Source organism: Vigna unguiculata, chromosome 11 (assembly GCF_037176805.1).
Source record: "Vigna unguiculata cultivar grain cowpea cultivar isolate G323 ecotype 2 chromosome 11, ASM3717680v1, whole genome shotgun sequence".
NCBI classification, from domain to species: domain Eukaryota; kingdom Viridiplantae; phylum Streptophyta; class Magnoliopsida; order Fabales; family Fabaceae; genus Vigna; species Vigna unguiculata.
This window is the reverse complement of record NC_140802.1, coordinates 5,377,658-5,449,746: the sequence shown is the minus strand read 5'-3', so window position 1 is coordinate 5,449,746 and position 72,089 is coordinate 5,377,658. Positions and strand designations below refer to the sequence as shown.

Genomic DNA, 72,089 nt, shown 5'->3' with positions numbered 1-72,089 from the left:
CATTAGATTTGACAAAATAATTGACATACATTTTACTAATATATTTACTGATGAATTTAAAAAAATCAATTCCCAATGGATTTTAAAACAAAAATCCATTATCAACGAATTTACTAATGGGTTTGAAAAAAATCATTACGAACAAATTTATGTACAATGAACATTTCCGCGTAAAAGATACAAAATCTGTATTGGACAATTTAAAAATATAAAAGTCTTTTGCATAAAATTGAAATTTATTAAGGTGGGATGTTTTTTCAAAATTGATTTTTTTTCTAAAGTCAAAATGAAAGGTCAAAATATGTAATTTTGATAATTTAGCACATTCTTATAGTAAATAATTTATTAAAAATAATAAAAGGTGTACAAAAATTATAAATTACATTGTTTCCTTCTATCTTAACATTAAAAAAAATTATTTGAAGGTGTGTATTACAATGTTGCCTAGGGAAAAGTGTGGTGTATTTGGAATGCTATGGAATGTTAAGGTAATTCTGAAGGCACATTGTCTAAGTTGGAGGGTTATGCTAGATAAGCTACCAAGAAAGGATAAGTTACTTGTAAAAGGGGTGCAACTACAAAATAATTTGTGCAACCTATGCTTAGCTCGTGAGAAGAGCGTGACACACCTTTTCTTTACATGTAGGATTGCACAAAGTGTATGTAACATGTGTGATAGATGGATGGGAGTGACCTCGGTTCACCACAGCCAACCTACGACTAATTTTTAGCATTTCCAAAACCTTAATCTGATTAATAAGCAAAATGTCATATGGAAAGGAATGAGGTTAGCAATCATCGAGGAAGTCTAGAAACAAAGGAATGAGGTTAGCAATCATCGAGGAAGTCTAGAAACAAAGGAATGAGGTAATCTTTAACAATAGGAAGCTAGACTCCAAAGAAATTGTTGGTTTAAGCTAAGTGAATGCATGGACTTGGATGAAACGCAAAATCCTTAATGGTAATTTTTCTTATAGTGATTGGTATACTTGCCTTTATGTGTGCTTAAATTCTTTATGAACTACTAACTTCTATGTGCGTTAAGTGTTTATGATGGACAAACTTCAATCTGACTAAGCGAAGGATGGAAGTACCATTACAGGGGCACTAAGAATACCATTTAATGTAGCTTTTAATTAATGCATGAAAAAAATATATGCAAGTATTGAAAAACCTAAGATTCTTCATCCAAAGACAAAGTATATATCAAGAATTTGAGATTTAGATTGAGGCTATGATTATCCTCTTTGTGCTAGAAGTATTGAAAGGAAACTCTGGTTTGAATAAATCTCATTTATAAGAATACTCATATAATTAAGGTTCCTATTTGCTTACACCTATGTATCAAAGGTGAGTAATACTCATGCGTAGATTTATACGTATTGTTTGTCCATGCCAAAAGTTATTATTTTGATATGGTTCTTGTTTTGAGTCATTAGCATCTCTTATAAAAAGAGTCATCATGTATATATATTTTGTAAAATGATTAGAATAGTCCATAAATACTTTAATACTGATTAAATAAAATAATGTTGTCTTACCTGTTAACAACATAAAAATGTAAACTTGACTAGACATGTGATTGTGTTACTATTTTTAATTAAATTTGTTATCCATAATGCCCTATTTTGAACCTTAAAATCTAGAAGCCAAAAAAGTTGTTGATGTTGCTCTTCCATAAACTAGAAAATGTGACTATTTTTTCCCTCTTTTGTTTCATTGATTTATTTTCCTTCTTACTTTACCATAGGTTTTGGTGGAATGTTTTTTTTTGGGGTGTTTGGATTTTTTTCAAACTTGTCTCCTTTCCTTGTTTCCCTCTTTTATTTTCTGTGATTGTCCTTTTGGTATTGGTCAAAGCCATTTTTTATGACTATCCCTTCATTTTTCTTCTCTTCTCTTTCTTTCTCTTTTATTCTTTCTTTTTATGTTCCTTTCTTCCTTTCATATATCTTATATTCTCTCTAGGATTTCCCTTTCTATGAGATAACTTATGCATCACTTGTCATTTATATTATATAAAAAATATAGAACATTCAAATACATATACACATACACAAAGACGAACAAAATAAATATAAACAGACATATACACATAAATACACACAGAAACAAACATAAATAATTAGAGATAGACTCATTCAATTAAACTAAATATTCTTCATCGATATCGAAACCAATTTAAAGAATACCAGATTTATTTGTCATCCTTTAGTATGATATTTGTAAAAATACAATAAAATAAGTTTAATAATTACATACTATTGTTGTCTTAAAAGAATCAACCTTATTTAATTTTTGGAATATTTGGAATATGATTAATAAAAACTTTCGTAAAAAATATGACTAATAAAAATGCCAATTTTTAAAGTAAATCTTTAAACGTCCTTGGTGATACTTGAAATTGAAATTGGTGATTATTATTTTTAATTTTAGATTTTTAAAAAGAAAACACATTATTGCGGTGATTGCGGTTAAGTAGATGACAACCAAAACGAGAAAAACGGCATTCATTAAGTATTCGTTTGGTCTCAAATGACTGCGATTTTTTATAACAGAAAACAGAAAAATAAAAAGTAAGAATTAAAAATAAAATAATTAAAAGTTAAAGGGTAATTAAGTTTGCATATCATGTTTTTAAGATTTTCATTATACCAGATAAACAGAACTGCGTAATGTCTGAGGTTCACAAACAAAACTAATTTTTCAATTTATTTCTTCTTAATCTATAACTATATATAAAAGAATTCTTCTTTTTCCACGATTCGGAATATCAATTTTATTTTCTAAAATATAATTATTTATAATTTTTTCAAAATTAATCATTATTTTACAAACTTCTTTATAAAATCTTTTATTTCTACTCTTCCTTTTTTCTCTATATATCAATCGTTATTCTCTCATCTTTTCTGGTATAATTTACTTTATTTCTAATAAATATAATTTTATTTTATATATTAACTTAATAACATTATATTATCATCACCTGCTAATATAATATCACGTATATTTAAAAAATCATACTCAAATACACTATTTCTTCTTGATTTAGGAAAGATTCATTTAAAATATGAGAAATTAAATAAAGTTTTTTTTTCTTTTGCATTATAGATTAGGATAAGCCACAATTTAATTCCTAAAAACAGTAAAACACTGTCACATTTTTTTGGTTCTGCCACTTCCATCCATAAAAGTATATATGTTTAATAAAAATAAATAAATCTAATTGTTATCCTTTAATAAAACAAGATAAAAACAATAAATTTATAAGTAGGTTATATTATTACTCCATAATTATAAAGATCATGTTTGAGGTTCGTCAAAGATCTTGATTTTTGGATAATGTATAATGTTTAGAATTTTTTATCGTTTTAAAGGTATGAGTAAGATGGGAAATATAAGAAATATGTTGTACAGATAAATTTTTATTTTATTTTATTTACGTATTTTATATATAAAAAATGTAATAGAATGTTAAGTATTTATAATATTTTCATTTTAATTTTATAAATTTAAATAATAATTAATATATTTTTTTATTTGTATATAAAATATATTTCTAAAATTGAAAATTTCCTAAAAATTAATTCAAATAAAAAAAAATATTCAGTAAATATTCTTCCCAATATATCATAATCTTATTAGTGTGCCCAAGACTCTCATTTAGGGTAAGAAATCTTACTTTATTTCATCTTATTTAACAATATCCATTATCTCTAAATAAAAAAGTAGATATTAACGGTTTTTAGGTCTATAAATATATCTCTAAATCATCATTATAAGCAAGTGTTTCTAGTTGAAAGTCTCTCAATATCTTTAGTTAGAATAGAACAATGTCTAAAGGTAAAATAATTAAGTAAAAAATGCTGGTATACTGAAAATTTATATTTTCAAATCAAACTAAGAAAAAAAAAAGATTAGATAATATGTTCAATATAACAACAATTATTAGTATATTTTTATTTTAGTACAATAAAATAAAATATTATAATCTTAATACAAAATTTTTTAATTCTATTACTTTTTTTTGAACTCCTGATCAAGAATTTTCTAACATATTTATTAAAGGAAAATTATCGCTAATATACGATAAATATTGAAGGATCACTGAGAATTTTAAATTTACAAAGTCAAAATTAAAAGATAAAATATTCCTTCAAATTAATGGTATATGAACGTTAATTTTATTTTTCACAAACACATTTGACAATTACTAAATATCAAACATATATTCAATCACTCAAAATATTAACGGAGTTCAAAAAATTAACGAAATTAAAATTTTTATAGTTTTATAAAAACTATAATTTTATTTTATCGTATAAAAAGACAAAATATTTAAACTAACTATTTATCTTTATTGTATATTATTTAAAGGGTTAAATATGTTTTTGGTTTTTTAACTTTCAGTGAATTTTAGAATTAATCCATTTTGAAACTTTGAATCAATTTAGTCTTTCATCTTTCGAAATACGTGAATTTAGTCCTTTTAATCAAATTTTGTTAAGTTTATTTGACATTTCAAGCGTGTTTATTTGACTTAACATTAAAATAAAAATGTGACATAGAATGATATATATCAAACATATATTTCCACATAGGCGCTATCGCGTCTGTATGTACGCATTTTTTAAATATGAATGATAGTATGTTAATAGGTGATAATAGTATAATGTTATTAAGTTAATATATAAAATAAATTTATATTTATTAAAAATAATGTAAAATGAATAGAGAAATTAATTGTTGACGAATTAAAAAAAGAAAAAATAAGTAAAAATAATTATTAATTTTAAAAAGTTTAATAAATAATTATATTGTAAAGGGTAAAATTGGTATTATGAAATGTGGATACAAAAGAGGAAATCCTCTTTATATATTGTTATAGATAAACAACTCAAATACAATCCTAAAATTCGTACGAAACATCAAATAAACCTAACAAAATTTGATTAAAATGACTAAATTCACGTATTTCAAAAGATGAAAGACTAAATTTATCTAAAGTTTCAAAATAAACTAATTTCAAAATTTACTGAAAGTTGAAAGACAAAAAAACATATTTAACTGTTATTTAAATGCAGCAGATAAAATATGACAAAGGATATGTGAAAAGAAAAATGTGAGTAAAATAAAGGGAAAGAAAGTATCTGCAAAAGATGGGTCCATTTCAACAATCCACAATTACTAAGCTATGAAATCTCTAAATGGAGTAACTTTTTCCCTACCAACTTTCATATACATAACTCAGTGCTTAAAATGTTAGATTCAGAAAAACATAGAGTGGTCCTAAAAGATGAAACTCTTAAGGAACAGGTATCCATTAATGCACCCTTTATTTCAAGGGTGGCTCTGGATAGTGACAACACCTCTTTCAGTAAAGATAAAAGAAGAAAAGAGAAAAAGAAAGTGAAAATTTTTTCAGAGATTATTAGTCTTTAAATGAACTTAGTCATTATTTTAGCCAAACACAACTATAGGGTGGTTCAGGTTAGCTACTCAGTTCTACACAGCCTTTAACTCAAACCATAGCTTACAACAATGCAAAAGAAATTTGCAATACATGTTTTTTGGTCGGTCTCTAAACATGGAGTTAAGTGCATCACTCAATAAACAAAATCTTTACAAAAATTCTAATACCAATAAAAATATATTATGTGATACCAACCCCACAAACATGAAGAGAGTTTTTTTTTTTTGTATAAATAACTTTATTTAATTATATTTGTAAAATTCGCATTATTAAAATGTTTTTTTTTTTCATTGATGATGAATGTTTTTGAAACCTTTCATTGGGAATGTTCTAAGCACTAAAGTCTTAGTATGAGTTCTTAAAATCAAAGTAACTTGGTTCAAACGGAAAAAATAAAAAATAAAAAACTAGAATATAATTTGTTTCATATAATTGATATGTTGATAAAATGATTTAATATTATTATGAAATAAGAGTAAGATGAATTTTCTTTATGATGAAAATTGATATAGAAATGAAGGAAAGAATCATTTGAGTATTAGAAATATGAAGGAACATGTTTTAAATTGTTCCCTTTATTAGCTTATATGTGCGTATAGCAATTTATATTTAAGCACAACAAATATTAAAAATTAAATAATAATTATCTGCACGAAAAATATACAAGAGTGTTTTTAAAAATTAATAAGTTATTTAATCCTATTTATTATAACCAAAACATAAGATCACGGGTTGTTTACTATTCTTATGAGACTAAGTTGTCTGAGTCTTAAGAATATATTTGTGTAATATATACTAAATTGCGACAAATTAATTCTCATTTATATTTGATGAAATTAAACATGTGATGTTTTAATAAAAATATGATTAAATTTGTTTTTGGTCCCTTAACTTTTAATGAATTTTGGAATTTGTCTGTTTCAAAATTTTGAACTAATTTAGTCTTTCATCTCTCAAAATACGTGAATTTAATCATTTTAATTAAATTTAGTAAGTTTATTTGATATTCAGTACACATTTCAAGATTTCAAGATTGTATTTGAGTTGTTTAAACTGTTTGACACATTTTCACTTTAATGTTAAGTCAAATACTATTATGAAACACACTTGAAATGTCAAATAAACTTAACAAAATTTGATTTAAAAGACTAAATTCACGTATTTCGATAGATGAATGACTAAATTGATCCAAAGTTTCAAAATGGACTAATTTTAAAATTCACTGAAAATTAAGGGATCAAAAACATATTTAACCCATAAAAATAAAAGAAAAAAAGTATTCATTCGTAAGCATATTAGGTTAGGTTGGATTGTGTTTATTTTGAACTCAAGAATTGATTGTATAGTAAAAGAAGAAACCAATAAAACACAGCACAAATGACAGTCCAATTCCCAACTTTGGCTGGAAAAATAAAATCTAATTCAGTAAAGTATTGGTCTGAGAGTATGGAATATAATATATTAAGATACCAAATTCTTGGAAGGGATGAACCAAGATTTCTTGGTTTTCAAGGAATTGAATATATAATTAAAGGTTACACCAAGGGATGGTTCATAATTCATTGTTTTAAGTATTTAGATTTTGTTTTAAATTGTGAAGCACGCCATTGAGTATAAATAGAAATATTATGAGTTTTTAATACAAATTTAATTGAGATAGTGTATGAAGTATTTGCAATGATATTGAGGATATGAATTGAGTGACTCTGGTTATGTACAGTTGGGATAGCAGATATTTGCAAATAAATGAGGGTTTACTAAGGGATGTAATACATGGGATTTGGAAGCTTGAAGGATCGAACAGATAGTGAAGAACCTAATAAATCGCTCCACTGGTCACCAGAGTTTCCGAGAATCCTGTATCCATCTTTCTCCATCTCACTCCTCTTCTCTGATTTGTAGACTACAGCTCGTTTCCCTTGATCTTCTGACCTTCTGAACATTGCAAAATAACAGATTCAAAATTCACCATCAAATAAAAGTGGCATAGCTTCAGAGTGCAAAATCAAAGCACCATCATCCTAAAAGTGTACACGATTACATGTACAATGAAAACTTCTTAGGTAGAAGCTCTTACCTTGCAGATATAACACAGAACAGAAGTTGCAGAAAAGAAACAGTGAAAGCAAGGGGGTGAATTGACTTAGGAACAATAAGTCAAAATTAATGACATAATATGATGATAGCAGAAAAGATGTTAGGTTCTTTGAATATAAACACCCGTAAAAGAAATAGGACTACAACCAGGTATTCCTTTGTATAATTGACTATTGCCACTGCCAAGATATGAAGAACAAAACTCCAGAATACGTGCGGACTATGATGTAATTATTCGTGGTAATAGACAACCATCAAGTACATCATCACCTTGTTGTGTGCCCCTATAAACTGTCTACATTATATAGAATCATGATGGTGTTTGGGGCATCTAATCTCCATTTCCAATCGTTTGTTAGGAGTGTAAATTAATCGAATCCTATGATTAAGATTTTTAATTAAGATATAGTCATCCAACCTGCTCTATATAGAGGTTCAAAATTTATCCATCAAAATTGAGTAAATCAGTCCACTTTAACAACAAAGAGGTTGAAGTCTGGAATTGTTGAAATTAGTTGCTTAAAAAGAAATAAATTATGAAAGGAAATAAGGGTGTAATGCGTTAAATTATTCTTGTGTTCGTATTTCTTCATTTCACAATAGCAAGTTAATTTATTAACTACATCAGTGAATACCTAATCCAAAAAATCTACATGAAGGCAAACCTTACAGAATTTACAGATACAACAAAGAACATACATTAAAGGCATATGATTCAAATAAAAAGGAAAATAAGGAGCGTATATCATGAAATGCTGAAGAGAAAAAGAAGCACTAGACTTGCCACATTTGTGCACATTCCCTTTATAAAAAGCATAATATATGAAACAGTTTCAAAACTTATAATGCTTTCTCAGAGATAACATTTGTATTGTCAGCACCCGGGCCCAAAAATATAATATGTACGAAAACACAAATAGAAGAGAAAAATGTAGATAATATGGCTAGGAGACAAATTGTTTTACTTAAAACGACAGAGACTGTCAATTAATTATAAATTTTAACATTGATAAGATATTAAGAAGACAAACATATCATCATCTAACTCAAAAACAATAACAATTCAATAGTTTTCTGTAATGTCATCTAACAGCAGCATCTAGTCATTAACAAGATATGCCAATATTGATGCTGACATGATATTCGCTTGGATTTTATATGGAGTACTAAAATGAACTCAAGAAACCAAAAACAATGCCAACTGGAGAAACACTAGGTATATTGAAACCAGGGAGAGCAATGACAAGGAAGGAGCATGGAATCTTGTCATTTACTGCAGCATAAAATAACAACTACCAAAGTCTTCTTTCACTAGCTTAGGAGTTGGGTTCAACTTCACGGACTAGACAAGTATAACACTGTTGAGCTTTGTCAACACATATCTAACAAGGGGCATGTCATTTGAAAATAAGAATCCAGGTTATTAGGAAATTCTATATGACCTTATCATGTGCTCTAGTGATTCCTAAAATTCTTCTATGGTAGAACCGTTGAAGTACTTCGACTGTAGGTTGCTAATGAGCAAATATCATTTTATAAAACTAAATTATGTTCATCCATCGCCATTAACTAGGCAGGCAGCTTAAAATCTATATGCAAGCACAATATAAAGTTTATAAGATTGCTAATAAGGTTTTTCCTCCATTTGGCCTTCTCTACAACTATGCACCGCTGTCTTGCATTAATTATCTTTATGCTTAGAGGAACCTTTTAGTCATGATGACACATTGATGAGATACCTCAGGTCTTCTAAATTTCGACCACCCCGCTTGAATGAAAGATCCAAGATATTTAAAACAGAAAGGATTGCAGAACATACTCAGAGAATCTTTCCGCATTTAATTAATGTAGTTAATAAACATACATCATTTGCTGTCCTAAAGCTAGCAAATATGTTTTGGGAATTACCTTAATATGAGCTGGTCCCATTCCTTAAACCCAGCATTGACCAAATTATCAACAGTAACACTCCTGTGTCTTTCACTCCGTCCAGTCAGCAGAATAACCTTGAATCCCAGACTCAGAACACCTTCATAGAGCTTTAAACTGGGTTCTATGGCTGGAGCTCCACCGGTCTCCACCCAATCGTCAAACTTGTCATGGTCAAAAACCTCAAGCCTACAAGCACATTAAAACACGAGAAATTTTATTTGAACGAGAAATGTGAAGCATTTTGTACAACTAAGAGAGAGAAAGAGTGAAAAGCAGAGAAACATGATATGAAACAAATAATGTAATGGAGATAGACAAAAAAAGAAAGTTGCACAAATTGTTGTATGAATTATTATACGTGTATCACATCTCTTCGAACAAACATAAGGCGAAATACCAAATGTGAACAAGGTAAATGCAGAAGAATACTAGAGGCGTTTTGGTCCTTACACTACCACTTACTTTCATGACAACTAGTTCTGAAATTAGAACTTAATTAAAATTTGGAAAATTCTTTCAGATACTAAAATATGTAGCACAGATACTAACAGGGACACGACACAGACATTTGGGTAGTCACTAAAAATGTAGGATACAAGAACACGGATCTATATATTAGATCACCATGTATTACATACTGAAAATCATCTATAAACAAGATTAGTCAAATATAATGAACTAAGCACGTTGTTAGCTAATACAAAAATAAATTTAATTTATCTGTCTAATATTCCAAAGACAAAAAGTGATAATCATATTAGATTTGTTTCTTATTTTTACTTATATAATAAATTTATAAATTTATGGATATTTAGAAAATAATTGTATTTGAAATTATTATCGTTGTATCGGAGTTATATAAAAATTATGTGGAGACAAAAAATTGGCTTTCAAATGCCGTACGTGTGTGGGACACAAGGAAACACCATTTATATCTATGAGGTGTGTCCGAGCTTCATATAACAAGTGGTTAAATCCAAAGACAAAAATTGGCAATGGTTTTTTTAATAACAGAACTGAAGTGATAAACTTTACTTTCAAGGACATTTTTCAATTTTAGCACAATCAAATATCTAAGATATGGTAAATTACACTTTTCAAGTGTTTACCCAACAACAAACTTAGTATTAAGTCTATTATCAGAAACACTCTCAACAACAAAAAAGATTAAAAAAAAAGAAGGAAAACCACAAATTAAAATTGACATTTATGCATAAACATAAGCTAATAAACAAATTCTAATCACCTTGAAATTTTTTCTTATTTAAAAAATAAAAGGTTAATATTAACAAAGAAGTTTATCCAAACTGAGATCATATCCATTATATCCGGTTTACCTACTTTTTTTTTTTTACTCTGGAGTAAAACGAAATCAAAATGCAGAACCATTACCCATATCCATGTGCGGAATAATAGGGGAGATTGGAGAGCAAGGTCTCATCAATGTCGAAAATCCACGCGTCTTTGCCATCGTCACTGAGTTTCACACTCTTGGCATACTCCTCCGCCTCCTTGGACACCATCTCCAGATCCACCAAGTACCCTTTCCCCGTCATGTACTCCTTGACGAACTCCGCGCACTCCTTCGGCACCGTCTTCCACTCGCCCAGGTTGTTCGCCTCCCCAGCCACGCGCCACGCGCCACATCGCAGGAGTACCTCCTCCTCCACTTCCGCCACCCCCGCGTGCTCCACTATCAGCGGCCGCGGAAACACGCGGTGCTGGTGTGCACTCGGAGAATCGGAATCGGAGACCGAAAACAAGAAGAGAGAAAATAGGAAGAGAAACCGAAGCAGAACGGAAAACTTAATTGGAATCGCCATGGCAGAGAAATTTTGTATGGAAGATGAAAGAAAAAGAATGAGAAAACGAAAGGGAGAAAAAAACAAAGAAGGAAAATGGAGCGGAAAAAAAACGTGAAGAAGCATATACATGTTTATATGCGTGAGAGGAACAGTAACGTGTGCAGAGAAACTTAACGACGTGACGTGAGAGGTTTTTCATTGGGTTGGAAAGTGACGGAGTTTTGGAATATTCCGTCAATTTGGGACCAAGAAAACGTGAATGGGTTGGTGAGTTAGGGGTTGGACGGTGGACCGAGGTAGACACGGAAAAAGTTAGATGACGTGGTCTTACGTGGGACCCACCTCTAAAATATAAGATTAGGTAAATATCCATTTGTTATTTCTTATTTAATATTAAATTTTAACTATAATTAATCGTATAGTATCCAGTTTGGGGCTATTATATCAAATAGGTACCCGGTTTTAAAAAAAATGTCAATTGCATCCCAACTTTTAAAAATTGCTTCAATTAGGTCTCTTTCAGACAGAGTTGACTAACGTGCCACATGTCAATCTTGGTTTTTTTGATTTTTTTTTAATTTTAATTTTTTTTTTAATTTTAATTTTTAAAAAAAATAGAAAAAAATGCTACATGTCAAGTCCCTGTGTGTGACACGTGGCATTGTAATGCCACGTGTCAGTGTCACTATAGATATCATTGTGTTGATTTCGATTTAGTCCCCATATATGTCTTTTGTTTCAATTTAGTACCTAAGTATGTGTATCTAATTCAATTTTGTCCCAATTTTTTTTTAATAATTAAAATATTTTTGTAATCCAACTTTTATAAGATTAAAATTAATTAAGTATAAATATTTTTACAAAATTAAGTACTAATATTTATAATGTTTCTCTCAATTTCAGACCAAATTTATTATTTGTATAAATGTTATACTAATATTTATTATTAAAAATGACTTTTTAACATATTACTTTATTAATTATTTTTTTATTAAGTACTCAGGTTTTGTTAATTTTTATTTTTTTTTTCAAAATATAATAATATTGTCTCTTACTAATTTTAAATCAAAATTTTTATTGGTATGAATGTTATACTATTTTTTTTATTAAAAATGATTTAATAAAATGACTTTTACCACTAAATTTTAATATAAATATAAAATATTTAATTTTTGTAAAACTTTTATACTTAATTACTTTTAATTTTATAAAAAAATATTTTAATTATTAAAAATTATTAGGTCAAAATTGAATCAAATACACATAAGTAGGTACTAAATTGAAACGAAAAAACATAAATGGGGACTAAATTGAAATTAACACAATGACATCTAATAGTGACACTGACACATGGCATTACAATGCCACGTGACACTAACAATGCCATGTGGCACACACAGGGACTTGACACGTGGCATTTTTAATTTTTTTTAAAAACAAAATTAAAAAAAAAAACACAGATTGACACATGGCACGTTGACTAACGGCGTTAGTCAACTCTGTCTGAAAGGGACCTAATTGAAGCAATTTTCAAAAGTTGGGATGCAATTGACACTTTTTTAAAACCGGGTACCTATTTGACACACTAGCCCCAAACTGGGTACTATACGATTAATTAAACCTAAATTTTAGCGTTAAATTATCTCTAAATTAAAATATAATAATAAATTAGTTTCACAAATTTTAACATTTGAACATGATAATCATAATTAATTTTTCTTCTCTTAAAAAATAAATTGATAAGATCTCACGGTGTAAGGCCCACTTTTATTCTGCCCTAATTTTTTTTAAAGGGTTGTCCAAATCAATTGGGCCTAAGGCTGGCTCATAGGGAGCCAAAGACCCAAATCTGCCCTAACCTCACTCATTCGTCTCTTTTTCAGAAAAACAGTTCGCTTATTCCCTCCTAGAGCAGCTGCGAACTCTCTACTAGGGTTTAACCCCCCAATCTTGGTCAAGGTTACACAAGCTCACCCCATTCCCTTACTGTTCCGCTATTTTCCAGCTTCTAAGTTAGTGTCGAGGCCTTGTACTAGCTCATTCCAGGTAAGGGAAGCTAGAACCCTATTGTTTGGTGTGGTGGTTGTTGTTTTGCTTATGTTTCGTGATGTTTGAGCTTATATGTTGTTATGGTTGTATGGTATGGCGAGTATTATTGTTTGGATGTGGAAATGTATCTGTACAGGGAAACAGTGGCGAGAAACGCATGTTCTCGCCCAAGCGGGCCTATCTCGCCCAGGCAAGAATTGCAGAACAGGCCAGATCCACACTCGAGCTCTCGCTCAGGCGAAGAGCTCTCGTTTGAGCGAGACATCTCGCTCAGGCAAGAGGGACTCACCTAAGCGAGATCGCGTGAGGACTTTGGTTGTCGCTGCAGTTTTCAGCCCAGGCGAGAGACTTTGTTTTTAACTGAGGAGACAACTCGCTCAGGCGAGGAGGGACTCGCCTAAGCGAGAATTCACGTTTTCAGCAACCCTCAATGTTGGTGTTCTCGCCCAAGCGAGGGCCTGCTGTTTGAGCGAAAGAGGCCTTCGCCTGAGCGAGGCTAATGCATGTATTGGGATGATATTTGTTGTGTTATATGTGTGTTTACTGGTGATCTACTGCATGATTTCATTACCCTGTTTAAAGCATGAGTGAATTAAGTATGCAAGAACTGTGTGATCTTTGGATTGAAAATGATGAGTTGGATATGATCTTGGCTGTGATCTAATGGAAATGGTTGGTATCAATGAGGCATGGTGTTGATATGAGATGGAGTTCCATATTCATGGTTCGAGAATAATGGGTTGGTATGGATTTTACTGGGAATACGAAAGAGGTGAATTATGAGGAACTGGTATGTGATATATATATATATATATATATATATATATATATATATGTGTGTGTGTGTGTGTGTGTGTGTGTGTGTTTATGCATGTTAAACCCCTTTTGATTGATGAGAATGATTGGTCCGTGTCAGTGCGTAATTCCTTGGACTCCCTAGGTGAGGCTTTCAGGGTCGTGCTTCAGTGTCAGGACGTAATTCCATGGCCCCTATTAGTGGATGTCCATGGTGGTGCCCCATCTATATGGTCTAGTAAGGATTCAATGTAAGGTTGCATCCTGACACTCGAAGGAGTCAGTTAGTCTCACTTAGAGCGGACTGACTCCTGTGGTGAGAGTAGCAGGAGGCCTGAAACTCATTAAGGGCTAACCTTATGTGTGAGGGAATTGATTCATCGTAACACTTGTAACACATAGCTCGAGGATGAGCAGAGGTATCCACCACAAATGCAAGCATCCGTTGAATCCGACCAAATTATATGTATCCGGATGAGTCGAGTCAGAGTCTAGTGTATTGTTTGAGAAAGTCATAACATGTTCGGATGATATATGGAATACTTGGATGATATATGAAATACTTGGATGATATATGAAATGCTTGGATTGTGTAATGCATGTGAACACTTGATGAACTATTTTACTCTAGCTTACCCTTCTGTTTTGTTGTGTGTTTCTGCTGTGTGGTTTTCTCTTTTGCGATGATCATCAACTTGTTGATGGGAGCAGATGCGAGGAACACACGTGGTCATCAGGGAGGTGATGGTTTCGCTGCTTAGTCATCTCGATCTTTCTACTTTGGGCTTTCTTGTTGGGTTGTGGCCCATGTACCAGCTTGACTCTTACTTTACTATTTTTGTTCCTGTTGACCTTGTATCAGTTTGGTTTTGGCATCGTAGGGTGCTTTGGATAACTGTAAGGAGTTAAGTTTAAACTCTGGGACTGCGCAGTTATATCTTTTGTGTGACGCTTTATTTTAATTATGTTTATTGATTAAATGGATTGTTACACATAGATTTTAAAATCTAATTAGTGAATTTTTACAGGAGGTTAGAAGTTTAGCTAGTTAAATACAAATTTTAAAAAAGATTCCTATGTAAAGATATTAAAATTTTTAAAATTAGATTAATTATTGCTACGATATATCAATGGTATGACATAGTTTAATAATTGAGATTACAACAATTAAATATATATCATTCTTTCGATATTTTGATAATATCTTTTAAAAATAAATTGTGATAGTTATGATTGGTTGTTATTTCAACTTATATGTCTTTTAAGAACCATTACAGTAAAAAAAGTTTAAGTTTTAAAATCCACAATACAATACCTTAAGTTTCAAACTTCCAAGTAGATAATACCTTAAACGTAGTTCTTGACAGACTTTTGGTGTGACTCTAGAGGACTCACACTCCCCCAAAGTTTTATAATTTAATTTTTTATATATTATAAAATTATATTTAAATTTTAAATTTTTATTTATATATTATATTATTTATAATAATTTTAGAAAAATTTTATCCAATTCTTTTTATTTTTTCTTTAGTTTCTCTATTTCTTGTACCTATCTCTTACTCATTTCCCTTTTTATCTCAATCTCTAGTTCTTTTAAAAATTAGATTACACCACGGTAAGATAAGAAATATTTTAGATCAATCAATTTCTCTATATAAATAAGTTCATTTTCTACTTTTTCTTTGATAAAACAATTTTTTTTCCTCCTGCATTTTATATATTTTCTACATTTTCTACTTAATGATGATAAATTTGTCTTTTTCTAAATGAGAGATAACAAAATTTATATTAGAAAAATTATGATAAACATTAAAAGAGTTTATTCTTTTCTCAAGAAATAAACTTGTGATGAAGATAAAAAAAATGTGTCTACTACAATTAAACTTAAAAAATAATTTATATATAAAAAATATAATTTGACACCTTTTATTTTTTTGTCTGAGTTCTCCACAAGTGAATATAATGATGAATCATAACAATATTATATCAACTTACTTAATATTGAAATAACATTGTATTCACTTTTTTTTTATAATAATAACAAATTAATAAAATAATTAAAATTAAAAAATATCAAATCGAAAAAATGTTTAAATTTAAAAAAAAATGTTCCATAAAGGGTAAAATTAGTAAATAATAATTTTAACTTAAAAAAATATTGGAAAACAAATGTGAACACCGAATACAAAAATTTCGAGGTAAGTGTAGATATGAAAAAAAAGGGGTCATTTTTTAAAAATTTTAATCGATGAAAATATACAAACGTCTAATGTCACAAATAGTAAAAATGTATACAAATCAGAGAAGAAAACGTGTTACTATTAACGAATCTCTGATGTTACCGGAAATCACAAATGAAATATTTTCTTTTATTTTTATATATTTTTTTTCTATATAAAAATCTAAAATTTTATTGAAATATTTTACTTTAATTTTATTTTAAACTAACAACAAGCTATTAGCAAAGGAGGTTTCTTTAAAATAGGTTTCAACATTTTTTGAAAATTTAATTAAAATATATATTTGCTGTTAAAAAAGTTTCCACATTTCATTTAATTATAGCAAGTTATATAATTTAACGATTTTAATGTTTTCAAAGTATGATATTAAATAATTAAAACATGTTGACAAACTTAGTTCACAAGAAATCGTACTACCGTTGGTTGGGTCAAAGTTGTTTTAAAAAGTGATCACATTGAAACTTTATAATAATAATAATCAATTAAGTGGTTGAGTTTGAATAGACACGTTGATTAATTTACTATAGTTTAAGATTTTAAAATTCAGTTACATTTAAAAATGATAATAATTTTGGTAATCACACAATCAACAAAGATCGTTTAATTTACCTACCATAAATGTGTTTTGTGAAATTGTGTTATTTAGAATCTTTTGTTCACTTTATGAAAATAAAAGTGAAAATGTAATTAACAAATCAATTACAAAATATTACTAAATTTTTTTATTGAGCTGTATACATAATACCAAATTATAAAATAATTTTTTATTAACGTGTATACATATTTAGTAGAAGTATGTGTAAGTTTTCGAAAAAATAAAAGGTAAATTGAACAATAAGATAGTTATAAAATAGTTTAATTTTATTAAATACTAAACTTAAAAAATATAAATACTTTTAAATTTCAATTTTTTTAAATAATAGAAGATAAAAAAATGATTAATAAATGTAAAGATATAAAGTCATATTTGATAACATTTGTAAGCTAATTAATATATTATTTAATTAATTTAATTAATATAAAAAATGTTTATTAAGTATTTTAAAATAGCTTATTTTAGAATCTTATCGTTAATGAGTTACTTTTGAATTTATCATGTAATTCGAATTAAGAGAAATTTACCTTTATATACGGAAATAACTAACGTTAGGAAAATAACAAATTAAAATTTTTGAAAATAAATTAGAAACTAAATTTAATAATATTCATTGTATAAACTCATACAAGTAAATGATTTTTTTTTTCAAATAAGAAAAAGTTTGTATAACTTAAAAAAAAAAGTGTAAAACTTACACAATACTATTTATTTTACTATAAGCCCAACACATAAATTCTAATATATACGGAAAATTTGTAAAAAGGAATCACTTTTGACCAAAAATTTGTAAAAAATTATTGTTTGAAGTTTTATTTGCAAAACTGGGTCGTGTTGTCAGGAAAGGACGACTTTAAAGGTGAAGTCGTCCTCCAAAAGGCCGATTTCCACTTTTTTTTTTTCTTAAATGAAGTCGTCCGGCTGAAGGTCGGTTTTTGGTTTGACGTTAGTGAAGTCGTCTTTGCGGATGACGACTTCATTTTAGTTTTTTTTAACAGTAAATGGGAATAAATTGAAATAAAAATAGAAATAAACTTTAATATATTTTTTAAATGATTAAAAATTAAAATACAATAATTTAGTAACTTGAAAATAATGAAACAATCATCTATGTCCTCCAGTTCCACATGTTGGTCTTCTTCTGGGTTTGTTGGGACGTGTTAGTGGTTGTTGTTGTGGTTCATCATCGTCATCGTCATCTTCATCTTGATGACTTTGGACATTTTGAGGAATTTGTGGTGATTGGGAAGACATTGACGGAGGATAGAATGGCATTGATGATGAAGATCCTGGATAATAGGCAGATGGTGGTGTCATGGTTGTGGTTCCAAACATATGTGATGGACCAGCACTATAAGTTGACTGATGCAGGAAGAAACCGTATGAGGAAGGGATGTGTTGGAATGAGGTGTTTGATGGGTTGCCAAATTGAGGATGTGAATGTCCAAACATTTGACCTTGACCCATAGGGGACTGTCCGAAAAAGGGTTGGTGATGATGCATGAAATCTGGAGAAGACCCAACATGGGCAGTGTAGGGTTGTGAAGCAGGCTGAGAAGGTTCTTGTGATATGTCGTACTGTAAAATAAATAACATGGTTATTGCCATGAATAAGTATGTATGATAAACAAATGTACTACAAATGTATTATAAATAACCTCATCGTCGGAAGATTCTGATGGAGATATATAGCGGATAGTGTGGTTGATGTATCACTGCATATACGGTGTTTCATCACGCAAATGACTGTTTTCGCTGAATGGTGTACCTTGAATGATCTGATTTTGACGATCATTCCAAATTGCAATCCATTGGTGATGATGCGCCACCCAATCTCTGTCGTTTCTCCCCCTCAAGTCATCCCTGTGAACTTGATCCAGGTTAACCGACTCAGGCGGAATGTTTTGTCTTAAACCAAATTGACGCATCACCTTATCTGCCTGATGGATTTCTACTGTCACGAAGCAAATTATTGGTACTGTTGCTCTGGACACCGGAGGGATGTCAACCACAATCAATCGACTAACTTCGGGTTGAATGTAAGGCCTCCACAAGAACTGAAACCAAATTGTAGACATTAGTTTTATACTTTTAAAAACAAAAAACTTGCAATTACCTTAAGTATTACATGTCTTGTACGTATTTGATCAAATCTCAACCGAAAATCAGTAACTGAAATTGAAGTTGGATTTATCCGATGCATTACGTTCATCCACCTAAATAAAAATGTTGCAATTTAAAGTTAGTTAAATGAGAAGGAAAAAAATAATTTAAAAGTTAGTTTTCTACCTTCTACAGACAGGGAAACCATCCCCATCAGCCACCTCCTGATCACTTAAAGGTTGAAGTGGTGGGGCTATAGAAGTAATCCTTTCCCAAGCCCAACATTGTAACAAAATCATGCATCCACCAATATTTTCTTGGCGTAGGTGAATGCCATGATCTAGGCAACGATATAGACAAGCCAAGACTGCAGAGCCCCAACTATAATTTCTGACGACATCCAAGTCAGCTAGCCTAAGTAGATACATGACATGTACCCTAGTTGCAGACGTGTCTGGCATTAAAATGCTTCCAATCAATGTGAGAATGTACGCTCTCGTATATTGAGCAATAACCTCATTGTTTGCATTGGGTGGAAGCTGTTGGAAAGTAGTGTTTAACCAAGATACTCGAATTGAGTTCCCCTTTATCACCGTCAGTGGTGGAATGACACCTAGATGTTCATGGAAGGTGGCGAATATGTCGTCAACCGTAGTGGGACTAGTTACCACATCTCCTTCTATCAGTAGGCCAAGGAGGACAGCTACATCTTCTAGTGTCACGGTGGTTTCTCCATGGGGGAAGTGAAATGTATGAGTTTCTGATCTCCATCTTTCTAATAAAGAACTGACGAGGAAGTGGTTGACATCCATACCTGGGATGTACAAGGCGTCTCCGAATCCAGCTTGATGCATTAAATTTATGACATAGGGATCAAGTATGTCTTGATTGTTTAGTATCCAAACTCCAGCTCTTCTCGGTCTAAAAACTCGTTCTCGTCCTTCCCATAAGTCGTGAGTGATATGTTCGTGCTGAAGTCGGAGTAGTAACATATCTCGAGGTAGACGTCCATTTCCCACCATGCTAAACATGTTTAGAAATGGTAAACAAAAATTAGAACATACGTATGCAAATTAATAAAGTTAAAAATATTAAATGATACTTAAACCTTGAAAATAGTAGTAACTAAAAGATCGATGAAGTGTTGAAAATTGAATACTCCCCGTGCACAACTTGAACAAATTTCCTGCCAATGCAAACACAATGCACAAACCAAAGAAATGGAAATGGGCACAAGTTGAAGCTATTTAACCAATACCAACACTCACGTGAATGCACAATGTAGCTGTCCATCAATGCACTATTTTTTCGTGCAGTCCATAATTAATTTCGTGAATTGTTACTGACTATTTTCGTGCATTCAGAAAAGTAATAAAAACTGCCATTTATTTATACTATTACATGGCAAAATTTAAAGTGTGCATGGTATCAAGCTGTACAAGAAAGCAATCCCGGCACAATAATTCAATGCACTGGATCTCCTAGACTTGTTAGTGGTCAACCTGACCCTTCTTGCTATATTATGGAACGCGTATTTTGGTCTTTTGGACCATGCATTCAAGGGTTTAATTATTGCAAGCCAATTGTCCAAGTAGATGGCACAGTTCTCACAGGAAGATATCAGGGGACATTGCTAACAACATAGCTCAAGATGGGTCACGTAATATATTCCCTTTGGCCTTCGCGATAGTGGAAGGAGAAACAAAGGAGGCCTTGATATGGTTTTTTCAACTCTTACGGGAGCACGTTACACCACAATCAAACCTCTACTTGATAACAGACAGGGGGAAAGGCATATTGGCAGCCCTACAATCTAAAGAAGTACAATGGGAAGCAGATGGATTGCAATCAGTATACTGCATACGTCATATTGCTTCTAATTTCAACAAAAAGTTCAAGAATCAAGAATTGAAAAACCGGTTAAAGAATATGGGTAATAAATTTTTTCTTTCAGTCACCATATTCGATAATTAAATTAACTAATATAATTGCATTTTTACAGCTTACGAGGTCAAACAACCCATATTCGATGCTAAATTTGCGGCTTTGAGATCACATTCACCAGAAGTGGCATCTTGGATCGATAGGATACCACTACAAAAATGGACTCAGGCCTACGACGGGGGTAGTAGATTCGGACACATGACAACAAACTTGGCAGAATGTATGAATTCTGTTTTGAAAAGAGCTCGTTCATTACCAATTTGTGCTCTAATTAAGGCAACATTTGAAAGGACCGCAACATGGTTTGTTGAGAGAGGGGTTAAGGCAGACTCCATGTTACAAGCAGGCCACCAGTATCCCGAGGAAATCAATACTATTATTAGAAAAAATCAACAACATGCGAGAATGTGTCAAGTGCGTCGATACTCACGAGATAATAATAAATTTCAAGTTCAAGAGATGTTTTTTCCACATGATCACCGCCTACCAATGTCTTTTACAGTTAAATTAAATGATTGGTGGTGTGATTGTGATCATTTTCAAGCTGTTCGACTGCCTTGTCATCACGTAATAATTGTTTGCTCTTTCTCACATATAGACCTAACCACATACATCCACCCAGTTTATAGCCTCTACAACATCAACAAAGCATATGAAATACAGTTTCATCCGGTTAGGAATAAAGAATATTGGTCCATATACACCGGACCAAATTTTATTCCAGACCCAAACATGCGTCGTAGGGTAAGGGGAAGACCACCAACTAATAGAATCCATAATGAGATGGATGAACCAAATCCAAACAGACGAAGCAAATGTTCATATTGTAGAAATGAAGGACATCATAGGGGCAATTGTCCCTACCGTCAGTAATTTATTACTTTATCCAATTTTCATGTAACTTTTATTATATTATTTTCATTATGTAATTTTTATTATGTCATTTTTATTATGTATTGATTGCGAATTTTTATTATGTTATTTTTATTATGTGATGTATTTTTTAAATTAATTTATTATACTAATAAAAGAATGCCAACAAATTAAATATTCTATACAAAAAAAAATTAAGAAATGTAAATGATTGAAAAACTGAAAATTGAAAATTTATAAAACATAAAATAAAAATGCAACGAAAAAAAAATCAAAAACTAAAACCGGCCTCCTGTCGGACGACTTCAGCATGTTACATGCAGAAACCGGCCAGAGGCCGGACGACTTCATTTAAAATAAAAAAAAAAAAAAAAGGAAACCGGCCTCTGGGAGGACGACTTCAGCTTAATGTCGTCCTCCCGCCGGACGACACGACCCACTTTTGCAATATTATTTGAAACAGACCCCTTTTTACAAATACACCTCCAAACTGACCCCTTTTTACAAATTTCCCAATATATACACATATTCATGTTCTTCGAATACAGTTTCAGACTATAATCTCATTTGTTCACACAGTCTTAATAACATGTTACCACACAAACAAATATATATATATATATATATATATATATATATATATATATATATTTAAATATGTTTTTGGTCCCTTAAGTTTCATTGAAATTTAAAATTAATCCCTCCTTACAATTTTTGATCAATTTAGTCCTTCAAATCTTTAAAAATACGTAAAATTAGTCTTTTTAACCAGATTTTGTTAAGTTGATTTGACGTTTCAAACGCATTTCATGATTTTCATGATAGTATTTGAATTGTTTACGCTGTTTGACACATTTTCACTTTAATGTTAACTCAAATATTACCACAAAATGTGTTTAAAATGTCAAATAAACTTAGCAAAATTTGGTAAGAATGACTAAATCCACACATTTCTAAAGATGAAGGACTAAATTGGTATAAAGTTTCAAAGATAAACTAATTCCAAAATTCACTAAAACTTAAGGGACTAAAAAACATATTTAACCCATATATATATATATATATATATATATATATATATATATATATATAAGAGTAAATTATCAAAATGAAACAACTCTATTTTAAATTTATCATAATATATATTTACAAGTCATTCAATCCATCATTATTTTTTCAATTACAAGCATACTCATCGATATATTATACATCTATCTATACATTACATTATATCTATCAAGAAATATTTATTAATGTCTTCACTTCAAGATAAAACTTAACCTGTTTTAATACTTTAGGTATATATACAAACCTCAATTACATAGATCATTTAAAATATATTGATACTTAAAATTCAAAATAGGTATTTTGACAACACTATAAACTTTCTTTCGGCTTCTGACCACTTAATGTCTTATTTGTGTGACCTAGACTATTAGTAAAGTTAAAAATATTTGTTACACCATAATTATTTATTTAATACAAAAATTCAAATAATCATTCACAATCGTCCTCAAATTATAAGCTTACATTTACGTATGCATATATCATTTAAATACTTAGTCATAAAATTAGACAATTTCCACAAATTATTTACCTTTAAGCATTAAAGTAATTTCATCACAACATATTAAAACTTTGATATAAAAACCTATTTAAATAAAACATAAACCATTGATGCTTAATATAGTGGTGAAAAGATTGTTCATACAAAGATAAAAAATAAAAAAAAAATCATTATAATTTTTACAATAAATTTGGTCATAGTAAAAAGTATTGTACAATGGTTAAGAGATAGAATCGGAGTATCTCTCAAAGAGAATGTATTGTTTTATGATTAATGAGCATTGGATTGGAGTTATTTGGAAGATGGGTTTAGTAGTACTTAATGACAATAGAAGTTAAATTAAATTGTTATAATGATAATAATTTAAACTAAGAAATTGATAGAAAATTTGTTCTAGCAAAATAGTTTAAGTTTAAAGTTTTGGAGATAAAACTTTTAATTTCTATCACAAATGTTACAATTATTTTTTTTTACGTAAATAAGTTAGCTTATAGGATAATTACCAGCTGATAAGATAATTAGTAGCTAATAAATTAACTATTACATTATAAGTTTCTAACTTATAAATTTTGAACAGATAAAATAACTTATTGAATTATATATAGGGGTTTGATAAATTAGTTGGTAGTTAATGAAAAATGACATAAAAAAAATATAAGTAAATAAGTTTTAATATATAAATACAATTTCTGTTTCTAAATATAAATATATTATTATGTAATATAATTTTAGATTTTTTTAAATAATTAAATTCCTATTAAAAAAGTTTGTATTTTTATTTAATTTTTAAAAGTTGTATATGGTTTTTTGTTTGAACAAGTAATTTTATTTAAATGAATTCATATCATGAGTACTAATTAAATTTACCTTTTATTTATTTTTCAGAAATGTTATTTTATTTATTTCTTATTTAGGCTACGTTTACATTAAACATTTATTTGATACTTAATTTTGTAATGATAAATATTTTTAATTTTAAATACATAAAATAAAATAAAAATTTACCAAACAAATATTAAAAATAATATAATAATTAATTGTGTCTATAAGATTAAAATAGATAACAATCAAATGAAATTTAAAATAATAAAAAATGTATTCAAATATAAAATACTTATAGAAGAAAATTAAATACAGTACAAATGATCTGAAATAGCTTATATTTTATAAACAAAAAACTACCTACACAACTTTTGTATTGCTTAAACTAATCTATATAAGCTACTCCAATTAGTTAGTTTTTATCGAGGTTATTTGTCTCATCAAAACCCAATCAAAATAACTTTTAGATAGCAATTTTGCCAGTGTTGAAAATTTTATCATTGATGATTTGTTCCAATTAATTAATATAATTCAATCAACTACCACGATCAAACAGTGACAGTAAATTCATTCTTCAAGCTGTGAATAGGAAAAAAAAAACAATTAAATGTAAATGAAAGTGTCAAAATAATGCAACCATGATTGAATAAATAAACTGTGTATCACATTTCCTAGTGGGCTAAAGTTAAGTAAGAACAAACATTCTACGAGACAATATAATTTTCTGACCTCCACACTCTAACATGTTTGTCATAGAATGAGCAAGTAGCCACCAATGGTTTGGTTTTCCCACCAAAGTGATTTGCTTCACCTTTCTGCCAGTCTGCTCCATAAGCAAGAGAATCATGTTTGTTGTAAGTTTCCAACACTTCAGCACTGTCACCTTTAATGGCAACAATAGCAAAACCATTGTGCATACATGCAGCCAAGACCAAGCCTGGAATGAAGGGGTGCTGCTTAACCCTCCAAACTCCTCCCCCTAAGCTAATTGAAGAACTGTTAAGGGGTTTTGAGAGTGACCTTAAATCCCATACCCTCAGGAATTCATCATAGCTACCAGTCAACAAGATATTCGGGTCATGTGGACTCTTCTCAATGCAGGTAACACCCATTTTGTGGACCTTAGAGCTTTGAAATACCACATTGGGAGGTTTATCTCGCAAATCCCAGCAACTGAACTTGCAATCATCAGAGCCAGTGTATATCAAATTTGGTTGGTGAGTATCAAAGCAGGTTGTCCAGAGTTCAAAATCATGAGCCTTCCACTGTTCTTGTATTTCTAGCTTGGATTCAAGAACAGAAACAATAGAGACAGAGCCATCAGAAAGTCCTACTGTGATAGATGTGGCTGAAGGGTTCCAATCCAGGTACAAGCACATAGAGTTGCTGATTTTCTCATTAGTGATCTCCTTTAGATTAACTCCTGACATAGAATCAATAACAAATCTTTAGTACAAGGTAAGTGAGTAAAAGATGATAAGACATCTCTTTAGCAAAATACCAATTTAAAAATAACATAACTTGATGTCGTGGATGAGTACATGTACTAAACCTATATAATAAAAACAATAGCCGCTAACAAAAAAGTATATAAAGCAACTAAAACTGTTAGAATGTCAAATAATAGGTGTAAGTTGTAACAATAATTGCAGTTTTCATACTAACACATGAATCTTACATTCAGAAAGGCCATCAAAAAGAAATAGATTAAAATCCCAAAATAGCCATATATGGGAATCAGTCTTGTGGGATTTTTGACCGCATAAGAAATTGTTATCAAACTCTTAAGTCTCAACTCGTAAATTCCAACAGTTACACTTCTAAGTATAGGTAGCCAATTGACTGTTTGAACTCCTTTCTAGATTTAGATAGACTTGGAAAAAACTTGAGAATCAAGAGAATTGGTGAGTCTCGAAATAAAATGTACTTTTGACTCAATTGACCCACGATAACAATGTATTTATGCTTTCCCATGTGTTGCATAGGAAGTCCAGGTACATGCAATATTTGAGTAAGAACCAAAACAATCAAACTCTCACCATATTTTGTTTAGTGAAGCCAATTAGCATGATGTTTTGTTGCTATCAAGCTTAGTGTTATCAAGTTCGCATTCTTCTATAGTTATCGTGCCTAAGAACTCAGCATCCATTGTGAATTCAAGATCACAAGAATTCAGTGTTGTCAACCCATTGTGAAGAAGCAAATATGCTTGTGAAATAGAGGGCTTTGCATAAACAATAAGGACTAAGCTAGCTTTGGTATCGAAAACTTTCACACAAGCACCACTATATCATTCCAACATACCATGTAGCAAAACCTAAAACAACTAAACCTTCGAACATTTTGTTAGTAACATGGACGAATCTTCAGTTTTAGAGCCAAACAAATAATAATTCATCTTGAGTACATGCATCGTCTCCACTGTAACTTGTGATGAGATTTTTACCTAATATTTTAATATTACTTCTAAATATTTATATATTTGGTTAAATTTTAACCTATCCGTCAGTATGAACTTCAAGTTTGACAACTTTTTATTTCAATACAGTTTTTTAGTGTTACTAAGTTGACATGTTCATATCGAATACAATGCTTCATAGAAATGAATCAAGAACTAAATCCATACCTTCCACTCCATTAGAGCAACCTTCCAGCATTTTAATTCTCAAGTATCCATCAGCATCTGCTTGAGCTAGAAAAGGATTCAAACGCCCTCCAGGTGGGCTCCACTTTATGTCAAAAATTCCAGCAGTTTCCTCACTAAAAACCATGTCAAGGTGGCCTTTCTCCTCATCAACATTGAAAAGTGAAATGCTTCCATGTCGGTTGGGCTGACAACCTTCTTGTAATGTGTAAGTGGATACCGCTAAAACATTATGGTACAAATCATACGGACAAAACTCCACAGCATCAGCATTCCCCTTTAAATAACAATGTGCTACGTCCATGCTAGCCGAATGATTGCCTAGCTACCTTATCAGCAACTTTGAATAAGACAACCAAATTTAAACGTCACCATATTGATTTCACAATAACATAATTTACCATAGAAAACATATGTCAGAAGAACATAAAATAAATCAATCCAAAATAAAACATCCGACCAAAATTAAACGGAATGAAAGTTGCGGATGTTTAAAATGCACAATAAAGATTAGAAGTACAGATTTTCATGTTAACATTGTAGTTGATCAACTTGATCAATGATACCTTTTAGGGAACATCAAAGGAAGGGTCAAAGAAATAGAAAATCCTATCAAGGAACCATACCCTTACCCAACACAAAAGGGTTTCGTTCCCTCTTCTGCAAAATCCATGAAAAACTTCTACAGGTATTGGCATTATCTAGTGTGTGTGGACTTCACGATTCAATATACTGTTTTGGGCTAAGTATAATGATTATCACCGCAAACACAGATTTAGAGTCAATTACAATTTTTAGTTTAGTATAGAGTGAAGGGCGCAATAAATAAAAATAATACTAGAAAACTCAATATAAACAAATTTAGAAAAAAGGAAAAAAAATGGATTCAAATAAAAACATTGGCCCTGTCTCACCTTAACTCCCTTTAAGAAGATCACAGCTCAGTATATACGTATATACAAAGTGCATGGACTGCCTCAATCAACTCTATTTGCAACCATAAGCTAACATATAGTTCCCAAAGATATATTTCCAAAAGAGAGCGACGATGCTTCCAATCGTCGCTGCAGCAGCACGACGATTATGGCCGTACTGGAATCTGTTGGTAGGGTGGTCCTCAGTTCAATGCTACTCGTGTCGATGCTTCTGATCGCGGCTCCCACGCAGTTTCTGATCAGAGGTGCGGCCGCGACGTGGAGGTGCACGAGAAAGCTTCCATGGCATTTTGTATTGGAAATTTGGGGAAGAAGATGATGTATTCTGAAAAGGGAAAATCTTGGGCCGGTCCATTTCCTGCTTCGCACACCCCTATTTTACTATTCCACCGTAATTGGACAAAAATTTCAACTATCCGCCATAATCTTTAAGGTTGACTTGGATCTATGAAAAAGATAAACAACTATTTAAATTGTTTTAAAAAAAAACATAAAAATTTGACCCTGTCTTTTGAGAAATCGGGTAACATAGTCTTTATGAAAACAAACTATTTAAAAAAACCATAATTTAATTAATATTTTTTAAAAATTTAAATTTTAATATATATTTTTTAACCTTAATTTAATTAATATTTAAAAAAAATTTAATTTTAATATATATATATATATATTATTTATCAAGTGAATCCGAAATTTTACATAATAAATAATTATTATTAAGTAAATCCAAAACTAAATATAATGATTATATTTTTTAATTATTTAAAAAATTTAATTATCAAGTAAAATTAAGACTTAACATAATCAAAATTTATTTAGAAATATAGATTTAATTATCTGTAAGTACAAAATTTAACATGATAATCAAATTTTATTTAAAAATTTAGATTTAATTGTCAAGTAAACTTGAAACTTAACATATTAATCCAATTTTACTTGAGAGTTTAGATTTATCGAGTCTTAATATAATAATCAAATTTTATTTACAATATTTTAATTATGAAACAAATATGAGACTTAACATAGTAATTAATCATCTCCAACACAACAAAAATAACATAACCTATTAATCCAATTTTATTTAAAAGTTTAGATTTATCGAGTCTTAATATAATCAAATTTTATTTATAATATTTTAATTATAAAACCAATCTAATATGAGACTTAACATAATAATTAATCATCTCCAACACAACAAAAATAGTAATTTTGATTTAGAAGTGAGGAATGGATTTATAGATAAAAACATAAATCCCAAATAAAAAGATGAAGCAGCGGTGTGAATAGCAAAACAGGGATGCAAAGAGCATAAGCATCTAATTAATAAGGCAGGAGTGTAAGTATTGAAATGAGAGGTGCAAACAGCAAATCAGGTAAAGGGCAAAGCATAAATATAGGGTGCGCTAAGTAATTTGAGTGTAGTCCAAATTATTAGCACACGAGGGTATGGAGGGTTAAAATGGGGTACAGAAAGAAAATTGAAATCAGCCAAGCTTATACCCAATTCCTTTTCTAACTTCTTCCATCTGCGCATACCATCCACACAAATCCTAGCACAGGTGTTAACCACCACCAAGCCGTTCCGATAGACTCACCGGCAACCTCGCCGGCGTCCGCCATGTCCAAGCCACCTTCATTTTCAGACCCAAACTGAAAATCGTAATGCTTCACAGCCACTCTCGTTTCTGAATCAGAATTTTTTCACATCGCCACCAGTTTTCGTCATCACTGCAATCTGTGAATACACCGCCATCGAACCTTCTCCGTCATCTCCGGCCACCTTCGCAACGCCTTTAATGAGCACAATTGACGAGCATCACAGCCGTAGTGATTCCAAGACTACCGTCATTTACCATCACGATACCGCGAACCTCGGTTCGGTCAACTCCGATGAGGCATCTGATCGAAACTGGCGCCGATGAAGACGCTTCCGAGCAAGTCAAATCCGCTGCCGCGATCACTTTGGCACCATCAGAATCTCGAAATCGAAATGCACCCCAGTGTTCTCGTCTCTAACCCTAACTTCAAACTTCAAAAAATTGAAGTGTGCGACCTCCAACGGCCGATAACACCACTGTTACATTGTTCTTTGCTTCCATCTTTTTTAGATAATCCTATTGAATTTGAGTGTGTTTTCCAGCAATGGAGGTTTATTTTCATTTTACAGATATTCAAAACTATAATTTCATTGGTTTACTATCATCTTTCGCATAGGAAGTGAATTGTTATCAATTAATTCTACATTTGCTATTTTTTTTACTCTAATCTCTCTGTTATGTGTTCTATTCTACTCTGTGATATGTGATTTTTGTATTAAGATATAAATTGAAGCAAATAACAAATCCACCAAAGAAACGATCAATTCGAACAATGATTCAAAATAAAATTTAATAGAAACCATAGAGTAAGAAGAATGAACACCTCCGTTGCCGTGATTTCTTTTCTTTGCTATTCAAATCTTCTTTCTTCTCTCTGATCCTTCAAACCCAATTCACTCTTCATCCGTCTCTCTCCCCCTCCTCCTCCTTCTCCTTCTTCAATTTATTTCTTAATTCTGTTTTTACAGTGTTTCCAGGTGAATGAAACGTTGGTTGAATCTGCTAAGTTAGTTGTGCCTGTGAGGGAGGAGTGTGTGAATTCAATGAATCTGAGTGCATGAGTGAGGGAGGTGAAAAGTTACCTGAGTGTGTGTGCGTGAGTGGTGTGGGAGGTTAGTTTGTTAATGGGCCTGGTGTGTGTGGTTAATGTGGGCGTGTAAAAGGAGAACAAGGGAGTGTGAAAATGAAAGAGATATTGGATTGCTAAAAAATGTGGTAAGAATAAAAGCAAGAGGAAGCAATTAGAAATAATTGGGTTATTATTATTATTTATTTAATTTATTTTAATAAAAGTTGGGTTCAAAATGATTTTTTTTAATTATTTTTAATTTTGTTATAAATTTTTAATTTTATCTTACAAACATTATTTAACCCTTTATTAATTTTTTATTTATTCATTATTATTATTATTTTGTTATTATTTTATTTATTATTATTATTTTATATGTATTATTTTGAAACTAAATTTTTTATAATTTTATTCATTCAAATAATCTATCCTACATTCTACTTTTTTGTTTTATTTCCTTTTCATATTTCATTTTTCTCCCTAAGAAAATGTTAGGATAACATTTATTTTATTAAACTAAATGTTAGCATAATAAATCAATTATGACTAAAACCTAATGTTGTAATCGGGATCACGACAGGACAACGAATCAAAAAAAGAAAACGAGTTTGAAAAGAGATTTGAAATCGCCACTATAGTTATTCTGGAAAATCATAAAGACAAGACAAGTATGCGAAAAACTAAATTTTGGATCTGGGAATAGGTTACGTGTAGGGAAGACGCTCACTCGAGAACGGTATCTTTAATTAAAAATACAAAATTGATGTGATTTTCAAAATATTAATTTTCCCCAAAAATAATAAGACAAAAACACTAAAAAAAATAATTTTTTTTTTTAATTTCTTTAACTCGACAAGGATGTACTATGTTTAGGGCACGACAGGAACCCTAATCTCCTTTCTTCTCAAAGCAGGAAACGAGATTTCTTTTTCTCCTCTCGCGCCTGGAACCAAATCCATCATCAAGCATCATCAATGCTTCACCTACTCCGGCAGGCCAGAGATGCCGGTGGTGACGGCGACCATCACCAAAAATTTCACCGGCGATCACGCGTCTCTTTCTTCCTTCGTGCGCGAGACCCTTTCTCCATTGCCTCGAGCCACCACGATTCCAGGAGCAGATGCCGCCGCCGCAAGTCCCACGGCCGGCGAGACACGCCGCCGTCGACACCAGCCACCAACGGAAGCATCGTCGGCGAGAACCCAACTCCGCGAATCGTCTCCTTTCTCGTTTCTCTCCCGCGCGCGAGATAGGCCGGATCCCGGAGCTCCGCCGTCGCACACCATGCCGCTCCAGTCTCATGTTCGTCAGCTCCGACCGCCGCGACCTGGACTGCCGCCACGACGCCATTGCCGCTCGCAAAGAGTACTGACCGAGATGCCAGCTGCTGTCACGTTTCTCTGTTCAAAGCTCCGACCCGCCGGCGGCGATATCTTCCCTCCCTCCCGTGGTTTCTCTGTTTCCGATTGGAGGTATGTGGTCGGAAAGGCGCTAGAGTTTGGTGTTGGAGTGGAAGGAGGGTCCCGATTCGGCGTGAATGGAGATTGCAGGGATGTGAATCTGCTGTTGAGCGTGTGGGTTTTGGTTTTTGGGTTTCTGCTCTCTCTGGCTTTTGTGGTTGGGGTGTTATGGTGATTTTGGGTGTTTTGCTGTATATGGCTCGAGGATGATGAATGATGCGGGTAGAAAGGTGGATTTGGAGTGTTGTACTGTTTGGTTTGGTGTGTCTGCAGGTTCGAATGAATCGGAGGCTAGTGTGGGCGTATGAATCAGATGGTGATGAAAAAAAAAAAACGAGGAAGAAAAGTTTGGTGTTTGGAGGAATGGAGGGAAACCGTGGCTGTGGGGTTCGGTTGGGGCTTGGACGGTGACAGGAATGTAGTGCTCATACAGTTAAACACAACACAGACAAACAAATATGGTAAACACAACACAGACAACATTCATTCAAGGACTATCAGATAGTCTTGCATTGATCCAAACATCCAAGAATATTGATGCTTACCTCTTGCAGTCTCTTTCTGTTTGTACTGCTCGTTGTTCCTCTTTTGTTGCTTGTTGATTCTGTTATCCTTTTCCTTTTTTTGTGAAACTGTATCTTTAAATTTTGTTTTTTCCCGGTTAGCTTATGTGTCTCTCGCTCTCTCTCTTTTTCTGCTGAGAACCCTCCTTTTGTTCATGGTCCGGTAAAAGGGTGGGAAGTGGCGGTTGCTTCTCCTTGCCCAATGTGCAGAGTCTTCCATCAATGCATTTAATTTTCTTTTTTGTGTATGAGTAGCAGCAGACGTTCCAGGAGGGTATCAATTAAGGAAAGTATTAGGCAACTCAGGCAGCACGCCACAGCAACTCATGGCAACAGAAAATTAAATGCTTTGCACCGTTTCTCTTTACTTTTCTTTTTTTCTTTTTTTTTTTCAAAACTGTTTTTTTTTTTTCACCCTTTTTAGTCCGTTTTTTTTAAATAAAAAAAGTAAGAAGACAAAAAAAATATATAAAAATATAAAAAAATAAAATAAAATAAATATGAATAAAATTAAAAACAAAGAAAAGAGAAATAAAAGATAAAGAGACATGAAAAACAAAATAAACTAAGATAAGAAATAAAAATAATAATAATAATAATAAGATAATAAAATAAAAAAGGAAAATATAATCTGAACGAAATTGGGTGTTGACACTTAATTTTATTTTTAATCTCTATACATATTCATGTTCATATAATCTCAGCATTCCCAATACTAGACGTGATATAATTTTGTTTTTTATTAGGAATAAAAAATACCCACCTATAATTTATAGACTACAAATAAAAATAAAAATAATATTATTATTATTATACTAAAATCAATACTATAAAATATTTTATCCACAAATCTAATACTATTATAATTGTGAACTAACAAATGAAAAGTTCTTTAATTAAATAATATTTCTAATTTACTTCTATTCAATTTTTTTTACAACAGGAAATAATGGATACGTGACAATCTCTCAGAGTTTTGAACATTAAAAATTAAATAAAAAACCAAACACTCTATTACTATTCCATTCTGACACTACGTTTTCCACACACAATTCCTCTTTATCAGCCTCTTTTAAATCTCTTCAGCTTCTACTCTCTTTCAAACTACTCTTTCTTTCTCAAATTGTTTCAGCTTCTTTTCTCTCTTTCTCTCAAACATCTTCGTCTTCTTCTCTCTTTTTCTCAAACCTCTTCAACTTCTTTGTTGACCAAATGTGTTTGATCGAGGTTTTTGTCTCAGATCTACTATTGTACGATTTATTCTTCTCAAATCTACTTTTGTTTTGGTTGATTTTTTCCTCTAATATTCTTGAGCACCTTCACGAGACTTAAAAAAAGGTAATTGCTTCTCATTTTATTGTTCTTCTACCATCTTCTCAGATCTACTTTTCTTTTGGTACGACATGTGTTGCATTTAGGTTTTTTTCTCAGATCTATTTCTCTTTTGAATGATTTCTTTGGTCTCAGATTTGCTTTTCGATGTATATTGTTCGATTTATTTTTTCTTCTCATATCTACCTTTCTTTTGGTTGATGTTTTATTCTGAGAGTCTTGAGCAACTTGAAGGTAACAAGAATTCTGTTTTTTTTTTTCGTTCTTCATCTATCTTCTCATATCTACTTTGTTTTCTATTATTTTTGTTTTTCATGATAATTTTTCTCTAAGATCTACTTATTTTTGTTCGGTGTATTTTTTTTCATATTTTGTTTTCTTTGTTGACGAAATGTGTTGGATCAAGGTTTTTTTCTCAAATCTACTTTTGTTTTGGTTGATTTTTTCCCCTGATATTCTTCAACACCTTCACGAGACTTTAAAAAAGGTAACCACTTCTTATTTTGTTGTTCTTCTACCATCTTCTCAGATATACTTTTCTTTTGGTACGAGATGTGTTGGATTTAGGTTTTTTTCTCAAATCTATTTCTGTTTTGAATGATTTCTTTGCTTTCAGATTTGATTTTCGATGTATATTGTTCGATTTATTTTTTCTTCTCAGATCTAGCTTTCTTTTGGTTGATGTTTTGCTCTGAGAGCTTTAAGTAACTTGACGAATATAATAAAGGTAACAAGAATTATGTTTTTTTTTCGTTCTTCATCCATCTTCTCAAATCTACTTTCTTTTCTATAATTTTTGTTTTTCATGGTACTTTTTCTCTAAGATCTACTAATTTTTGTTCGATTTATTTTTTCATATTTTGTTTTCTTTGTTGACGAAATGTGTTGGATTGAGGTTTTTTTTCTCATATCTACTTTTGTTTTGGTTGATTTTTTTCTTCTAACATTCTTGAGCACCTTCACGAGACTTAAAAAAAGGTAACCGCTTCTCATTTTATTGTTCTTCTACCATCTTCTCAGATCTACTTTTCTTTTGGTACGAGATGTGTTGCATTTAGGTTTTTTTCTCAGAGTTATTTCTCTTTTGAATGATTTCTTTGCTCTCAGATTTGCTTTTCGATGTATATTGTTCGATTTATTTTTTCTTCTCATATCTATCTTTCTGTTGGTTGATGTTTTGCTCTAAGAGCTTTGAGCAACTTGACGAATTGAAAAAAGGTAACAAGAATTCTGTTTTTTTTTCGTTCTTCATCCATCTTCTCAAATCTACTTTCTTTTCTATAATTTTTATTTTTCATGGTACTTTTTCTCTAATATCTACTAATTTTTGTTCGATTTATTTTTTCATATTTTGTTTTCTTTGTTGACGAAATGTGTTGGATTGAGGTTTTTTTTCTCATATCTACTTTTGTTTTGGTTGATTTTTTCCTCTAATATTCTTGAGCACCTTCACGAGACTTAAAAAAAGGTAACCGCTTCTCATTTTATTGTTCTTCTATCATTTTCTCAGATCTACTTTTCTTTTGGTACGAGATGTGTTGGATTTAGGTTTTTTTTCTCAAATCTATTTCTGTTTTGAATGATTTCTTTGCTTTCAGATTTGTTTTTCGATGTATATTGTTCGATTTATTTTTTCTTCTCAGATCTACCTTTCTTTTGGTTGATGTTTTGCTCTGAGAGCTTTGAGCTACTTTACGAATATAATAAAGGTAACAAGAATTATGTTTTTTTTTTTCGTTCTTCATCCATCTTCTCAAATCTACTTTGTTTTCTATTATTTTTTTTGTTTTTCATGGTACTTTTTCTCTCAGATCTACTAATTTTTGTTTGATTTATTTTTTCATATTTTGTTTTCTTTGTTGACGAAATGTGTTGGATTGAGGTTTTTTTTCTCATATCTACTTTTGTTTTGGTTGATTTTTTCCTCTAATATTCATCAGCACCTTCACAAGACTTAAAAAAAGGTAACCGCTTTTCATTTTATTGTTCTTCTACCATCTTCTCATATCTACTTTTCTTTTGGTGCGAGATGTGTTGCATTTAGGTTTTTTTCTCAGATCTATTTCTCTTTTGAATGATTTCTTTGCTCTCAGATTTGCTTTCCGATGTATAGTGTTTGATTTATTTTTTCTTCTCATATCTAACTTTCTTTTGGTTGATGTTTTTGCTCTGAGAGGCTTGAGCAACTTGAAGGTAACAAGAATTCTGTATTTGTTTTCGTTCTTCATCTATCTTCTAAGATCTACTTTTTTTTCTATTACTTTTGTTTTTCATGGTAATTTTTCTCTAAGATCTACTTATTTTTATTCGGTGTATTTTTTCATATTTTGTTTTCTTTGTTGACGAAATGTGTTGGATCCAGGTTTTTTTCTCAGATCTACTTTTGTTTTGGTTGATTTTTTCCTCTGATATTCTTCAACACCTTCACGAGACTTAAAGAAAAGGTAACCACTTCTCATTTTGTTGTTCTTCTACCATCTTCTCAGATATACTTTTCTTTTGGTACGAGATGTGTTGGATTTAGGTTTTTTTCTCAAATCTATTTCTCTTTTGAATGGTTTCTTTGCTCTCAAATTTGTTTTATTGTTCAATTTTTTTTCTTCTCAGATCTACATTTTTTTGGTTGATGTTTTGCTCTGAAAGCCTTGAGCAACTTTACGAATAGAAAAAAGGTAACAAGAATTATGTTTTTTTTGTTCGTTCTTCATCTATCTTCTCAGATCTACTTTGTTTTCTATTATTTTTGTTTTTCGTGGTACTTTTTCTCTAAAATCTACTTATTTTTGTTCGATTTATTTTTTCATATTTTGTTTTCTTTGTTGACGAAATGTGTTGGATTGAGGTTTTTTTTCTCAGATCTACTTTTGTTTTGGTTGATTTTTTCCTCTAATATTCTTAAGCACCTTCACGAGACTTAAAAAAAAAGGTAACTACTTCTCATTTTGTTGTTCTTCTACCATCTTCTCATATATACTTTTCTTTTGGTACGAGATGTGTTGGATTTAAGTTTTTCTCTCAGATCTATTTCTTTTTTTGAATGGTTTCTTTGCTCTCAGATTTCCTCTTCCATGTATATTGTTCGATGGTATCTATTTTTTTTTTCATTTTTTTTTCCTTGTCCTATCAAATTTTCGATTTTTACACTTAGTTGTTACTCCTTTCTGACTGAACAAACTCATGCTATTTTTTTTAAATTTCATTTTTGTTTAGATATATGAAGTGGACAGATCAAAGATTTAAGAGGTCTTGAAGATCAAAGGCAATAAGGTATTTTTTTATGATTTTTTTATTCATTGGGTTAAAGTTTTGGTTTTTATTGATTTAGGTCAATAGTTCTTTAACTTAGCATTTCCAGGGATATTTTTTCTTTTTTTTTTTCATCTTCTTCCGGTTCTTTGATTTTTGATTCTTTTTTTTTAACATCATATTGGTGCAAAGCTCATTATTGAAGAGTAAAGTGCATAAACTATGATTTTTTTGCTCCACTTTCTCGTTCTCTAATGGTATATGGTGGTTTATTTATTTTACGATGGTATATGTTTTATTTTTTTTGTTTTCATCATCTTCTGATGTTTTTTGATTTTGTAATTTTTTGTTGTTGTGTGTTTATGTCTCCTTAAAGTGTATTCTCATCTTTTGAATAAATTGAAAGGAAAGAAAGCGTAAAGAGAGTAAAATGAATAATAATACATTGTGAATTTAAGGAGTTTTATTTGTTTTTCCTTTTCTTAAAACTCCAGACTATTTACATTCAAACACAATTATAGCGAGATTTAACCATTGCCATTTTCTACAACAATCAATTCAACACGCTGAATCACTCCAACTTGGTAAGCTTTAGTAACTACAATTTCAGAAAAGGGCCAACTATTAATATTGCTTTATTCTTACTTAATATTTATATATATATATATATATATATATATATATATATATATATATCCCAATCGCTATGATGAAGTGTTTTTTATATCCCAATTGTAATTTTATATGAGTGGATCTTAATTATTGCAAATGAATATGAGTAGAAATGCATATGGTGTCGTGATAAAGTAATTGTGACTTAGGAATTGATACTGACAGTCTAATGGTAAGTATGTGTAATGATATCTTTAGTTTGACTACATTTTTTATATCCAAAGTGTAGTTTGCTAATTTGATCTTATTTATTGCATATAAGTTTGAGTGGCACTGCAGACCACAATCTTGATATTGAGTTATATTCCACATCTTGAAAACATGAAAACAATTATCACCAGACAATAGCTTTGACAATAGCTTTGAATGGGATGATTTCGAAGATATCCCTTAACATCAAAGACACACAAAAATATTAAAAAGGAGAAGTTGTAAACTTTGTACAATTTATTTTTTGGATACTTAATAATTGTCTTTTTTATATTTGAGTGTTTTTTTTTGTAGTATCCCAAACTTGCAGACTTTAAGTTTGTTGATTTGTAAATATGATATGACATATATTGATTTATATATACACTTTACAAGATTCTACTTTTTCTTTATGTAGCATATATGATATGACATATGTAGCATTAATTATGAAAAAATTAATAATTTTCTTTTGTGTGTCTCAACACAATGTCAAGTATGTACAAAACCTCTCATTTTATATTTTGAAGATGTTATATGAATATATCATAATTAATTTATTGTATTAAAAATAATCAAAGAATAAAGACTTTGATAACAAAATAAATAACTAATAAAAATAAAGTTTGAAAGAACAATATTTATAACAAAATAAATACTTAAAAAAATAAAAATCGAATAAATGTTTATCATAATAGATTCATATTTGTCGATATTCTTTACAAAATTTAAATTTGATGAGTGAAAATCATTGATTTTTCGAAAGTTATAGAAATAAACTCACTAAGGATATCATAAGTATTTATCCATTTTGATTATTCATTTTCTATTTCATTTCTTCATCATTTTAAGTTTTTTTTTTAAAAGACTTTTTATGTTTACAATGTTTAATGTTTTCTGTGAGGCCCCTTTTATTTCTGCCCTAAAGTTAATGGGCTGCCTTCGTAAGTGGGTCTAAGGCCGGCCCAACGTATAAAGTCTTTAGGTCTGCCCTAAACCTAACGTACCTTACCATTTTTAGAAAAACCTTGCCCTTGCCTTGAGCTGCAGTCGTCACCCCCTCCGCTAGGGTTTCGTTCGACTGTCACGTAAGCTAAAGGGACTTATACTCCATGTAAGTGTTGTGGCCAGCCCATACTCGTCTTTATTGTTCATTTCGTTCTTTTCCAGCTAGGGTTCCTAGTGACCATATCGTGTTTCTGTTCCGCCATCTTTTCAGCTCTTCCGTTCGCTCCTTGAGTTGCTGTGCTCGTGTGTTCGGTATAAAGGGCGCGTCGGGTCGTTTTGCTAGCTATTTCCAGGTAAGGGAAGCTAGAACCCTATTGCCTGATGCAATGTTATTTGTTTTGATGGTGTTATGTGATTTTCGTGTGTATATGTGACTGTGAGTGTATGGCATGATTTGTGTTGTTGTTTGGGCATGAACTGTGTTGAGGACAGTGAAAAACAGTGGCGAGACCTGTTAATCTCGCCCAAGCGAGCTAGTCTCGCCTAGGCGAGATGAACAGGGAGCTCGCTCAAGACTTTTGCGCGAAAGTTCGCCCAGGCGACCAGCTAGGCTTTTTGAGCGAGCAAGCATCTCGCCCAGGCGAGAGGGTTCTCGCCTAAGCAAGATCCCGCATGTGCTCCTACCTTCCTTTTTGAGCCCTCGCCTAGGCGAAGGGGGCTCGCCTGAGCAAGCACGTCTCGCCTGAGCGAGACCCTTGAGCCTGAGCGAGGGGCTGGGCGAGGCAATCTGTTGTTTGGGTGTTTGTCTATTCTTGGATGATTGATATTGGTTTGAGTATGAATTATATGATGGGAAATATGTATATAATGGAGTATTAAGCATGCTTGGCAAGAAACATGAATTTTAGATGATGGGTCTGATATGAAAGTTGGCATGTGTACTACGTGAGTTGGTTATTATTAACGTGACATGAAAACGAGATGAGTTGAGATCCTATGAGCATGAATGGTGTGTGACGAGTTGAAATGGGTGAGCCTGGAACATGAAAGGCTTTGGCTTTTAAGGGTGATATGATTAAGGTATATCTATGCATGGTAAACATTCTTTGGCTGTGTGATTTTGGTTGATCTGTGTCAGTGCATAATTCCTTGGGGTCTCTAGGTGAGACCTTCAAGGTCGCGCTTCAGTGGTCGGGACGTAATTCCATGGCCTCTATTAGTGGGTGTCCATGGTGGTGCCCCATCTGTATAACTAGGTAAGGATTCAAGGTAAGGTTGCATCCTGACACTCTGAGAAGCCAGTTAGTCTAACCTAGAGCCAGTTAGCCTTCAAATCCAGATACTGCCACTATAAATATGTGGTTATGTCGTTTGGTGTGACCAACGCCTCGACAGTGTTCATGGACTATATGAACAGGATCTTCCGGCCCTTCCTAGATAAGTTTGTCGTGGTCTTCATAGACGACATCCTTATCTACTCTAGGACTCAAGGGGAACATGCAGAACATCTGAGGTTGGTGCTTGGTGTTTTTAGAGAGAAGCAGTTGTATGCCAAGTTGTCTAAGTGTGAGTTCTGGATGGATGAAGTTCAGTTTTTGGGGCACGTGATATCAGCCCAGGGGATTGCTGTGGACCCAACAAAGGTCGAGGCAGTGGTAAAGTAGAAAAGTCCTAAGTCAGCCACAGAGATCAGGAGTTTTGTGGGCTTAGCAGACTACTATAGGAGGTTCATAGAGGGATTCTCCAAGATAGTGGCACCTCTGACCTTGCTTACTCGGAAGGATCAACCTTTCACTTGGACAGATAAGTGTGAGGAAAGTTTCCAGGAGTTGAAGAGAAGATTGACTAGTGCTCCGATACTAGTGATTCCAAACATGGGGAAACCGTTTGAAGTCTACTGCGACGCGTCTCATCTCGGACTTGGTTGTGTCTTGATGCAAGAAAAGAAGGACTTGGATGTCCGCTTAGCTTTCTCTATGTGTCTTCTGAGTGTTTTAGTTAAATTCTTGTCTTTATCGAGCCTAACAAAGTGATTTTCTGTGTGCCAGTGGACTATGGCACCTCCTCGTCGAGCTTCTCAATCATCCCAGGGGGATGCACCAGATATCGCCAGAGCCATAGAGGCGATGGTAGGGGCTATGGCGCAGCAGAGTGCTGCGATGATGCAACAGCATGAGGCATCCATGCAGCGATAGGCAGCGTCGCTTGAGCAGCAACAGGCAGTGATGCAGCAGATGGAGGCTGCAAGGGTAGCTGCTGAGGATGCTCATCGGCAACATATGGAGGCCCTCCGCCAGCTGGAGGAGAACAGGGCGGCTGCCCCTGTGTTTGGTCCTGAACCACGACCTGCAGTCAGGGAGTGGAGCTTGGAAGACTTTCTGAAACACCACCCGATGAAGTTTGATGGGAAGACTAGTCCCGACGCCTCAGACCAATGGCTGAAGGACCTAGAGCGCATCTACGACGCCAAGATGTGCCCTACGGAGAACAGGTTGGCGTTCTCGGTTTATATGCTCACGGGGGAGGCGGAGCATTGGTGGAGCAGCACCAGATCCATTCTGGAGGAGAGGGATGAGTCAGTGTCATGGGAGACTTTCAGGGAGAGATTTCTCTCTGAGTACTTTCCCGACAGCATCCGGTACGCCAAGGAGGTGGAGTTCCTCCAGTTGACCCAGGGAGAGAAGACTGTTACAGAGTATGCTGAGAGGTTCAAACACCTCAGTCATTTCTACACCCTGTCGCTTGATAAGGAGTGGAGATGCCGTAAGTTTGAGAACGGCCTCAGGGGAGATATTCGCTTGATGGTGGCACCCTTGTCCATCAAGGATTTTGCTGCTCTGGTAGAGAAGGCCAGAGTGATGGAGAAGATGAAGCGTGAGGTGGAAGGTCAGCGCCCACAGCAGCCACAACCGCCTTAGAGGATCGGTGGACCATCTGGATCCAAGCTCAGACATGAGGAGCGGAGGAGACCGTATGATAGACCACACCATCAGCCTCAGGAGTCTAGGAGCTTTCCTCCTCAGCAGGGCCGAGTTCGGTGTTTCACGTGTGGAGGACCCCACCCGAGGTATGCTTGTCCACGTAGGGAGGGTTACCGTAGGTGCAACAACTGTGGAAAGGAATGCCACTTTGGGAAGGACTGTCCCAACCTTGCCAGGACAGCGACACGCCCTCCAGTTCAGACATCGCATCAGCATCAGTGGAGAGACAGAGGCAACAGACCTCAGGCGACGGGCAGAGTCTATGCCATGACCGGAGCTGAGGCTACAGGTTCAGGTAACCTTGTTATGGGTTATTGTGTGATTTCTGGAATGAGATGTTGTATGTTATATGATTCTGGAGCGACACACTCTTTTGTGTCAAATGCATGTGTGGAACGATTGGGTCTGCCAGTGCGCGAGGTGCAGTGTGAGCTTGTGGTGTCTACTTCGGTGTCAAGTTTGGTCAGGACGTCGTCCTTGTGTGCTAGGCTCCCAGTGGAGGTAGAGGGACGCATGTACATGGTGAACTTAATATGCCTACCTCTACAAGAGTTGGAGGTGATCTTAGGGATGGATTGACTATCTGCCAATCGCATCCTGATAAATTGTCGAGAGAAGAAGCTGCTTTTTCCCGACGCAGAGGAGCCTGAGTTGGTGTCTTCTCAGGGTGTTATGAGGGAACTACATGACGGCGCGCAGTGTTACATGATCTTCACACATATGGAGGTGGAGAGAGGAGAGACGACGTTAGTTATATCAGTGGTCCAGGATTTTGGGGATGTATTCCCGGAGGAGATTCCAGGATTACCTCCCCGTAGAGAAGTGAAGTTCTCTATAGATCTAGTACCAGGGACAGGCCCGGTGTCGATGGCCCCGTATCGTATGGCTCCGGCAGAGTTGGTAGAGCTCAAAAAACAGATAGAAGAGCTGATGGAGAAACAGTTCATCCGACCCAGCACTTCGCCTTGGGGAGCACTAGTGTTGTTGGTGAAGAAGAAAGATGGGAGTTCACGTCTGTGTGTGGACTACAGGCAACTAAACAAGATGACGATCAAAAACAAATATCCGCTTCCGAAAATCGATGACTTGATGGATCAGTTGTATGGGTCATCGGTGTTCTCAAAGATAGATCTGCGATCGGATTATCATCAGATTTTGGTGAAGGTTGATGATGTACAAAAGACGGCCTTCAGATCCAGATACTGCCACTATGAGTATGTGGTTATGCCCTTTGGTGTGACCAACGCCCCGGCAGTGTTCATGGACTATATGAATAGGATCTTCCGGCCCTTCCTAGATAAGTTTGTCGTGGTCTTCATATACGACATCCTTATCTACTCTAGGACTCAATGGGAACATGCAGAACACCTGAGGTTGGTGCTTGGTGTTTTTAGAGAGAAGCAGTTGTATGCCAAGTTGTCTAAGTGTGAGTTCTGGATGGATGAAGTTCAGTTTTTGGGGCACGTGATATCAGCCCAAGGGATTGCTGTGGACCCAACAAAGGTCGAGGCAGTGGTAAAGTGGAAAAGTCCTAAGTCAGCCACAGAGATCAGGAGTTTTGTGGGCTTAGCAGACTACTATAGGAGGTTCATAGAGGGATTCTCCAAGATAGTGGCACCTCTGACCTTACTTACTCGGAAGGATCAACCTTTCCCTTGGACAGATAAGTGTGAGGAAAGTTTCCAGGAGTTGAAGAGAAGATTGACTAGTGCTCCGATACTAGTGATTCCAAACGTGGGGAAACCGTTTGAAGTCTACTGCGACGCGTCTCATCTCGGACTTGGTTGTGTCTTGATGCAAGAAAAGAAGGCGGTGGCGTATGCTTCACGACAGCTTAAGGTGCATGAGCGTAATTACCCCACTCATGACTTTGAGTTGGCAGCGATAGTATTTGCCTTGAAGATCTGGAGGCACTATCTTTATGGTGCTTAGTTTCGAGTGTTCAGCGACCACAAGAGTTTAAAGTACTTGTTTGATCAGAAGGAGCTGAACATGAGACATAGGAGATGGATGGAATTCCTAAAGGACTATGATTTCGAACTCCTATATCACCCGGGGAAGGCAAATGTGGTGACAGATGCTCTTAGTAGGAAGACGGTACATACGACAGATCTCATGATAAAAGAGGTAGAGCTACTAGAGAAGTTCAGAGACATGAGGATACAGGTGGAGTTGGGGTCCGAGTCCATTAGGTGTAGTACCTTTACTATATCTAGTGACTTCTTGAACTCGATCAGAGAGAGGCAGTTGTTGGATGCTGGTCTGAACAGAGTTAGAGAACATCTTGGATCAAATGAGGCTAGAGACTTTGCTTTGGGTGATGATGGTATAATGCGGTTTCAGGGTAGGGTATGCGTACCTGATGATGCAGGGGTGAGGAAGTTGATCCTTGAGGAAGGACACAAAAATCGTTTTAGCTTGCATCCCGGCATGACTAAGATGTACCAGGACCTTAAGGAAACTTTCTGGTGGCAGGGGATGAAGAAAGATGTGGCTTAGTTTGTATCAGCTTGTTTAACGTGTCAGAAGGCGAAGGTGGAGCATCAGAGACTCGGTGACATTCTACAGTCGTTGGAGGTACCAGTGTGGAAATGGGACAGCATCTCCATGGATTTCGTGACTCATCTTCCACGAACTTTTAGAGGACATGACACCATCTGGGTGATAGTAGATCGACTGACCAAGAGTGCACACTTCTTGGCGATGAACTTGAGAATGTCTATGGCCAAGCTGGCCCAGTTGTACATTAAGGAGATAGTAAGACTTCATGGAGTGCCCTCGAGCATAGTTTCCGACAGAGACCCGCGATTCACGTCCCAGTTTTGGCAGACGCTACAGGGTGCTATGGGTAGCAAGCTCACCATGAGTTCAGCTTATCACCCTCAGACTGATGGCCAGTCTGAGAAGACGATCCAGTCATTAGAGGATTTGTTGAGGACCTGCATACTGGACCACCTGGGAGCTTGGGATGAGGTACTGCCTTTGATTGAGTTTACCTACAACAATAGTTTTCATGCGAGCATTGGCATGGCGCCATACGAGGCTCTTTATGGCAAGAGGTGTAGGACACCTCTTTGCTGGTATCTGGATGGAGAGGTAGTGTTGGTTGGACCAGAGTTGTTAGAGCAGACCACCGAGAAGGTGAGGATGGTGAGGGATATGATGCAGGCTTCTCAAAGTAAGCAGAAGGCCTATGCGGACCGTAGGAGGAGGCCTTTGGAGTTTGCAGCGGGAGATCATGTATTCTTGAGGATGACCCGAACCACGGGCGTGGGAAGGGCTCTCCGCTCAAGGAAGCTTTCGCCTAAATTTCTTGGCCCATATCAGATCACGAGGAGGATCGGACCGGTGGCCTACGAGATAGCTTTACCCCCGCAGTTGGCAAACCTTCATCCAGTGTTTCATGTCTCACAGCTGAGGAAGTATGTGTTCGACCCGGCCCATGTGTTGGAAACTGAGGATATACAGATAAGGGAAGATCTCACAGTGGAGGTACCACCAATCGCTCTTGAGGATAGCAAAGTTGAGGAACACCGTGGAAAGACCGTCAGTCTTGTTAAAGTCATCTAGGATCGGAGGACGGGTGACTCGACTTGGGAGCTAGAGGAGGACATGAGAAAATCACATCCACATCTGTTTGCCTGGTGAATCTTTATTTTTGAGGTCAAAAATTTTCTTGTTGGGAAGAATGTGAGGCCCCTTTTATTTTTGCCCTAAAGTTTGTGGGCTGCCTTTGTAAGTGGGCCTAAGGCCGGCCCAACGTATAAAGTTTTTAGGTCTGCCCTAAACCTAACGTACCTTACCATTTTCAGAAAAACTTTGCCTTTGCCTTGAGCTGCAGCCGTCACCCCCTCCGCTAGGTTTCGTTCGACTGTCACGTAAGCAAAAGGGACTTCTACTCCATGTAAGTGTTGTGGTCAGCCCATACTCGTCTTTATAGTTCATTTCCTTCTTTTCCAGCTAGGGTTCCTAGTGACCATATCGTGTTTCTGTTCCGCCATCTTTTCAGCTCTTCCGTTCGCTCCTTGAGTTGTTGTGCTCGTGTGTTCGGTATAAAGGGCGCGTCGGGTCATTTTGCTAGCTATTTCCAGGTAAGGGAAGCTAAAACCCTATTGCCTGATGCAATGTTATTCGTTTTGATGCTGTTCTGTGATTTTCATGTGTATATGTGACTGTAAGTGTATGACATGATTTGTGTTGTTGTTTGGGCATGAACTGTGTTGAGGACAGTGAAAAACAGTGGCGAGACCTGTTAATCTCGCCCAAGCGAGCCAGTCTCGCCTAGGCGAGATGAACAGGGAGCTCGCCCAAGACTTTTGCGTGAAAGGTCGCCCAGGCGACCAACTTGGCTTTTTGAGCGAGCAAGCATCTTGCCCAAGCGAGAGGGTTCTCGCCTAAGCGAGATCCCACATGTGCTCCTACCTTCCTTTTTAAGCCCTCGCCTAGGCGAAGGGGGCTCGCCTGAGCGAGCACGTCTCGCCTGAGCGAGACCCTTGAGCCTGAGCGAGGGGCTGGGCGAGGCAATCCGCTGTTTGGGTATTTGTCTATTCTTGGATGATTGATATTGGTTTGAGTATGAATTGTATGATGGGAAATATGTATATAATGGAGTATTAAGCATGCTTGGCAAGAAACATGAATTGTAGATGATGGGTCTGATATGAAAGTTGGTATGTGTACTACGTGAGTTGGTTATTATTAACGTGACATGAAAACGAGATGAGTTGAGATCCTATGAGCATGATGGTGTGTGACGAGTTGAAATGGGTGAGTCTGGAACATGAAAGGCTTTGGCTTTTAAGGGTGATATGATTAAGGTATATCTATGCATGGTAAACATTCTTTTGCTGTGTGATTTTGGTTGATCTGTGTCAGTGCATAATTCCTTGGGGTCTCTGGATGAGACCTTCAGGGTCGCGCTTCAGTGATCGGGACGTAATTCCATTTCCCCACTAACAGGGGTGTCCTTGGTGGTGACCCATTTGTATAACTAGGTAAGGATTCAAGGTAAGGTTGCATCCTGATACTCTGAGGAGCCAATTAGTCTCACCTAGAGCGGACTGATTCCTGTGGTGAGAGTAGCAGAAGGCCTGAAATCCATTAAGGGCTAACCTTGTGGTGAGGGAAATTTGATTCATCGTAACACTTGTATTACATAGCTCAGGATCGAGCAGCTCGGGGTTGAGCAGAGGTATCCACCACAAGTGCAAGCATCCGCTGAATTCGACCAAGTTATACGTATCCGGATGAGTCGAGTCGAGTCGTAGTGTATTGAATGGAGAGTCATTACAGGCTTGGTTGTTGTATGAGTATGGGATGGTGAAAATATAATTGACTGTATGACGAATGTGTTATTGGCTCTAGCTTACCCTTTCTATTGTTTGTTGTATGTTCTGTGGTGTGGCTTTTTCTGTTGCGATGATCATCAATTTGATTGATGGGAGCAGATGGGCGAGGTTCCAGAGGCCAGCAAGGAAATGGAGATTCTGCTGCATAGTCCGCGGGGACTAGTTGTTATTTCTGCATGAGTTCATTCAGGGTTGCGACCCATGTATCTGTTCGTCCTTAGTTTTATGCATTCTGGTTAACTTTTCCTCTAGTTTCTTTTGGGCATCGTGGTGTGCCATGGGTTGTATGGAGTTGATCCCAGACCGTGTTTTATGTTATCTTTATCGTGACATTCCTTTAATTTCACGTACTTAATTAAATGGGGTGTTACATTTTCTATTTTATATTTTAAGACAAAATGGATAAAGACTTTTAAAGAAATTTTTAAAATATTGTTCAACTTTTAAAGATATCACGTTAATATGAATTTTTGTATCACATTATATTCTTTATTAATACGAACTAAAAATCTACATATGAAATTAATGGATAAAATTAATTATTATAAAATAAATAAATAAATTTAAATTGAATTGAATAAATATTACAATTTAAATTAAATTAAATTAAATATATATTAGAAATTAAACGTTTTATCGTCATTAATACTTTTCATATTCCAAGATTATAATTACATTTGATGTAAATGATTCCAAGATAATTTGAAGTTTTGCACTGCTTAAGAAATATTGTAAAATCTCTTTGTATTACAAAATCTTTGTTAATTCCAACTCTTGAAAACACATCTTCCGATGAGTAGGTTTTTTAATGTATTCCTAATTTGTAATAATATAAATTTCTTTAAAATAATAGCGTATAAATTCTTTAAAAGTATGTAATAATTGCTTTTACTAAATAGTATTATTATTTACTTAATAAAGAGAGTTTTAAATCCACAATTATGATTGAAATGCTCAAGATGTTGTTCCATCTCCAACATGTTTTCATTATTGAATTTTTTCTGATCCCAACATTTCAACCGGTCATCTTCATATTAGTAAAATACATTTTTCTTAAAGAAATTTATTGTCAAAATCAATTCAATCCAACAACTTTTTTGTTGACATTTAAACACCAATCTTTTATACTTCATTTACATCACTAAGTTTGTGATCATCATATGTTTGAACATTTGATTGAATATTGTATTATCAGATACAATGAAACCTCTTTTGCATTGTTTACTATTATCATTTACTCAAGTACCATGTGGACAAATGTATTCATTCAATCTCTTTCAGAAAAAATTTCACCAAAACGTATATTCAATAAGGAGGTAATATCAGTAAAACCATTTACATTACCAATTTTAGGGTTTACGTTACCAAATTTGTTATCATCATCATCATCTGTTTGAACATTTACCAATGATGTTTTATAACACTTGATGCACTTTCAAACATTGCAGTGTCATATGATGGTTCAAATTCAACACATCTACCAAATCCATCCATATATAATGCACTTCAAATATTTTTACAACCTAATTGATTAATTGATTTAATGTATTATAACTTATAATTAATATATTTTTTAATTCAATCTTTTTGTAAACGTTTCAAAACCTCTCAATTTGTCATACTTAGTTCTCCTCTTCCATCATCACCTAATGTGCATTTAATTATTTAATTAATAGTCTATATTGTCCACCATTAAAATTTGAATTTTAAATAATTGAATTTGGATTTGAAACTTACTATTCTTACATTTTTAATGTACAATGTACAATACCAGTAGAGGAGAGAATGGTAGCAGTGTTACATATCTAATACTTTTGTCTTGTATTCAATATTTTTAATTCATGAGTTTCTAATTTAAATTGACTTTCTGAATTTAAATTATATTAAAAAAATCATATATTTGATTTTGAATAATTTTTTTAATCATTAATATTAATATTGTAATTATTACTATTATTAATTTAATCATTAATTATATTGTATTCAAAAAATTTCTTTAATGATTATTACTATTATTATTTAATCGATCATTATATATTTCAATCCATTATACATATTATTATTATATTAATAATATTAATTTTGTTTAATATTATTATTTAAATTAATAATTATATTTTGATCAATTACCATTGTTTATTATTATTGTTTAATTATGAATTTTATATTTGGATTTAATTGAAAATTGTTGTTACATTTTATTATTTTATTAACAGAATTTGTTAATAATATTAAATTATTTTTTAATTATGATAATGTCATGTTATTTTAATACAAAGAAGTTATAAAATATTATTTTTAAATATAATATATAAATATTTATTAATAATTATAAACAATAATTTTTAATGGTGTATGGTCGCCTGAGGCCTGTTGCCTCTGTACCTCTGTTGGTTTTGTGCAGGAGCCTATACTGGAGGTCGCGTCACTGCTCTAGCAAGGGTGGGGCAGTTCCTCCCAAAGTGGCCCTCCTTGCCACACAGTTGTTGCATTTCTTTAAGCCTGCAAGTTGGGGGCAAACATTCCTCTTGTGTGGTAGCACTGAATCCTGTTCTGCTGGGAAGAAGACTCCCTAGACCCCTAGGACTGGAAATGGGGCTTAGTGTAGGGCTTCCTCCTCTCCTCGTGCTTGTGCCTGGACCCAGATGGTCCTCCCACTCTCTGCTGGGATGAGTGCTGAGTCTCCACCTCTACCTTCATCTTCTCCATGACCCTCGCCTTCTCCACCAAGGCGGCAAAATCCTTGATGGATAGTGGGGCCACCATCAAACGGAGGTCTCCACGGAGGTCGTTCTCGAACTTCTGACATCGCCACTCTTCGTCTAGTGGCATGGTGTAGAAACGACTGAGGTGCTTGAATTTCTCTGCATACTCAATCATTGACTTGCTTCCTTGGGTCAACTGTAAAAATTCTACCTCTTTAGCGTATTTGACGCTGTCCGGGAAGTACTCGAAGAGAAACTTCCTCCTGAAGATATCCCAAGTAACTGGCTCCTGCCTCTCCTCCATGATGGACTTCATGCTGACCCATCAATGCTCAGCCTCACCTGTGAGCATGTATACTACGAATGCCAGTCTACTCTCCTCTGGGCACATCTTAGCGTCAAATATCCTCTCCAGGTCTTTCACTGGGCTGGTCTTGCCTCCAAACTTCACTGGGTGATGTTTCAAAAAGTCTTCTAGACTCTACTCCCTGGCCGTAGGTCGGGGCTCCAGGCCAAAAGTAGGGGTAGTTACCCTGTTCTCCTCCAGCTGGCGGAGGGCCTCCATATGCTGCCTGTGAGCATCCTCAGCAGCCGCCCTAGCAGCCTCCATCTGCTGCATCACCAGTTGCTGCTGTTCAAGCGTTGCCGCCTGTCGCTGCATTGATGCTTCATGTTGTTGCATCATTGTCGTGCTTTGCTGCGTCACAGCAGCTACCATTGCCTCAATTGCTCTGGTAATGTCCGACACATCGCCCTGGGAAGATTGCGGAGTCCTACGAGATCGTGCCATAGCCCACTGACACACAGAAAAACATATGGTTAGGCTTGATAAGACAGGAATTAGCGAAGAATACTCAGAAAAACACAGAGAAAGCTAAGCGGACACCCAAGTCCACAGACCTAAGGATCGACCGCTTTGATACCATAAATGTAACGTCCCAAAAACTGAATAACCTCCATTAATAAAACATCACATACATGAATAATCAGAGAGTACGGGGTTTAGGGTAAGAATGTATACAATACGTCCAATATACCCGAATTACAAGAAAAGGGCCCCACATGGCCCACCCAAAAATATACTGAACAACATAATTAAGAAATATTAGGTCTTGTTCGTTCAATAAAACATAAGTAATATAATCCGCTGGTAATGGGCCCAACACCTGTCCAATGCGTCAAGCTGCAGCATCCCCAATACCATCACCACCACCAAAAGTTCTCACATCTGCTCACATCAACAAGGTTGATGATCATCGGAAAGGTAGAGTCCACACATAACACACAAGCAAGCAAAAGGGTAAGCTAGCGAAGAAGTCATCATATCATTCACTCAACATACCATTCACATTCAATGATACGTAGCAGACACCCACATGTGAAGTACTCATCCATATCAAAACCTAAGACTTGACTATCCGGATATGTACCTGAGGCACCACCACGTGGCAGTGGAATTACGTCCTAGTATTGAGACGTCACCGTGAGGTCTTCACGAAATTACACCCTTACAGGAGGCACCACCACGTGGCCTTCGTAGAATTACGCCCTGTCCCTGAGGTACCACCACGACCCCCCGTGGAATTACGTCCGTTTGTCGAGGCACCACCAGGGACTCCCCTTAAGAGGATTCATGGAATTACGTCCAACCGATGAGGCGCCACCAATATCTCTCATTACAAGAGACATGGAATTATGCCTTACCCATACTTTAATCATGTTCCACCCACCATCCAAGAGTTTCTCATAACAATAATATCGTGTAAAATCAACAGTTCATACAACCCGTGCTTTTCAATTCATACCAAATCAACTAACATGCCATTTCCATTTCAAATGGAACATATTAATCATGCCATCATCACACAACCCATCTCGTAAAGCATATGGAATCAGATAACAAACCACACATCAGCGAAACACTCAACAACAACATCAAAACCTGCCCGCTGCCTCGCCCAAGCTAGCAGGGCTCGCTCAGGCGAGAGGGACCTCAGGCGGATCCCATCTCGCTTAGGCGAGAGCGCGACAAGGGGTCAGGTGACTCTGCGAGGTCTCGCTCAGGCGAGTTCCTTCCCGCCTAGGCGAGAGCACTCCTCGCTCAAAACAAACACAAGTCGCCTAGGCGACAAATCGAGTGACTGAGTCTTGGGCGAGCCTCCGATAATCTCGCTTAGGCGAGTCTAGCTCGCCTGGCGAGAAAACCAACACCCGCCACTGTTTCCTCGAGCAACAGCCACCCACGCACCCCCCAACAATTCAAGTATGCATTCTCAGACACTCATATTCTCACACAGACCATTAAATCATCACAAGCTCATAAAATAGGCAGATCCCACCGGAGATACAGTAAGGTCTAGCTTCGCTTACCTGAAAGAGTTAAGCAGAAAACCCCCCAATATGCACACGGAGAGCACGACTGTCCTAAAGGTGGCCAAAGAGCTGGAAACAAACGGTAAGACAGAATAAGCACGAGTTACTACGAAACCCTAACGGTAAAAGTTTGCCCAAAGGTGACGTTAGAGTTCGAAGTCGACTTACGTGGGTGGAATCTGGCTTGGGCTAGCTCGAAGAATGTTGGCGACAAAACCCTAGCAGAGCGTAGCTGCTCAAGGAGGCAAGGAGTGTACTGTTTCTGAAAGTGAAGGAAAATGAGACCTATTAGGGCAGATTAGGGTATGATTTTACTCCTTGGGCCAGCCTTTAGGCCCATTAGGTTAAGGGCAACCCTTAAAACACTAAGGCAGAAAACTAGGCCTTACCGTGTACATTCATAAATACTCATTATGTTTGTTATTAAGTTTTAAATATATAAAAAAATAATTATTTTTTTCATAAAATATAAAATATATAATTTTTTTTATATATTTATAAAATCGTAATTAATATTTTTTATTTCAATCGTAATTATTAATTTTTATTTAAATTTTTTAAAATATTATTTGAAAATGTTTTTAAATATTATTTTTAATATTAATATCAAATGACATGTAAACCTATATTTTATTAACTTTCGTATGTAGTTATATATTAAAAATTCACTCCATTACACTTTGCTCATGTTAGTGTATTAATTAATTTGAAATACATGGTCTTTTTTTTCTAATTTGTTTCATTAAATAAAATAGAAAGGTCTTTGCATAGTTTTTACTCACTTATACACAAGTTTATTTCTTAGAAGAATTTATCTTTAGATTTTCAAAGCATCTTTTCAAAGATAAACTAAAAATGTTGTTCTTCGTGGATCATTTAACTAAAAAAAATGCAAATGATTGTTAATAAATTGTCCAAGAGTGTCAACTAAGATTGGCAGTAGATGGAAAGAGTTCTGTAATTACCACGAAATATAGAAATGTGATAGCTGACAAGAAAATACTAAACCAAAACATCAAAGTAATGAGATATAGGGAATGATAATTCATGTAACTAATTATGTGTGTACTTGAATCAAATATAGGATCAAATGTTTTTTTGTCAAGCAATTTATCAATATGGATGTAATTTGTGGATTAACTTATATTGTATTCACATGGTTGTATCAACTTATTTGTGTTTTCATCGTAAGTTATTCAACAATGAAAATATTAATTGTAGAGTTTTGGAGAAGGTCACGTGTAATTACAAGTTATACTAAGTGCACAATATATTTTGTAAATGCACAATATGTTATATTTTGTAATAAACCCAAAATATTATTTCTTCAGTGTGTTTAGTTTAAAAAATTTTGTATGTAGCACTCAATTACAATCTTTTTAAACATATAAAGCCACAATTTATTTTTTGTAATGCCGAAATTTACCTTCACTTTTGTAATCAATCATTAAACTATTTCTTCATTTTTTTCATTTAAAATATATATATATATATATATATATATATATATATATATATAATTCATGTTGTTATTTATATATTATTAGAGACATGAAATAAAGTATTACAATAATTATTCTTGAAAAAATTCATTTCGGTTAATATATTAACTTGACACATTATACATACAAATAAATATTGTTTGTTTTCGTACTTTTACTTTTGAATATAAACATTTTTGGATATTTTGTTTTATAGTAATATATAAACAATCACAACACTCTCATTGAATTTTTTAACAATATTTTTTATTTTAAAAAACTATGTGTGTTTACAATGTTTCATGTTTTTTGTTATAAAAAAAAATCTTTTGAATTCAAAGTTTAGTCATTATTAGACCTAGACGCAAAGATTACAAATAAAGGAACAAGTAAATGAATAATAAACAACAATTAACTCATAATAAATAGTAAGAACAAAAAGAAATAATAATGAATATATAACAAAATAAATATATTTAATTTATAATATATAATATATATTTCTCATAAAGATGTAGGGAGATTAAACTTTGTGAATTTGTCAATAAACATATAATAGAGGACTCAATTGCATATTTTTATCAATAAATTACTCTACCACATCTTCTTATCTCATGCATTGATTTTGACACAAACATTAAATGAATGTTGTATCTTTCAACCATAAATGTTTTGTACAACATTAATATCGCAGAATAAATAAGTATGTATTTTTATCTTCTTAACAATTTTGCAATTGTTTTAGACACAACTTTACATTTTTCAACAAATGTTTTTGGACTCTCTCACTCATCTCATATCAACACTATCATACCACCAACTCACTTCCTTTTCCCCTTAATCTCATTGAAAAAATAAATTTAAAAAATGTATGAATAAAAAACTGAAAGAATCTTGAATTACAAAAACATCTTATCACATACAACAAGACATTCAAAAATCTTAATTGATGATATAGGTACACAAAATTATAACTCTCAACTTTTAAAAAAATAATGTTTTTAAATATATAAATTATATATATACATATATATATATATATATATATATATATATATATATATATATATAATTCAATATAGAATTAAATATTTCCTTATACATTTTTGAAATAAATACTTTAGAAATGGTCTATCTTTTGTACTATTTGATAGTTTAGTATTTAACTTTTTTCATCATCTAAAATTTTTAATTTTTCAAAATCTATTATTTACATTTATTTCCTATTTTTGTGTCATCTAACTTTTATACTTTTAAATAATCAACAATTCTTATATTGTTTATCTTTTTTTATTATTTGGAAATCTACTATTTATATTTTTCTACATTATCTAATAAATATTTTATTTAAAATTAATTTTTATTTCTTTATTTTGATTAACTCGGTTTTACTATATTTTTTAAAATAATTATATATAACATAGTTTATTAAAAAAATATAAATAACATTATTACTTTTTTATAATAAAAATAATTAAGATATTATTACTTAATTTTATAAATTACTTATATTATATTAAATTTAATTATAGTTTTATAATTTTTAAAATTATGTACATTATACGATACAAATAATTATATATAATACATTTTTATTAAAAATATATATAAATAACTTAAATATATTTTTATTAGAAAACAAATTAAAAGATTATTATTTACTTTTATAAAATAAAATATTTAAATTTAATTTAATTATATTTAAAATTTAAAATGATTTTAATAAATATATCATAAATTTTAAAACCCGTGCGTTGCAGGGTAAAAATACTAGTTAAAATCAAAGTATCAGTTCTTAGTTAGTAATCACAAAAACTGTGTTATATTTTAACCTAATTAATCAGGGGCATTATAGTCATAGCTCACACATACCAAAACCCTAGTTTTCTCCCACTCTCATATTTACGCTGTTCTCTGTCCCCGTAACCACTACCATTGCATCTTGCCGCTGCAACTCTCTCCCTTCTCTTCAGCTTCCATTCGCAATGGTGAGTCTCTGCTTCTCTTCATTCTTCTTCTCTCTTCATGCCACGCGCTTCGTCTTTCTCATGGGTTATTCTCAATTCAACCCTTTGCGTTTTATCTTCTGTTTGCATTAGGCTTCGGAGAAGAAACTATCCAACCCCATGCGGGAAATCAAGGTGCAGAAACTCGTCCTCAACATCTCCGTCGGCGAGAGTGGTGATCGTCTCACCAGAGCCGCAAAGGTCTTTTCTTTTTCTTTCTCCTTTTCTATTTCAATCCTTATTTTTGCTTTATTCTAATTTTTATTTGAACCCTTTTTTTTTTATTGTTGGTGTCACAGGTGTTGGAGCAGCTTAGTGGCCAAACCCCAGTGTTTTCCAAAGGTGATTTTTTTCCCTTCTCTTCTCATTATTAGGGTTACTCAAACATCATTTTATATATTTTCCTCTTCTCTTAAAGTTCTGTGTTCTATTGGTGATTAGAGAAAGGGGGTGTTTATGTAGTACCTATGTGAGTATTCTATCTGTTTTTTCTAACTGGAATACGTGCTGAATTGCTTAGGTTGTTATTTTGTGACTTGTGTTCTCATTGTAGTTCACGATGTTTAGTTTATGATATCACCTTGGCTAACAGTGCGGAATGCTAATAAACCAGTTCCCTTAATTTAACTAACGTGGAATTGGAATTGAGGATAGGGTCAAAAAATGTGATTGTTTGAGTCAGGTAACTTTATAGAAAGTTGTTTGCTACTGCACTTTTGTGGTTGCAATGTTGCAATGATAGGCTTTTTGATCCGCGTCTGTGTCGTGGATGCAAGCTTTCTTTGTTGTGTGTTACAACATAAAACCTTATTTGGAAGTCACGCAACACTGGATGTGAATTGGGATATTTTTGGTTCTATAATTGAGTCACCAGCAGGGGCCCATTCTTTGTCCACCTGTCTGCCGCATGGAACCAAAATGAAAAATACCAGAAGAAGATCCTTGAAACCCCTTGGTTGTTTTCAAGACACAATATCTGGTTAAATGCTTGGATTGATACACTTACACAAAATGTATTGAACAAAGAATATCTTAATTTTTGTAAACTATGGTAAATTTTAAACATGTCACGTCTCATATTTTAAGCTTAGAAGGGAGGTTTTGTATATTTATCCTACAAAACGATTTTGAAGGTGATGGGATGTTCTTTTGCTGAAGATTAATGTACCACCTACATGCAACATGTTTGAGCTAGTATAAGTTGTATTGGGCACACCCATCTTTAGGAAGACAACAATTTTTCTAGTTACGACTGGCTGTTCTCTGATCGTTTATTTCTTCTTTTTTGTTGACAGCTAGATACACTGTCCGTTCTTTTGGTATCAGAAGAAATGAAAAGATTGCGTGCTATGTCACTGTCAGAGGTGACAAGGCAATGCAACTTCTCGAGAGTGGATTGAAGGTGAAGGAATACGAACTTCTGCGAAGAAACTTCAGCGACACTGGCTGCTTTGGCTTTGGTATTCAGGAGCATATTGACTTGGGAATCAAGTAAGATTTAAAAAATCTCTTGCAGTTTTTAGTAGAATAAGTTATTTATTGTTGTACTTGTGTTGCTGTACTTGAAGCTGTTACTAACTGATACAAAGATGAATGTTTTTATTTTTTTCATTTATCCATTAATTATTCCATAGCCGTGAAAAGTAAAATGGATTATACAGTTGGTATTTGGAAATTGGATCTATCCTGTTCCTAACTGTTCTATACTGGTGGTGGGAGAATAGATTTCCGGAAACATTAAAGGTGGTAGACGGATTTGTCAACATAATGCATGTTTAATCTAAATTTCTGTGTTTCTCATGTTTTTCAAAACAGTCTCTCTAACCTTTGAACAAATTGAATTTTAAACCATGGTGGTTTTCATGTATTGTATTCTCTGTTATGTCAATTGAATTTGGTTTCTTGTGGTATGATACTATTGTAATTTACTTGTAACTCTAACTGTACTCAATTAGAAAAGTTGTTCCATTAATGCTGAGCGTTGGCTCTTCTTCAGGTATGATCCCTCAACTGGTATTTATGGAATGGACTTCTTTGTCGTTCTGGAGCGCCCCGGCTACCGTGTTGGCCGCCGCCGCCGCTGCAAGTCTCGTGTTGGGATCCAGCATCGTGTTACCAAGGACGATGCTATGAAGTGGTTCCAGGTGAAATACGAGGGTGTTATCCTCAACAAGTCACAGGCAATTTAATTAAATTAGCTAGTTGTTTTGAGGAGTTTGCAAGTTTTGTTGTTTTAAATTTGACGCTTCTTCATTTAAATAGCTTGAATTACTGGAATATTAATGCGAGAAGCAATGTGAGTTATTATTTAGATGTACTTGTTTTTGACATCCATATTAATACGCCTTTGATCCTTTATTGGATGTTCCTCTATTTTGCTTTGTGTTTGAAAAACATATTCGTTCACAGATACTGTGGTTTTGTCATCGCATTTGGCCTTTAATTTTGTAGTCCTTCTGAGTATGTATAATCATGAGAAGTTAAAAAGGTTGAGGGTGAAATAATGTGCTTTCAATTATTGAATGCCCCCTGGTACATAAAGCTGAACAAGTTTATTCATTGAGGTTTGAGCATTAATGAAACAAAAGTAGAAATCTAAAATAGTTTTTTTTTTCTCTTTTTATGCTAAATGTATATTAATTTTATTTTTTTATAAATTCATTTTAATTTTCTTGTAAGTTTTTATAAAAATGCTTATCCAAACGTATAAATTTAATTGTGGTACAAAACATAACATATAATATTTTAGTAGTGATCTGAAAGATTATACTGTGCAAGGTAATAAAAAGGTTATACTGTTTAATGCCATAAGGACTTGGTCTATTTGATATAATCATTCTCCAAAGCCATATTTTATTATTATATCTTAAGAAGAATCCAAGTGAAATAATGATCAGGTATTTAGTTTTAACTAGTATTTATGCTTTATTTTAAATGAATGAATTATATTTTGGACTTGTAAGAAATACTTTATTCCAATTTGAATTATAAAATATTGTACATATCATGTTGATATTGAGCTTGATTTTTATTTTCTTAATTAAGTTTAAAAACACTATAATCACATGTATAGAGGAATTTCTTGGTAGCTGATTCGTGGTCTAAGGGAATTGCATAAGAGTAATTTCACTAGTTCTTTTGTTTTGTCGAGCACATGGATTGTGTTTAGAGAAGGAAATCCAAAAAAATAATATAAGATAATAACAAATTAATTAATAATTGCAATTCTATATTCATGATTAACAATCAGGTTAAACATCATCTAGCAAGTCAAATCACAATTATAATTGTGAGTTGTAAAAAAATAAAAGATAATGTGGCATTTTTAGGAGTGAATGACAACACAAAAACACATTACTTAAGAAAAGTGTAAAATTGTTTAAGAAATTCTTTAACCCAAAGAAAAATGTAATCCAAGTGATAAACTACGTTACAAATTAAAAAAAAATAGACATGTAAACAGAAGCAAATGTAAGATTATTTGATATAAATACTAATTCGAAAATTTATGTATTTTGCAAAGTGTCAAGTTGAGCATACAGTGCATATTCACCACGAGCATCATCGATGACTTTAATTTTAAAAGAAAAAATTGAAACTTGTTTTTTGAGTTAAAATCTTGATTTATAATTTAACATAAAAGTGGAAATTCGGCTTATGTAAACAAAATTTCAGTGTTCTGGTTTTGGATTGAAGTCGTCCACTTTTCTACTAATAAAAAATTATAAAAATTATTTATTATTATAATTATATTTTTATAAAAAACTATTTTATAGTTCATTAATATTTCTTATTTCAATAATTAAAAAATATTTTATGGTTTAATAGATTTTTTATTATTGTAAAAAGAATGTAAACATATCTATTTTTCATTATTATTTATAATTACTAGTTTAATCACTATACAATACTCTTATCAGATAAAAGAAATTATTTGGTTTTGTTTTTTCTTCTCAATTTGTTCACAACTTAACAATTAATTATTAATGTGAGTTGAGTTACAAAGGGAAGAATCTAAAGGCGAACAGAAGAAATATAAAGGCCAAAGAAAATGTGAAGAATATTTTTGTCAGTGATGTTAGGTTTCTTTTTCTAACAGTACTTCCCTTTTTATCTTCATGCACTCCATACAAGATGTCAGTGATGAGAACTTGTGAAACTTCCGGATTCACTGTTTCAGGAAAGTAATTCTGAATTTGAATATATTTTCAGAAATTTAATAATATATTTAAAAAGTAAATTTTGAACTATCTATTTTAAAAAATACATTTAAATTAAATGTTTTAAAAAGGTATGTTTAGATGCAAAAATATTTAATTCAAAATGTAAAAATATTATATTTCAAATTGAATGTTTCTATTTATTTTTTAAGATATTCACTCTGAAAAATACAAAAAAAAAGAGTCAATTTAACTTTGGGAATCACAATTAAATGTTTTAAAAAGGTATGTTTAGATGCAAAAATATTTTTCGAAATATTTAATTCAAAATGTAAAAAAAATATATTTCAAATTAAATGTTTCTATTTATTTTTCAATATATTCACTCTGAAATATATTAAAAAAAAGAGTCAATTTAACTTTGGGAATCACAAATTTTATGGTGGTGCAGAAAGACAATAAAGGAAAGTGAAGGAAGATTAGCCCTTAATGTGACTGGGCTTTTAAGCCCAAGGCTCATTTGTATGAGCTCACATACTTCTTGTGTATCTTCGTAAATTTCTTCCTGCATTTTAATATAACAAATTTCTGATTTTATCCTTTTTAAATTATAGATTTTTAAAGAGTAAACTATGACTTTAAATTATATAATTAAAAAATTGCAACTTCTTTATAAAATCCATAAGAAAAAAGTAATTTTAGAATTATACAATTTAAAAAATTTTATAATACAAAAATTATTTAAATTTTATAACTTTTGATCATTTTTCAAAATATTGTACAGTTTTTTATATTTTAAAAATATATTTTTAAGATTTAATTATGTAAATTTGAGAATTTTTAATTGAGTATTTAATAAATTTTTTTTATTTTATCATAAAATTAAAAGAATATAATTTTTAATTAAAATATTTAAAATATAAAAATATAAAAATTATTAAATTTAAATATTATAAAATTATAAAATACAAAATAGATGAAAAAATAATAATTAAGTCAATAACTTAATCTTTAAGTCATCCATCCGCTTTAAAAAGAAAACAAATTATCAAAAAAAACTTAATTAAAAAAATTAAATTTATTGAATATTTAATAAACTACAAAATTTTATCAGAACCGCAAATATAATTTTTCAAAAATTTCAAAAGTAAAAATTATACATTATATTTACCAGAATTAATATATTTTGAAGATATAAATAAATAAGAAAACAAACAAAATCTAAAAGAAAAAGACCTGGATTCACCCTCCAATTTTATTCTTCTCTTTGCAGCCCGAGAAGTGTTTCACGGTCACCGCCAAACCCTGTGGATGCATCTCCGACAACAACCATGGGTTACTTCGATCTCAACATTCCCTATCCCCAACCCTCACCCACCAACAAGGTCGCCGAACAAAGCAACCGCACCAGGCTTGCGGTGAAGGCCATGGAGTTGGGTTACACCGGAATCGCTTACAACCGCACCATCAAAGGCGTCATGTCCGATCAGCACCGTTGCTCCATTCCCCCTCTCCCCCTCTCCTATCTCCTCAACGTTCTTCCCTCTCTCTCCCTCTCCGCCAATCTTCACCGCTCTCCCTCCTCGGTGTTCCACTCTCCACTCCCTTCCATCAGTACACGTGTCTCACCGTAGACAGCGCTACCCAGGCCCAGGCCCAGGCCCTCAATTCTACATTGCTCAGACGTTAGAGATTTTGAAAGTATGGGTAGTTTATAAATTGTATCTCCTTTAACTTGGATGATCTTTTATCGACTCAATTGTGAAGGCAGAGCAGTTAAATGCAGCTTCCTTTGAGATTGGGATAATACTGCTGTAGTCAATACCCGTGCTTGGTGTTTTCTGTTCTCTCTTACTCCTTGTGAGTTTTTTTTTTTTTTGTTTAATTTTTTTTTTTGATACAGACCTTTATTTTAATGTTTATAGCTGGTTACATAATGTTTTAACTGGTTGGTAGAGTACAAACTCAAGTTTTAGATTATGTTCTTTTTCAGAAGAAGAAAAAATTGAACCTTAATATGGTTTGGTAGTGGTTTTCAATTTTCAGTTCTTATGCACATAATTGGACATCAACAAGCAGTGTGTTAAGTTTAATGTATATTTTTCTTATAAAAACCCCTTTAGATTGCTATAAAAGGAACCTTTAGATTGCTGTTCTGAAACCTTCGAATGTGGGTGTTGATTATTACAAAATTCTTTATGTTGACTCTTTATTTTAACGGAAGGCCAACTTCAGATATTGAACTCTGATACTGAAAACAATTGCAGGTGGATATTATATCGATTGATTTTTCAGCTAAATTGCCCTTTAGGTTGAAGCAGCCTATGGTTAAAGTAGCAATGCAGGTTTGTTCTTGACTATTAACCATTTATTTTCTTATAACCAAAAAGGAAGGTGATAATTAAAAGGTCTCCTATTAATTGCAGCGTGGGGTTTGTTTTGAAGTCACGTATTCTGGTTTGTTTGCTGATATTCAAAAAAGGAGACAGTTAATTTCCGGTGCTAAGGTGATTTTTTTTTTTTCCAATATACTCGTCTCAATTATTAAAAGATTAGATCATATTTGGTGTTTGATTTGTTTACTTCATTTTTACATAATTGATTTTTTTTATTGTTTCCAATTTATTTTTATATGTATGGTTTCTTAACAAATTTCATGGTGTCTGATTAATAGAATTACTTCATGCTCAAGCTTGCTAGTGTTGTCAAAATTAAAGGCTTTGAATTATAGAGATTAGACACCTGGTTTCTTGCTAATTCACCCACCTATCCACTCTACATTAAGGGTATATCATATGGTATGCTCACATTGCAAACATGTAGAAGAAATAAAATTGTAAAATTTAACTGTTGGGAATTGAGGAGTATGTTTATTTACTAACTGCTGACCTAGCTCATTTAGAGGTTGCAAAGAACCTCTGCTCAGTTTATAGCCAAAAGAAAATAACACAGTGCATCAATTTACTCATTTACTCATACAAGCCTCTAGCTCTTCAAATTCACGAGGAGTCTAAGGCTTACAAGTGATAGATAGCAGGATGATAACTATAGGGGCTTATGAGATGACGAGAGGATTGCTATTATGAGATTTTAGTGTATGGTTTATTTAATGTATAGACAGATAACTTTCTCGCTGCTCATTATTTTTTTTAACATCTTCATTCTTGCATTGTAACACCCCAATGTCTTTTAAATCCTTTGACCCTGTCAAACACACATGTCTTGCCTTTGAGTGTTTGTTACAATGGTTCTTATTTTTAGAGTTGAGTGGATGTGTTTTGTAGGGATAGATTGTTAAGATTTGATAGATGATGTCTTTGACTTTTGTTCTACTAACTAGGGAAGCTTGTGTGTTTTTAATTGAATTTATGTACTTATAGAGTTTGTGTTTTTAAATGTGTGGAATCAACTTCTGTATTTATAAGCAAGGGCTCCGAAGTAGAATAGATTGATTGATAAATGATCAGGCTTAAGCAGGAGTCTGTTAAGCACGTTACTAGACAAGCTTGTTGTAGATGCTATATGTGATTGAATCAACATGTACTTAATAATTATCATTGATTGTGCAAGTGTGGACATTATAGGTAAAGAGATTCCTAGTGGACTAGAAGGAGCCTGTTGGTTCTTGTAGTGAAGTTTGTTTATATAATGAAAATATCCCGGTAAGATTTTACAACAAAATTTGTTTTGATCCTCATTACCTTTTGGTCTTACTATTCTCATTACCCCATTGCTGGATTTTGCTTATGATAGTGCGCAATAGTGTCAACATTGCACATGAACAAATGGAGTTTGGACAGTTCTTGACAAGCATGTAAAATGATGAAGTTAAAACAATGTAAAATGATGAAACTAGCAAATATATGGAGGAAAATAGCTTACACATAAAAAAACTGAAAGGACTAGATGTCCAAACTCCTTTTTATGTACTTGATAGTGTGGAATAGCACCAACATCGCACAAGAGCGCACTGACCACCTTAAGGTGGCAACATTTCTGAATTAGGATCAATGTTTTCATTGAGGATAGAAATGTAAAACTATTACAAGCCCAAATTCTTCAGTTTTCTTGTATGCTTCATGTATAGAGTTAGATGAGGATGAAATGCTTGACATTGCAGCTGAAGATAATGTTTGGATGCTTTTAGAATTTAGATTGGTTGTTTTGCTTTGGTTTTGTACAGTTAAAGCTTATTTAGTTTCATTACTTGGTTGTTTTTGGACACAGTGATTAGTTTTTGCTGTTTTGGGATTGGTTATTGGTTGTTTTGTTGCAGCTTTTGCTGCTGAGTTCTGGACCTCTTGGTTATTAAATTTAATCAGAAGATGTATTAAGGTTTAGGTGTTTTTCTTTAGTTATCAGTACACGCACACACATATGGATCAAAAATAGTGGTCATTCTGCTATCACTATCCCACTATATGGTTTTGGGTAGGTGGCTACTCTGCTATTAACTACATGGTTATTCAAGACATGTCTGCAAACTTACACTGGTTAAACAAATATGTAGTTGTTGGTGGACTGGACTCGGAGACACAATATTGTATTTTCAAGTGCTGCTCCTACTGTGAATGAGCTCAGAGGACCTTGTGATGTTGCCAACTTGTTGTCATTGTTTGGACTCTCCAAGGAACGGGCTAATGCTGCTATTTCTAAAAACTGTAGGTATGGAATTTGCTAAAATATCCTCTATTGTGTTTGGGTCTGGAGGTGCGCAATGTTTAAGATGTCTTGAATATCATTTGAATTGTTTGCAGGATTCTTTTAGGTAATTCTTTAAGGAAAAAACGATTTTATAAAGATGCAATAAGAGTAGAAGTTTTATCAACAGATGCAAATCATTCCAAGGAAGATCGGTATCAAGAGTTATTACAGTGGAATCCTATCTCCAGTGGTGAAGGTGATATCCTGTTGAATGACGTGCACAAATCTTCTTTGGTCTCTTGTAAAGCATCAAAAACTGAAAAAGCCATAGACTCTACTTCAGTGGTCAATAGCCTTCCATCCAATGGTTTTGAAATCAAGAATATGTTACCTGCAAACAATGTTTTACCTGCTTGTTTATACAATAAAATAAACTCCCCACCTGTTACCAAAAACCTAGATCAGTCAGCAACCATACCTAACAGTTTCACTGAGCAGTCCAACATACTTGATATTTGTCGTGAGCAAGATGAAAACACCTTGTCAGATGATATAGCAAATGGTTACAGTTTGAACCGTGATGATATTATTGAGAAAACTATGCATAATGGAATATCTAATGTCAATTTTAAGGAGATAAACATTCCGACTGCCCTTGACTCTACCTTCCCTGATGATAAAATAAACTTCCTTTCGGTTGCCAAAAAATTAAATCAGTCAACTCCTATGCCTAACAACTTACTGGTGCAACCTGATAAGCTTGATGTTTGTCCTGAGCAAGGTGAAATCTCCCAATCACAGAAACAAAATGACGATTGTTTGGAGAAAAATATACACGGTGGAACTACTAAAGCTTTCAATTCTATGGAGATGGACATTTCGACAAATGCCACAAAGTTGAAACAAAGAAGTTCTACTGATTCAAATGTTGATCTCATCCCGTTTGAAGCGAAAGCATTTGATTCTGAATCAAACTTAAGCATCTCAAGCAATACATTGAATCCTCTAAAACTACATGAAAACGAACTTTCTGGTTCTTCACAAGAGGCACATGATATTGTTCATGAAGTAGAAATCTTTGATACTATTATTCCTGCACCGATTCATGATAAACACTACAATGACAAAAGTTCTGATATTAATTTAAATGAGGCCGGCAAGATTCATGCAGCTTTGCCAAATGAAGATTTAAAAACATCTATTTCTGATACTTCAATGGAGGGTAAACAGTTTGTGAAACGGCATGAGGCAGTTGAACACGAGAAGCAACAGCTAGAATCTTATGATGAGATGGAAATGGAAGATAATTCCAAAGCTGCCAGCCATTTAAGTCCAGATGTTGCAATGAAAGATAAAGAGCTCGGTGAAGTGATCACCGAATCCGATCAATTAGCCCCAGTTCATCGTGTATCAGGTACCCTCACTCATTGACTGATGTCTTTATCTGGGTTGTTTGTTGAAAGCTATATGTTACCTTGGTGCTTTCCTTCAAAGAAGTTCAAGTATTAGTATTAAACTATTATTAATTTCATTTCGTTTCTTAATAATGCTGTTCGTCTTAGCTCCCCTGTATGTGCATAGTATCTAGTATGTTTGCATTGTACGTTTTGTGGGTATAATCATCAGGTATATTTTCATTATCTCCAGGTGCATTGAAACTGAAGCGAAGGACACTTCGGGGACTACCTGTATTCCCCTTCAAGAGATTGCTAAATCCAACTGCCTTTAAGAGGAAAGTTAAAAAAAAGCAAGAGCAGCTAAGCTAAAGTAATTTTTTTTCCTGGATTATTAGTGTTACTTGGCGTAGATTATACTATTTTTTTTTTTAGTATGTGTTAATACTAGCATATTTACTAGAGTGTAAGAAAATAGTGTTTCAAGACCTTCAAAACTTCAAATGCCTAAAAAGACTATTATACAATTTTATTTGTTTTATGCGGTTTACTCCTGGATTCTGCTATGCATCCATTTGTAGAGTATTTATAGAAGCAGGTAATACTGGATTTTCTGTTTGGAATTTGACGGGCAATTCGTGGGGGCCTATTTTCTCTCCCCCTCACTTTTGAATTCACAAAAGAAATTGAAATTTTAAAGAGTTTTATGAGATCTTGAATTCATATTAGGATATTTTTCAATACTAAACCTTGTCATAGATTTCCAATGTTGTGTACGTATGAGTTTCTCTTAGTGTAATTAAATTTCTTAAAATAATGCAAACATAAATTGAAATTAATGTATCAAAATTGAATATATTCGGGTAATATGATTCTTTTAGGGGAATTAGGGTAATGGGGTTGAAACTGAAGTATCCAATAATTAAATATTCTAGGGTGGTGTTTAAAATTTCAACACAAAATGTAAAATTATAGATAAATGCTTCTAAAATCTCACAATTTTTTTTAAGCTAGTATAAGTTGTATTGGGGGGCACACCTTGTTTGCCCACCTTTAAAATGACAACAATTCTTTTAGTTGCAACTAGCTGTTCTCTGATCATTTATATCTTAATTGTTGTTGACAGCTAGATACACTGTCCGTTCTTTCGGTATCAGACGAAATGAAAAGATTGCATGCTGTAACTGTTAAAGGTGACAAAGGCAATGCAGCTTCTGGAGAGTGGATTGAAGGTGAAGGAATATGAACTTCTGCGAAGAAACTTCAGTGATACTGGGTGCTTTGGCTTTGGTATTCAGGAACATATTGACTTGCGAATCAAGTAAGATTAAAATCTCTTGCAGTTTTTGGTAGAATATTTTATTTATTGTTCTAGTATTTTTGCTGTACTTAGCTGTTATTAACTGATACAAAGCTGCATGGCTTTTTTTATTTTTTTATTTTCATTTATCAATTACTTATTCCAAATGGATTATGCCATTGGTATTTTAGAAGTTGGTTATATCCAGTTCCTAACTGTTCTATACTGGTGCTGGGAAAATAGATACATTTCTGTGTTTCTCTTGTTTTCAAACCGTCTCTCTAAACTGAGAACAGATTGAAATTCAATCCATGGTGTCATCATGTATTGCATTCTTTGTTATGTCCATTGAATTTTGTTTCTTCTTGTATGATGCTATTGTAATTTACTTGTAACACTAACTATGCTCAATTAAAAAAGTTGTTCCGTTAATGTTGAGCATTGGCTCTTCTTCAGGTATGATATCTCAACTGGGTATTTATAGGATGGACATCTTTGTCGTTCTGGAGCGCCCTGGTTATCGTGATGGCCGCCGCCGCTGTTGCCACCGCAGCCGCCATTGCAAGTATCGTGTTGGGATCCAGCATCGTGTTGAATGCCTCCTGGTACATAAAGCTGAACAATGTATGCAAATCCATTTGAATTTCCACTGGCTGTACTGGGCTATAAATTGATGAATTTGATGTTAAAACAGAGCATTGTTTTGATAATTATTTGTTAATATCATTAGGTAGTATATTGTTTGAATATTACGGTGTCAATACTTGTTAACATTTAAATCTATTTAACTTTTAAATGGTTGAACATTTAATTTAACTCTATTTAATTTTTGGATTTATAAGAAATGCTTTAAACTGTGATTCGTTTTTATTTTAAAATTGGAATAAAAAATGAGTGACAAAAACTACAGTGTACAAATAAAATGAATAATATAATTGAGGGATGTTTTTTAACCATTTGTAAAAATGTGTGAAATGTAATTTCCAAGAAAAAATTAGTGTTGGAAAATTTTTAAGTGAATGTATGACGAGATTATAATTGGTGTTATTATTATTTTGATATCCAACTTTTACACTTATTTTACATCTATTTTTGTTTACAAATATAAAAGTTAATATTTTTTAATAACTACAATATTCTTAAAAATGAGTTGTCATCTACCGTTAAAAAAACATTTTTCAAGGTGAAAATATAAGAGAAATATGTTTACTTATGTAAGTTTCTTTGACAAGGAAATGATGTGGCATAAATAAGGAGAATGCTCTTATGAATCTTCAGTTCAAATTTGTTAATAGGATACAAAATAAAATTTTAAAAAATATATATTAAAAAAATAGTTATGTAAATGTTACATATTTGGATATAATGTTTATATATATATATATATATATATATATATATATATATATATATATATATATATATATATATATATTTATTTGTGGTGAAATGTTAATACTATAACTATTTATACATTATGATGTTGCATCAGATATTTGGATACCTTTCATCTAATTATTTTAAATTAAAATGCTTTAAATTAACACCACTTATAAAAGTATATATTTATTTAGATTTAAATATGTATGTCATAAATGATATCTTGTTCAGGATTACAAAAGCTTTTAATTATTTCACATTTCATATATATAAACGAGGAAAAGGTAATTTGATTTAAGTAAAAATAAAATAATCATAAAAAAGTACATTTTTATATTTGTAAAAAAATAAAAAGAAAAATTGAAAAAACAAATAATGTCAAAAGAATATAAAAATTTTGAGTATCAAAATATCATTATTAAAAACAAATAAAACTAGATACATTACTACTTAAATATATTTTTTAGGATAATAATACATAAACATCACATTTTTATTTTACACCCCATTCAACATCAACAAACAAGTATTTTTATTTTAAAATATAAAATAAGTTAAGATAAATAAAGTATAAAAATATTAATTATTTATTAGCTGTTATACAGGTGTATGAAGATGAAAAGGTGTATGTTTATAATTGTCCTATTTTAGAGTTTAAAAAAATGAAAATTTTCAATCAGTTGCCCTTATCTTTGTCGTCTTATATAAAGAAAAATTTGAATCAAACACTACACTTTAACACCATTATCAAATTGAAATATGCATCCCAGGCTTTGTGCTAACAACATAATAATAAATAAGACACACAAGTCTCTCATTCTAGTTTTTTCATTAAGATAATTTACTTTTAAAATTTAAAAAATACTGTAAATATTTAAAACATTTTGAAGTTGTCCTCGTTGAATTAAGATGGCACGATTTCATAAAACAGAACTCACGTAAATATGGAACTATTCGCTAGATTTGATTTGAAGGTGTGTCTTCACAGCACCACGACTTTTTTAATTTTTTTAAAAGAATAATAATATTTTGACTATTAAATATTGATAATTATTTTTATAATATGATGTGTCATTTTTTAAGTGATTTTGAAATATTGAGAATAAAAAAATAGAAAAAATGAAAATTACTTAGAAAATGCCACATAAGATTGTAACAGAAAGTTGTCAAAATTTAGTAGTCAAAAAATAATTTTTTTTAAAAATAAAGACGTGGTTATGTGTCGGGATGATCATGTTATAAAAAAATAATTTTTTAATAATTAAATTTTGATAATTTTTTATTATAATTTGAAGTGATATTTTTTAAATAATTTTTTTTATTTTTTATATTTCAAAATTATTTAAAAGATGACATATATATCAAATTATAAAAAAAAGTTGTTAAAATTTAATTATTTGAAATAACAAATTATTTCTTATAAAGTCATGTGACATCCAATAACTTGTTCAATTTCATTTTTTTTTAAATTACATCACTTTCCCTCTGTAAAAAAAACAGGGCTTTAACCAGGTTAAAAGTGTATTAATTTATTTGAAACACATGAAATTACTTCATATGCATATACACATGAAATCCGACAAATTTGAATTTTTTTTGTTGTTATTCTATTGTGCCTTCATAATACATCACTGATTATCACTAATTTTGATGTTTTAAAATATATTAAAAATATATTTAAAATATCAATACAATGTATTTTTAATGCTCAGCAGAGGACAACATAAGAAAAATCAATAAAGAATCTGAAGTCAAATACAACTTGTTCAATTTCAATTTTTCTTTTTAAAATGACACCACTTTCATAATTTAATAAACAAATTTTCCTCTATAAAAAAGCAAGGCTTTAACTAGGTTAAAAGTGCAATAATTTATTTCATATGCATACACGTCACTTGAACACAGCCCATGTTACAACATGAACACCCACATGAAAGTACTTCATTATTGTTCAAACAAACCAACACAGATGAAACATGTTTACATATATAATAACATCTAGGCAGAACAAGATTCCTTGGTGCCTAGATTTGGTACCCAAGCAAGAGTCTTGTTGCCAACAAAATGGCAAACAGGAACAGTTCCAGGCTTGACTCTGAGAACTTGATAAAGCACAACAGGATCCATGCCTCTTGTGTCATGGTGGCAAATGGTTAGTGCCTTAGCCTTAGCTCCATCAGAGGCCACCAATGGAACCATGTAAGTTATCGTAGCATTCACTTGGTGGCAATAGAACACAACCTTTTCAAAGTTCAGCCTGTGACACATCACAGCTTTTTCTCCAACTTTCTTCACTTCCTCAACACTGTATCGATCGTGCTTCTCGTCGAAGGAACTTGAAACCACCCTGATGTTCTTCCCAAGCTTTGAAATGGCAGAACCCACCATTGATTCCAACGATGCTGCACAGAACTTGTGCTCTCCTTTACCTGCTGTTTTCCCACAAACCTCATCGAGACTATAGTTCTCTGATAGTTTTGCCTGTAACCATGCTCCGAAAGGTTGGCTTGTTGTTCTTGTGGATGGGTTGGTATCAGAATAGTTGTGAAGACCCAGATGCATCATCTTCCCAGGATGAAGGTCGTGTTCGAAAAACAGAGTCCAATACTGCTTCTCTTCGTTCACCTTGATCGGCAAATTGCTTTTCTTTGCTGCATATACGAACATCAACAACCATGCAAATCTTCCTCATCACATTCTTATTCATGAAAGTTTTTTTAGAGGCAAATTTGCCTAAATATTATTGATCAAAGTCTGTTTGTTTTTTTTTTTTATTTTTTTTATTTCAGGATATGTTTGACTACAAAATTGTAAAATAGGATCGGTTGAATATTTTTTTTCAAAATTGAGTTAAGTCGTCAGGGTGGAAGACAACATTACAGGTGAAGTCGCCCTCTACCCGATCGGTAAGAGCAATGTCATCCTTACATAGAACAGTTTCTGTTATTTGAAAAGTAAAGTCGTCCTCTAATCTGAAGACTTCACTATTCATTTTTTTTAATTTTTCAGTTTTATTTTTGTGTACATTGCAGTTATATATATATATATATATATATATATATATATATATATATATAATTTTTTTTTTCACTTTTATTCCATTAATTTTTTTTTTATTTATTCGTCCAATCCGTTTAAATTAAAAAATAATCAAAATTTATTAATTATATATAAAAAAAATTGAAAAGTGAAGTCGTCATGTGAGGATGACTTCATTTCTCCCCATAGAAACTGTCTTATGTAAGGATGATATTGCTTTTTCGAAAAAGAAAAGAGAAACTAGCTTGGTGGAGGACGACTTCACCTGTAATGTCGTCTTCCTTTTTATTTGACAAAAAAAAAAAATTAACAAACATATATTTACAG

At 32.9% G+C, this 72,089-nt stretch overlaps 5 protein-coding genes and 1 pseudogene across 7 annotated transcripts in view; 3 read left to right on the top strand and 3 right to left on the bottom strand.

Annotated features, from left to right (window-relative positions):
• Positions 1-7,080: 7,080 nt before the first annotated feature.
• LOC114169198 (HAD superfamily, subfamily IIIB acid phosphatase) lies at positions 7,081-11,418 on the bottom strand. Its single transcript, XM_028054234.2, has 3 exons — positions 10,895-11,418; positions 9,479-9,688; positions 7,081-7,408 (listed from the first exon to the last, which is right to left on the bottom strand). Exons 1-3 carry the CDS (start codon positions 11,323-11,325, stop codon positions 7,231-7,233), a joined length of 819 nt encoding a protein of 272 aa, XP_027910035.2. The 5' UTR covers positions 11,326-11,418; the 3' UTR covers positions 7,081-7,230.
• Positions 11,419-24,905: 13,487 nt separating this feature from the next.
• On the bottom strand, positions 24,906-30,590 carry LOC114169196 (Transducin/WD40 repeat-like superfamily protein). 2 transcript variants are annotated; one of them, XM_028054233.2, is made up of 3 exons: positions 30,296-30,590; positions 26,922-27,279; positions 24,906-25,718 (listed from the first exon to the last, which is right to left on the bottom strand). In XM_028054233.2, the coding sequence occupies exons 2-3, from the start codon at positions 27,241-27,243 to the stop codon at positions 25,000-25,002; spliced, it is 1,041 nt and encodes a 346-aa protein (XP_027910034.2). In that variant the 5' UTR covers positions 27,244-27,279; positions 30,296-30,590; the 3' UTR covers positions 24,906-24,999. The 2 variants fall into 2 exon arrangements, with proteins under 2 accessions (XP_027910034.2, XP_027910033.2); XM_028054232.2 differs by lacking the exon at positions 30,296-30,590 and adding an exon at positions 27,854-28,306.
• Positions 30,591-40,528: 9,938 nt separating this feature from the next.
• LOC146880914 (uncharacterized) lies at positions 40,529-47,460 on the top strand. The gene is made up of 14 exons (XM_085668925.1): positions 40,529-40,606; positions 41,000-41,128; positions 41,249-41,766; positions 41,902-42,389; positions 42,546-42,873; positions 42,964-43,153; positions 43,385-43,842; positions 44,170-44,305; positions 44,459-44,509; positions 44,819-44,905; positions 45,029-45,172; positions 45,260-45,478; positions 46,808-46,867; positions 47,380-47,460. Exons 1-14 carry the CDS (start codon positions 40,529-40,531, stop codon positions 47,458-47,460), a joined length of 2,967 nt encoding a protein of 988 aa, XP_085525051.1.
• An 8,226-nt stretch (positions 47,461-55,686) lies between these two features.
• On the top strand, positions 55,687-58,223 carry LOC114168213 (large ribosomal subunit protein uL5). Its single transcript, XM_028052955.2, has 5 exons — positions 55,687-55,827; positions 55,939-56,046; positions 56,145-56,187; positions 57,141-57,336; positions 57,842-58,223. Exons 1-5 carry the CDS (start codon positions 55,825-55,827, stop codon positions 58,032-58,034), a joined length of 543 nt encoding a protein of 180 aa, XP_027908756.1. The 5' UTR covers positions 55,687-55,824; the 3' UTR covers positions 58,035-58,223.
• A 3,011-nt stretch (positions 58,224-61,234) lies between these two features.
• LOC114168169 (uncharacterized) lies at positions 61,235-67,957 on the top strand (annotated as a pseudogene). The gene is made up of 8 exons (XR_014986501.1): positions 61,235-61,692; positions 62,273-62,350; positions 62,432-62,512; positions 64,516-64,670; positions 64,763-66,063; positions 66,297-66,416; positions 67,170-67,364; positions 67,800-67,957. The product of XR_014986501.1 is annotated as an uncharacterized LOC114168169 (transcript).
• A 2,611-nt stretch (positions 67,958-70,568) lies between these two features.
• Positions 70,569-72,089, bottom strand: part of LOC114169960 (embryonic abundant protein VF30.1-like) — a 2,687-nt gene continuing 1,166 nt past the window's right edge. Inside the window, exon 3 of the mRNA XM_028055371.2 lies at positions 70,569-71,374. Within this exon, the coding sequence (XP_027911172.1) occupies positions 70,722-71,374 (653 nt within the window). The 3' untranslated portion in view covers positions 70,569-70,721. The remainder of the gene's footprint in view (positions 71,375-72,089) is intronic.

Excerpts from the sequence above, each read along its gene's own strand:
- LOC114169198 (XM_028054234.2), bottom strand. The coding sequence starts at position 11,325 with ATGGCGATTCCAATTAAGTTTTCCGTTCTGCTTCGGTTTCTCTTCCTA. Across the intron at positions 9,689-10,894 it reads TATTCCGCACATGGATATGG|GCTTGAGGTTTTTGACCATG; the intron begins GTAATGGTTCTG and ends ATGTGCTTGTAG. Across the intron at positions 7,409-9,478 it reads TGGGACCAGCTCATATTAAG|AAGGTCAGAAGATCAAGGGA; the intron begins GTAATTCCCAAA and ends TGCAATGTTCAG.
- LOC114169196 (XM_028054233.2), bottom strand. The coding sequence starts at position 27,243 with ATGGACGTAGCACATTGTTATTTAAAGGGGAATGCTGATGCTGTGGAG. Across the intron at positions 25,719-26,921 it reads TTGCTCTAATGGAGTGGAAG|GAGTTAATCTAAAGGAGATC; the intron begins GTATGGATTTAG and ends ATTCTATGTCAG.
- LOC146880914 (XM_085668925.1), top strand. The coding sequence starts at position 40,529 with ATGGATGAAGTTCAGTTTTTGGGGCACGTGATATCAGCCCAGGGGATT. Across the intron at positions 43,154-43,384 it reads ACTGCCACTATGAGTATGTG|TTTTTGGGGCACGTGATATC; the intron begins GTTATGCCCTTT and ends GATGAAGTTCAG. Across the intron at positions 45,173-45,259 it reads AGTTTGCAGCGGGAGATCAT|ATCACGAGGAGGATCGGACC; the intron begins GTATTCTTGAGG and ends GGCCCATATCAG.
- LOC114168213 (XM_028052955.2), top strand. Across the intron at positions 56,047-56,144 it reads GTCTCACCAGAGCCGCAAAG|GTGTTGGAGCAGCTTAGTGG; the intron begins GTCTTTTCTTTT and ends TTGGTGTCACAG. Across the intron at positions 57,337-57,841 it reads CATATTGACTTGGGAATCAA|GTATGATCCCTCAACTGGTA; the intron begins GTAAGATTTAAA and ends GCTCTTCTTCAG.